The sequence below is a fragment of the Centroberyx affinis genome, unplaced genomic scaffold, assembly GCF_046629955.1.
Source record: "Centroberyx affinis isolate AG114_WGS23_722 - 3 ecotype Tasmania unplaced genomic scaffold, CSIRO-AGI_Caff_v1 ptg007730l_1, whole genome shotgun sequence".
NCBI lineage: Eukaryota > Metazoa > Chordata > Actinopteri > Beryciformes > Berycidae > Centroberyx > Centroberyx affinis.
The window spans coordinates 1-65,000 of NW_027283895.1; the positions used below are offsets into that span (position 1 = coordinate 1).

The 65,000-nt window shown below is 46.7% G+C and overlaps 2 protein-coding genes across 2 annotated transcripts; one reads left to right on the plus strand and one right to left on the minus strand.

The window, feature by feature from the left end:
• Positions 1–4,032: 4,032 nt before the first annotated feature.
• Positions 4,033–15,767, minus strand: nup35 (nucleoporin 35; the record flags this gene model as incomplete). The annotated part of the gene is made up of 6 exons (XM_071513945.1): positions 15,552–15,767; positions 14,410–14,571; positions 10,825–10,943; positions 10,603–10,660; positions 4,940–5,048; positions 4,033–4,144 (listed from the first exon to the last, which is right to left on the minus strand). Coding segments are annotated over exons 1-6 (573 nt in total), but the record flags the coding sequence as incomplete, so codon positions are not given.
• A 2,445-nt stretch (positions 15,768–18,212) lies between these two features.
• On the plus strand, positions 18,213–60,295 carry dnajc10 (DnaJ (Hsp40) homolog, subfamily C, member 10). Its single transcript, XM_071513946.1, has 25 exons — positions 18,213–18,285; positions 19,167–19,387; positions 28,059–28,221; positions 30,404–30,454; positions 30,869–30,951; positions 33,050–33,181; positions 33,319–33,412; positions 33,775–33,852; positions 34,329–34,372; positions 34,636–34,701; positions 37,157–37,222; positions 37,526–37,615; positions 41,898–42,008; positions 42,101–42,215; positions 44,472–44,599; positions 46,738–46,854; positions 47,389–47,490; positions 53,118–53,178; positions 53,263–53,357; positions 53,575–53,708; positions 54,099–54,152; positions 54,292–54,436; positions 55,185–55,307; positions 59,577–59,684; positions 59,799–60,295. The coding sequence occupies exons 2-25, from the start codon at positions 19,181–19,183 to the stop codon at positions 59,808–59,810; spliced, it is 2,379 nt and encodes a 792-aa protein (XP_071370047.1). The 5' UTR covers positions 18,213–18,285; positions 19,167–19,180; the 3' UTR covers positions 59,811–60,295.
• Positions 60,296–65,000: the final 4,705 nt, after the last annotated feature.

A 65,000-nucleotide genomic window follows, 5' to 3' on the forward strand; every position in this document is an offset into this window, starting at 1 on the left:
TTCTTTTTCAAATATCTCATTAAAGTTTTTTAAACTGTGCTTCAGAATATATGTAACTCGTGAAATATGCTTAAAAAACTGCTCTTTTACTCCTGTTTGGATAATTTCAAATAGGAGTAAACAGTGACCTTGAAATTTAGGAAATTGTAGGTTGTTCTCTAACTTTGATCACCACTGTATATATATTCATATACTCACAGCTGGTTTGCAAACAGCGGAAACTGTAAAAACTCTGGAACGAGACAACAGGCTCCGGTTCCACTTGTCATTCCATGCGTCTCTGATCCGGATCTGATCGATCCATCTGATCGATCCACATCCTCTTCACCCCGGGCCTCGTCGAGACGCTGGTGAGGCCCGGAGTGAAGAGGCCTGAACCGAGACCCGAACCGAGACCCGAACCGAGGCCCGAGCCGAGACCCGAACCGAGGCCTGAACCGAGACCTAGAGCCCTGCGTTCTGGCCCGAGCCCGACTGGCCCAGGCTATGATAGATTCGGGCTTCGGCTGATTTTCACATCACTAACTCAGGTCCAGGTCTGTTTCTTTAGAGCTTGGGACTTGAAATCAATACACTAACCAATCAAAGAAAGGCACTGAAGACACAGTCTGCCTGTCCACACCTCCTGTCTCTGTCCTCATGTCTCTGACCTCCTGTCTCTGTCTCTGTCTCTAACCTCCTGTCTCTGTCCTCATGTCTCTGACCTCCTGTCTCTGTCTCTGTCCTCATGTCTCTGACCTCCTGTCTCTGTCTCTGACCTCCTGTCTCTGTCCTCATGTCTCTGACCTCATGTCTCTGACCTCCTGTCTCTGTCTCTGACCTCCTGTCTCTGTCCTCATGTCTCTGACCTCATGTCTCTGTCTCTGACCTCCTGTCTCTGTCCTCATGTCTCTGACCTCCTGTCTCTGTCCTCATGTCTCTGTCCTCATGTCTCTGACCTCCTGTCTCTGTCTCTGACCTCCTGTCTCTGACCTCCTGTCTCTGTCTCTGACCTCCTGTCTCTGTCCTCATGTCTCTGACCTCATGTCTCTGTCTCTGACCTCCTGTCTCTGACCTCCTGTCTCTGTCCTCATGTCTCTGACCTCCTGTCTCTGTCTCTGACCTCCTGTCTCTGTCCTCATGTCTCTGACCTCATGTCTCTGTCTCTGACCTCCTGTCTCTGTCCTCATGTCTCTGTCCTCATGTCTCTGACCTCCTGTCTCTGTCTCTGACCTCCTGTCTCTGTCTCTGACCTCCTGTCTCTGACATCATGTCTCTGTCTCTGATCTCCTGTCTCTGTCCTCATGTCTCTGACCTCCTGTCTCTGACCTCCTGTCTCTGTCTCTGACCTCCTGTCTCTGTCTCTGACCTCCTGTCTCTGTCCTCATGTCTCTGACCTCCTGTCTCTGTCTCTGACCCCCTGTCTCTGACCTCCTGTCTCTGTCTCTGACCTCATGTCTCTGACCTCCTGTCTCTGACCTCCTGTCTCTGTCTCTGACCTCCTGTCTCTGACCTCCTGTCTCTGTCTCTGACCTCCTGTCTCTGACCTCATGTCTCTGACCTCCTGTCTCTGACCTCCTGTCTCTGTCTCTGACCTCCTGTCTCTGTCTCTGACCTCATGTCTCTGACCTCCTGTCTCTGTCCTCCTGTCTCTGTCTCTGACCTCCTGTCTCTGACCTCATGTCTCTGACCTCCTGTCTCTGACCTCCTGTCTCTGTCTCTGACCTCATGTCTCTGACCTCCTGTCTCTGTCTCTGACCTCCTGTCTCTGACCTCCTGTCTCTGTCTCTGACCTCATGTCTCTGACCTCCTGTCTCTGTCTCTGACCTGTCTCTGTCTCTGACCTCATGTCTCTGTCTCTGACCTCCTGTCTAGAGCTTGGGACTTGAAATCAATACACTAACCAATCAAAGAAAGGCACTGAAGACACAGTCTGCCTGTCCACACCTCCTGTCTCTGTCCTCATGTCTCTGACCTCCTGTCTCTGTCTCTGTCTCTAACCTCCTGTCTCTGTCCTCATGTCTCTGACCTCCTGTCTCTGTCTCTGTCCTCATGTCTCTGACCTCCTGTCTCTGTCTCTGACCTCCTGTCTCTGACCTCCTGTCTCTGTCTCTGACCTCCTGTCTCTGTCTCTGTCCTCATGTCTCTGACCTCATGTCTCTGTCTCTGACCTCCTGTCTCTGTCCTCATGTCTCTGACCTCCTGTCTCTGTCCTCATGTCTCTGTCCTCATGTCTCTGACCTCCTGTCTCTGTCTCTGACCTCCTGTCTCTGACCTCCTGTCTCTGTCTCTGACCTCCTGTCTCTGTCCTCATGTCTCTGACCTCATGTCTCTGTCTCTGACCTCCTGTCTCTGACCTCCTGTCTCTGACCTCCTGTCTCTGTCTCTGACCCCCTGTCTCTGACCTCCTGTCTCTGTCTCTGACCTCATGTCTCTGACCTCCTGTCTCTGACCTCCTGTCTCTGTCTCTGACCTCCTGTCTCTGACCTCCTGTCTCTGTCCTCCTGTCTCTGACCTCATGTCTCTGACCTCCTGTCTCTGACCTCCTGTCTCTGTCTCTGACCTCCTGTCTCTGTCTCTGACCTCATGTCTCTGTCTCTGACCTCATGTCTCTGACCTCCTGTCTCTGTCCTCCTGTCTCTGTCTCTGACCTCCTGTCTCTGACCTCATGTCTCTGACCTCCTGTCTCTGACCTCCTGTCTCTGTCTCTGACCTCATGTCTCTGACCTCCTGTCTCTGTCTCTGACCTCCTGTCTCTGACCTCCTGTCTCTGTCTCTGACCTCATGTCTCTGACCTCCTGTCTCTGTCTCTGACCTGTCTCTGTCTCTGACCTCATGTCTCTGTCTCTGACCTCCTGTCTCTGTCTCTGACCTGTCTCTGTCTCTGACCTCATGTCTCTGTCTCTGACCTCCTGTCTCTGTCCTCCTGTCTCTGACCTCCTGTCTCTGTCTCTGACCTCATGTCTCTGTCTCTGACCTCCTGTCTCTGACCTCCTGTCTCTGTCTCTGACCTCATGTCTCTGTCTCTGACCTCCTGTCTCTGTCTCTGACCTCCTGTCTCTGACCTCCTGTCTCTGACTAACCTTACTGTTCTGTTCTTCAGAAAATGGACAGTAGCCATGTTCTGTGGTGAAGCTTTTGGTCGTACACAGCCTGCCTTCTGTTCCTCCTGCGCTCTGCCCTTCTGTTGTGTGTATCTATTATTTTACCTATGGGTAAGTCAGTTTTGCTTATTGTTCTATAAACAATTCACGTTGTACTGTGAGGAACATTAATATACCGTATAAGAGGAAGGACCTGGGCTGAAGGACCTCTACACCTGGAGGTGGAGGAAGAAGAAGAACCTCTACACCTGGAGGTGGAGGAAGAAGAAGAACCTCTACACCTGGAGGTGGAGGAAGAAGAAGAAGGACCTCTACACCTGGAGGTGGAGGAAGAAGAAGGACCTCTACACCTGGAGGTGGAGGAAGAAGAAGGGCCTCTACACCCGGAGGTGGAGGAAGAAGAAAGACCTCTACATCTGGAGGTGGAGGAAGAAGAAGAACCTCTACACCTGGAGGTGGAGGAAGAAGAAGAAGGACCTCTACACCTGGAGGTGGAGGAAGAAGAAGGACCTCTACACCCGGAGGTGGAGGAAGAAGAAGGACCTCTACACCCGGAGGTGGAGGAAGAAGAAGGACCTCTACATCTGGAGGTGGAGGAAGAAGGACCTCTACACCTGGAGGTGGAGGAAGAAGAAGAAGGACCTCTACACCTGGAGGTGGAGGAAGAAGAAGGACCTCTACACCTGGAGGTGGAGGAAGAAGAAGGACCTCTACACCTGGAGGTGGAGGAAGAAGAAGAACCTCTACACCCGGAGGTGGAGGAAGAAGAACCTCTACACCCGGAGGTGGAGGAAGAAGAAGAACATTATTAAAAGCCGCAGCCACAAACTGTTTGAGCTGCTGCCTTCTGGCCAAAGCTGCAGAAACATCTGATCTGTTCACTGGTTACATTTACACCTGGCTTATCGTATGGCTGAGTGTGTGTGTGTGTGTGTGTATGTTTGGTGTGTGTGTGTGTGTGTGTGTGTGTGTGTGTGTGTGTGTGTCTCACCGTGTGTTTGAGGATGTTTCCATACTGAGCAAACTGGAGAAGGATGTAGGAGGCCGAGGCTGGAGGAAACCTGACACACACACACACACACACACACACACACACACATACCAACACACACACACACACACACACATAACAACACACACACACCAAATGGTAAATCCAGCATGGTGACCAGGCTAATACTGTAATGTTCCATTGATCCTCTATTGATCCAACTCTAGTCCAATACTGCAGTATTAGCAGCAGCAGCAGTAGTAGTACTAGTAGTAGTACTACAGTAGTGCAGTATTAGTACCCGAACAGTGGCCCAGCTCTGGTCCAGTATTGCAGTATTGTAGTAGTACTACAGTAGCAGTATTAGTAGTAGTACTACAGTATTAGTAGCAGTACTACAGTAGTAGTACGGTAGTAGTACAGTAGTACAGTAGTAGTACTACAGTAGTAGTACAGTAGTAGTACAGTAGTAGTACAGTAGTAGAGTAGAAGTAGTACAGTAGTACAGTAGTAGTAGTACAGTAGTACAGTAGTAGTACAGTAGTACAGTAGTAGTAGTAGTACAGTAGTAGTACAGTAGTACAGTAGTAGTACTACAGTAGTAGTACAGTAGTAGTAGTACAGTAGTAGTACAGTAGTAGTAGTACAGTAGTAGTACAGTAGTAGTACAGTAGTACAGTAGTAGTACTACAGTAGTAGTACAGTAGTACAGTAGTAGTAGTACAGTAGTACAGTAGTAGTAGTACAGTAGTAGTACAGTAGTAGTAGTACAGTAGTACAGTCGTAGTACTACAGTAGTAGTACAGTAGTACAGTAGTAATAGTAGTACAGTAGTAGTACTACAGTAGTAGTACAGTAGTAGTACCCGAACACGGTGACCCAGCTCTGGTCCAGCTGGTCCTCGGAGCAGAGCGACTCGCCCTGACTGTAGAACGGATCGACCTGAGCTGGAGACAGGCACAGCTGCTGCACACCTGAGAGACAGACAGGTGGAGAGAGAGACAGGTGGAGAGAGAGACAGAGAGACAGACAGACAGGTAGAGAGAGAGACAGGTAGAGAGACAGACAGGTGGAGAGACAGACAGGTGGAGACAGACAGGTGGAGAGACAGACAGGTGGAGAGAGAGACAGACAGGTAGAGAGAGAGACAGGTAGAGAGAGAGACAGACAGACAGGTAGAGAGAGAGACAGGTTTAGAGAGAGATAGCTGTCACCCGGTTTTAGAGCAACAAACATCTGAGCATCCAAACAGACTGAAGCTGTTCAGAACCTCATACTAACGTACTTTACATACTGTGACGTGAGATTGAGTCTGTGTGCAGTGTGCAGTGTGCAGTGTGCAGTGTGCAGTGTGCAGTGTGCAGTGTGCAGTGTGCAGTGTGGAGTGTGGAGTGTGCAGTGTGCAGTGTGCAGTGTGCAGTGTGGAGTGTGGAGTGTGGAGTGTGCAGTGTGGAGTGTGCAGTGTGGAGTGTGCAGTGTGGAGTGTGCAGTGTGGAGTGTGCAGTGTGCAGTGTGCAGTGTGCAGTGTGCAGTGTGCAGTGTGGAGTGTGGAGTGTGCAGTGTGCAGTGTGCAGTGTGCAGTGTGGAGTGTGGAGTGTGGAGTGTGCAGTGTGCAGTGTGGAGTGTGGAGTGTGCAGTGTGGAGTGTGGAGTGTGGAGTGTGTAGTGTGCAGTGTGCAGTGTGCAGTGTGCAGTGTGCAGTGTGGAGTGTGCAGTGTGCAGTGTGCAGTGTGCAGTGTGCAGTGTGTAGTGTGTAGTGTGTAGTGTGCAGTGTGCAGTGTGCAGTGTGGAGTGTGCAGTGTGCAGTGTGCAGTGTGGAGTGTGGAGTGTGCAGTGTGGAGTGTGGAGTGTGCAGTGTGGAGTGTGGAGTGTGTAGTGTGTAGTGTGCAGTGTGCAGTGTGCAGTGTGGAGTGTGCAGTGTGCAGTGTGCAGTGTGCAGTGTGCAGTGTGCAGTGTGCAGTGTGGAGTGTGCAGTGTGCAGTGTGCAGTGTGCAGTGTGCAGTGTGCAGTGTGGAGTGTGCAGTGTGCAGTGTGCAGTGTGCAGTGTGCAGTGTGCAGTGTGGAGTGTGGAGTGTGCAGTGTGCAGTGTGGAGTGTGGAGTGTGCAGTGTGGAGTGTGGAGTGTGTAGTGTGTAGTGTGCAGTGTGCAGTGTGCAGTGTGCAGTGTGCAGTGTGGAGTGTGCAGTGTGTAGTGTGTAGTGTGCAGTGTGCAGTGTGCAGTGTGTAGTGTGCAGTGTGTAGTGTGCAGTGTGTAGTGTGTAGTGTGCAGTGTGCAGTGTGCAGTGTGTAGTGTGCAGTGTGCAGTGTGTAGTGTGCAGTGTGTAGTGTGCAGTGTGCAGTGTGTAGTGTGCAGTGTGTAGTGTGCAGTGCGTTCCAACTGCATATTATGTGAATTTTGAGAACAGCCTGGATGGATACTAGATGGATACTAGATTAGCAAGAATTTCTGAGTATGTGCCGTGAGCTTACTGGATATACTCAGCCGCCCCAGAATGCATTGCGTCTCTCTCCAGACGGTCCTGGCAGCAGCCAGCGACAGACGTGAGAAACCAAACTGTAACACGGCTTGTATGTGATCAAATAATATTTGAATGTCGGGGTTTATATTCATAATGAACGAATCTTTATTGTTGTTGGAACTGTACGTAGCGCTCGACCAGCCCGTTAGCCCGTTAGCCTACATGCTAATTTAGCATAACGTTAGAGGTTAGCGAGTTGGCTAATAACTCCGTAGTTAGCTACAACTGAGCTGTAAATGTGGAGGTGTGATGAGTAACCGTGATCAATAACGCCGTATCAATAACGCCGTATCAATAACGCTGTATCAATAACGCCGTATCGTTATCATTTCTTCAAGGGACTGATGAAGACACCGAGCGCTGATGAAGATGAAGACCAGGTCACAGGCACAGTGCTGCCTGAAAGGCTTTGAGTAAGAAAATGAAGTTTTAATGTTAGAACTGTCCTGACTCATTAGAAGTTACTGCTCTGCTCTCCTGACATTAGAACTGTACAATATTTCTGGTGACCGGTGAGCTTTGTCTTCACTGCAGGGACCATAATGTTGGGAAAGCAGCAGCAGCCACATGCTGGGAAAATATGAAAGTGGCGGCTGGTAGATTTGAGACACGATGTAATGATTTACTATTCAGTGGCTGGTAGATGTTCACATGGAAGTGCTCATCCCGTCAAAACTTTATGCCAATTTGACCGATGTTATGCTTGTATAGGATGTTCATCAAGGAGCGTGAGGTGGAGGGGAAGGTGGAGCCAAAAAGAAGAAGTGGGAGAACCTGAAACAAAAATACAAGGTGAGTTGCAGTATGGAAGCAGTAGAGTCTGGATGTTTAGCACAAAAGAAACGTGATGCTGATGCCATGTTCTTGGCCGATTCCGATTTCCGATTTTTTAAAAGTCTGACCTGCCGATTCCGATTTTCTTTCTAAGAATTATAATTGACAGCATACACAAACATTTTTGTAACTTTTCTTTAATGGAAAATTCTAATTCAATTGTATGTTCATAATAAAACATTGACTATCAATAACTTTCATTTTCTCCAAAACTGCACCAGGTTACAGGACCTTCTGTCACTCAAACAAATCTCAAAATAACAAAGTTCTCCAGGTTACTGGACAGAACTTTTCTGTACAAATAAAATCCAAATGAAAATGAATTGCAGCATATCTCACTTTATCTAACAGGTTTTACTTTCCCAAAAGAAAACATGTGCAGCAGATCTATATCACAACACACCTGATGTCATTTATTTACATCAAAAGGTTTTCCATGCAGCCCAGCCCAATGTGATGGAGATGTAAAGAGTCATAGTGCCATCTGGTGGTGAAAAAAATAACTTTTTGTTTTGACTCCGCTGAGATCAGGAAGAAGCTCACTTCTCTTTCTTTTATTACCATGAATATGCATGAGCTCAGTCCACCTGAAGCCCTCTGTTCTGTCGGTGGAGACAGAGACAGACAGAGACACACAGAGACAGAGAGAGACAGACAGAGACAGAGAGAGACAGAGAGAGACAGAGAGAGACAGACAGAGACACACAGAGACAGAGAGAGACAGACAGAGACAGAGAGAGACACACAGAGACAGAGAGAGACAGACAGAGACAGACAGAGACAGAGAGAGACAGACAGAGACACACAGAGACAGACAGACAGAGAGAGACAGACAGAGACAGAGAGAGACACACAGAGACAGAGAGAGACAGACAGAGACAGAGAGAGACACACAGAGACAGAGAGAGACAGACAGAGACAGACAGAGACAGAGAGAGACAGACAGAGACACAAAGAGACAGACAGAGACAGAGAGAGACAGACAGAGACAGACAGAGACACACAGAGACAGAGAGAGACAGACAGAGACAGACAGAGACAGAGAGAGACAGAGAGAGACACACAGAGACAGAGAGAGACAGACAGAGACAGACAGAGACAGAGAGAGACAGACAGAGACAGACAGAGACAGAGAGAGACACACAGAGAAAGAGAGAGACAGACAGAGACAGACAGAGACAGAGAGAGACAGACAGAGACAGACAGAGACAGAGAGAGACAGACAGAGACACACAGAGACAGACAGAGACAGACAGAGACAGAGAGAGACAGACAGAGACAGACAGAGACACACAGAGACAGATAGAGACAGACAGAGACAGACAGAGAGAGACAGAGACAGAGAGAGACAGACAGAGACAGAGAGAGACAGACAGAGACAGACACACAGAGACAGACAGAGACAGACAGAGACACACAGAGACAGAGAGAGACAGACAGAGACAGAGAGAGACAGACAGAGACACACAGAGACAGAGAGAGACAGACAGAGACAGAGAGAGACAGACAGAGACAGACAGAGACAGACAGAGACAGACAGATTAGAGTTCGGTGGTTTCGGTTGCATGTTTCCGGCTGTCAGCTTGGTGCTGATTGGTTCCCGGTGATCCGACCGACATTTCGGCGGGGGTCCCGGTGCTGATCGGTCACCGGGGGTCCCGGTGCTGATCGGTCACCGGGGGTCCCGGCGAACCGGTTTTTCGGCAGGATCGATTTGTTAAAACAGTGCAGTCCATTATGCTTATCCCGGATCCATTTTCCCCTGGTTTCCCTAATTTAATCACAGAGTATAAGACTAGTGGTGAAAGGTTTAACTAAAAAATGATCATCAGGTGTTGTTTTGTAGGAACTGAAGGCACTGAGGGAGGACAGGGGAAGTGGTTTGATACCATGGATGAGGTGATGGGGCAAAGACCATCCATAACCCACCAAAGAGAGTTAGGAGAAGAAGAAGAAAGAGAGAGAGGCACTGGAGAGAGAAGAGAAGAGGGAGAGAGAAAGAGAAGAAGAGAGGAGGCACAGTGAGAGGAGGGAGAGAGAGTGGATGGACAGCAGAGCCAGGGAGGAAAGACTAATGTTACTGTGAGGCCCCTGGATCCTGGATCCTGGATCCTGGATCCTGCACACAGCCAGGGAAGCCCAGGTAGACTTCCAGGAAGAGACCTGACCCTGACCCTGACCCTGACCCGGACCCTGACCCTGACCCGGACCCGGACCCTTCCTCAGGTCACCTTCCCTGAAATAGAGGCGCAGCTTGAGGATTTACCCGGCAGCAACAACCTGTAAAGGATATTTATGACATTATTTATGAAATTATATGTCTATTAAATGATTTATAATTACTATTTATTCTGCTTATGAGTTACTTATTTGTTTATTTATACATAATTAATACATTAAATTATTATATAATTATTATATATTGATAGATATAATTAATGTATTGTTATTGCTACAGGAGATTGTAATTTAAGAAGATTCTCACTTTCACATCACATGAACACAGTGGGAGCTGACCAGCTGACCAAACCAGATAATGTGACACTTCTGGGGGAAATCCATAAATCACGTCCATCTGAATCATGAACCGCAGACGACGAGCTGACCGCCTCCTCCGCCCGGTGAAAAGGCACGGAGGATAAAATGTTGATGTCGAGTGAACGGGACGCAGGAGCTACAGGAGCTACAGGAGGTTCAGGTTCAGGTAGGAAAACAAACCGGCCGGGTTTGTTTTCCTTCAAGTCTCCGAAAACGTCGCAGCAGATTATAAACATCGACAATCATTTAGATGAACTGACCACATATTGGGAATCTACATGGTTACTTTCTCGCCTGAAGAAATATTAAAACTTACTAAAGAGAAATATTAACAGACGTAGAGCCAAAATTAAAACAGCTTTTAACCTGCTGTAAAATTCCAGCTATTGCATTCTGGGACACTTGGCTGTTTACTACAGGCTGCTGCTAATGACATCATTTAGTAGGCAGTATGCAGTACAGTACAGTACAGTACAGTACAGTACAGTACAGTACAGTAAATACTCACTGAGTATGTAGCAGGCAGTACGTTAGTATCCGGCTCCGAACACACTCTGAATCTCTCCAAAATATTACAGTAATACTACAGTAGCAGCAGTAGTACTACAGTAGTACAGTAGTAGTACTACATGTCTGTACCTGTTCCTGGAGTTGAGGCTTGACGTCCAGACAGAGGAGACTGAATAACTGGAAAAGACTAGAGAGAGAGAGAGAGAGAGAGAGAGAGAGAGAGAGAGAGAGAGAGAGAGAGAGAGAGAGAGAGAGAGAGAGAGAGAGAGAGAGAGAGAGAGAGAGAGAGTTGGTATGGGAAGTGTCAATGTGGGTATGTCTCCATGTCTGCCTGTCTGTCTGTCTACCAACCTGTCTGTGTGTGTTGAGGGGGGTTGCCACGGTAACCAGGTCGTCATGGATACTGCGGACAGGCGGGGCGCCACTCTTATCTTTGGGGGTGGGGACAACAGGCTGAGGGGCGGAGCCACCTGCAGAACACAATAATACACAACAATACATACATGATATACAGTAAATATTCAAAATAAAAAAAAGAATCTATTAAATAAACAATGTATGTGTTCTGGTAAATATGGGAAATAGCAATGGTGACACGGTAAATGTGAATATTTACCTGAATAAATCTGTGTGTTAATTTCCTGTTAACCTGCTGACTCAGCTGTCAGTTTATAGATCAGTGATGTATGATCACAGATCTATAACCCTAACCCTATGATCACAGATCTATAACCCTAACCCTATGATCACTGATCTATAACCCTAACCCTATGATCACTGATCTATAACCCTAACCCTATGATCACAGATCTATAACCCTAACCCTATGATCACTGATCTATAACCCTATGATCACTGATCTATAACCCTAACCCTATGATCACTGATCTATAACCCTAACCCTATGATCACTGATCTATAACCCTAACCCTATGATCACTGATCTATAACCCTAACCCTATGATCACTGATCTATAACCCTATGATCACTGATCTATAACCCTAACCCTATGATCACTGATCTATAACCCTAACCCTATGATCACTGATCTATAACCCTAACCCTATGATCACTGATCTATAACCCTAACCCTATGATCACTGATCTATAACCCTATGATCACAGATCTATAACCCTAACCCTATGATCACTGATCTATAACCCTATGATCACTGACCTATAACCCTAACCTTAGTTATGTAACTGTTATTTTTCACTCTTTCTTTTTAAATAAGAAGTTTGATTAAAGTAAATCTGTTTTCTTGATCCAGGTCTAGATAAACATGATGAATCGTCTCCTCAGTGTTTTATTCTCCAGTTTGTCACTAAAGTCTGTTCTTCCAGATCTGCTGGTTCTGTTTAATTTGAGCTCAGAGAGTTAATCCACATTAGGATGAGAGAGTTCCATAATGTTGTCATGACAACTGAGCCAGCGATGGGGTCAAAGTTCAGTCCGGTTTAAGTCTCAGTGATGACAGATCGCCTGTCGCTGGAGGAATGAACAACATGTCATGTGACCCACGGCAGAATATGATCATCGCCATGGAGACCATCAGAAACTGACCTTTAGTCACATGGTTTCTGAACAGCTGATCGGCTTCATGGAGTTTTGTTACAATTAAGGATGCAAATTTTAATCAGTTTCCTTAATCGATCGTCAGTCACTGTTTTTTTTAATGACCAATTAATCGATTAATTGGTCATTAAAAAAAAAACAGCTTTTGACAGAAAATACAAAATGTGTGTTTTTATAACGCCTATTCAACAAATTAATCAACCAAGCATAATTCAAAAGATTAACTAGTCGGGATTAAAAAATCCTGACAACAGACAACAGACAACAGACTGACAACAGACAACAGACAACAGACAACAGACAACTGACAACAGACAACTGGCCTCTGTGTTTCCCTCAGGCTGAAAATGTTCTTTGTTCAGGAGAAACTTTTTGTTTCCACAGTGTCTGATGGAGCTGCTGCAACATGCAGGGAAGTCTGCTCTGCTCCCATGTTAACTCTAACAAGACCAGGAGTTAGACCTGACCTGGAGTTAGACCTGGAGTTAGACCTGACCTGGAGTTAGACCTGGAGTTAGACCTGACCTGGAGTTAGACCTGCCCTGGAGTTAGACCTGCCCTGGAGTTAGACCTGACCTGGAGTTAGACCTCACCCAGTGTTTCCCATTAATTACCCAGACTATGGCGGCACGCTGTGTTTTGTGCTGTTGCAGTTAGTCAGCCCCTCCCCCCCCTGCTGTAAACTTGCACGCTCACACACACACACACACACACACACACACACACACACACACACACACACACACACAGACACACACACACACAGGAACATTCCTGGCTGCAGCCGACTCAACACCTTATTTTTGTTGAGGACACAACATCGTTTGAGGTTAACTAACGTTAACTAACGTTAAGTGTTTCCACTAAAGCTATCCGCTAGTCCAGACACAATTTATCATGATCAATGTCTGACAGCAAACAGATCAGGTTAATGCAGAAGTTATTCCCCCCCCCCCCCCCTCCTGTCAAAGTGTGTGTTATCCCCCCCCCCCTCCTGTCAAAGTGTGTGTTATCCCCCCCCCCCTCCTGTCAAAGTGTGTGTCAGTGTTTGCAGCTTCGATGAGAGGAAGAAGCAGAACGATCCTTCTGGTCACGAAAAGAGGAAAAAAAAAACACCAACAGAGTGAACTGTGGGAACAGAACAGCAGTCAGGTGAACTGTTCTAATGTCTGCTAACAGAAACGTTAAGTTGATGTCTGTCTGTCTGTCTGTCTGTCTGTCTGTGTCTGTCTGTGTCTGTCTGTGTCTGTCTGTGTCTGTCTGTGTCTGTCTGTGTCTGTCTGTGTCTGTCTGTGTCTGTCTGTCTGTCTGTCTGTCTCTGTCTGTCTGTCTGTCTGTCTGTCTGTCTGTCTCTGTCTGTCTGTCTGTCCCAGCTGGGCAGCACATCTCTGTCTGTGTGTTTGTTTACGTTTGATAAACTCCAACAGGCGACTGTGTTTACAGACCACAGCTCAGTTTACAGACCACAGCTCAGAAAAGAACCTCATCACACCTGAACACGTGTTCATGTGCACCTGAACACGTTCATATGCACCTGAACAGAATGAAACTCACGCTTAACTCCAAATAAACTGGAGTAGCAGGGGTTTTAACGTTAGGCTACTTATTTATTTGTAGCAGGAGAGACTCCAGGCAGCAGGAGAGACTCCAGGCAGCAGGAGAGACTCCAGGCAGCAGGAGAGACTCCAGGCAGCAGGAGAGACTCCAGGCAGCAGGAGAGACTCCAGGCAGCAGGAGAGGCAGCCTCAGCTGACTCTCAGAGGGACAGATAGAGGGGCAGCAGGGCAGGTAGTTAGGGCAGCAGGGCAGGTAGTTAGGGCAGCAGGGCAGGTAGTTAGGGCAGCAGAGCAGGTAGTTAGGGCAGCAGGGCAGGTAGTTAGGGCAGCAGGGCAGGTAGTTAGGGCAGCAGGGGAGACGGCCTCCCCTGAGGGGGGGCAGCAGGTGAGTTTGACAGCAGAGAGAGGGGCAGCAGGTCAGAGTAGTTTCAGTAGTTGTTGGTGTATGTGGGAAATATTTATTTTGTTTATGCCATTTAGGTGCAGCAGGAAATCACAGCAGGGTGTGACTGTTCTGCTGTGTCATCATTCATATCTACACAACGTGTTTATGATTAAATTGTTTACTAGAGCACAAAGTTCTTCATAGATCTGGCCTCTTCATTTTGCTCTCAAAGTGCACCGGACTGATGTATTTAACCCTACAGGGTCCACAGTCCACCCACCAGTCTCACAAGGTCCTGTGGGAAACACTGCCTCTCCTGTAGTTAGACCTCTCCTGTAGTTAGACCTGACCTGTAGTTAGACCTCTCCTGTAGTTAGACCTCACCTGTAGTTAGACCTCTCCTGTAGTTAGACCTCACCTGTGTTCTCCACAGTGGGCGTGGCCAGGCTGAAGGGGCGGGGCTGTGGGCTGGCTGGAGCTGGCAGGTCGCCCATCAGGAATCCAGGTAGGAACTGAGCTCCAGAACCAGAACCAGGTTTAGGAGAGGTGGGAGAACCGAGGGTCATGGGTTCAGATCCTGCTGGGGGGGGGGGAGAGAGAGAGAGAGAGAGAGAGAGAGAGAGAGAGAGAGAGAGAGAGAGAGAGAGAGAGAGAGAGAGAGAGAGAGAGAGAGAGAGAGAGAGAGAGAGAGAGAGGCTCAGTCAGTCTGCTCCTCTCCCCTCTGTTTGTGTGTTCAGGTGGAGGTTTTCCATATTAAGGTTCCGTCCCAAACCAATCAGCAGGAGATGTCACATGTCACATGTCACCATCACCGTCACATGTCACATGTCACATGTCACATGTCACCATCAAAGTCCCACTACAGCTGATGCTGCCTGATGACGTCGAGCCTTCAGAATAAAAGCTCCTCGGAGATAAACCAAACCCCGTCGGGTCAGACAGAATCAGACATATTAACTTTCTTTACTGGAGGAACACTGAGGAACACTGAGGAACACTGAGGAACACTGAGGAACATGGTGGAACACTGAGGAACATGGTGGAACACTGAGGAACACTGAGGAACACTGAGGAACACTGAGGAACACTGAGGAACATGGTGGAACACTGAGGAACATGGTGGAACACTGAGGAACACTGAGGAACACTGAGGAACACTGAGGAACACTGAGGAACACGGTGGAACACTGAGGAACACGGTGGAACACTGAGGAACGCGGTGGAACACGGTGGAACACTGAGGAACACTGAGGAACGCGGAGGAACCAACCAGACGAAAGTTCCACTAAAAACAGAAAGGTTCTGATGAAAAACTTCTTCCGGGTGGATCAGCTGTTTACGGCAGTTTGGAGTTAAATGTTTTTGTTTCCCGCGCGCTGTTTGAGTCCAACAGGTTTCTGTTAAACCGGTTAGCTAGTTGCTAGCTGCTAAGTTAGCTGCTAGCTGCTAGCTGTAAGCTGCTAACTTTAACTGAGCTAACATGTTTAGACCCCCGGTCAGATCATAAATAATAAACAGTAATGAAACTGAAAACAACAGATAATAAACAGGAAATCAAACCTTGTAACTCCATCACAGACCGGCCGCGACTTTCAAAAGAAGAAGAAGAGAGAAGAGAGGAGTGGAGAGCTAGCTAGCTGTCAGCTAGTTCCGCTAAGCTAACTGCTACGTCACGAGACTCTTCCTGGAACAAGCTCAGCTAAACTAAAACAAGTTTCGTGTTTTCCTGAATAAGTAAATGAATGAATCTGTCGCAGATCCAGTTTGAAACGAGACGCTCAGGCGGAATGAGCGGCGGCGCAGCTACGTCCGGCGCGTCTAGACGACGTCATCAAAGATGCGTTCATGACGGCTGGGACGTTTGTAGCGCGTCAGCTGGGAGGAGAGAAAACTGATCAAACTAACCGAGAAACAATATTAACCTGATTTTGCTCTTTTTAAAAAAAAAAAAATGTGATGTTTGGTTGTAATGAGTTTTTGTATCAGCGATATCAGCAAAATTCCATATCCATGAATGTAAATGTACCAACAGAAAGACCGAATGTTCTTGGAGCAAATGAGTCTTTATGTTGATTTAATTTCTCTCTCATAACAAAAAGGCCATTAGAACTTTCAGTGTTTGTCATTTCTGTAGTTAAGGTCTTTGTGTAATTCAAGTAAATCTGTGTTTCCTCTTCTCTAGGGTCCAAGCAGCTGGAACACTGTTGGATTTATTATTCTTCCGGATTCTTCTTCTTCTTCTGTCCTAAAGGAATCTGGATCTCAGAAACTGTAAGAGCTACAGCAGCCAAACTTGGCAGATAGGTCCAGAGGCTTTATGTCAAATGTTTAATTGATCTGTTATTGTTTGCCTGTCATGATCGAACCTTTTGTCTTACTTTGCTGTAACAGACTGACTGAAGTTCAGCTCTCTGCCAGCAGGTGGAGCTTCAGAGCCTGATGGAGCCGCTCCGTTACTGTTGGTTCACTTTTCATTTTATTTTTCTGTTGTTTGTATTGAATGTGTTGGGCTGCATGTGTCTGACCTGCTGACTGCATCACACACTTTATTTCCTTTCACCTTTTCCATCAAGGACACAGAGGAAATAAACTCAGCAGCTTTATTGTTTTTTTTTGTTTTTTTTTAAAACTCTACATGTTTCCAGGCTTTGTTTCTTTTAAATGTCTAATGAATCAAATCAAATCAAAAGCTAGTTTATGAGTTTACTAGTTTATATAATGAAGAATAAAATTTAAATAAAGACTAGTTCACCATCACTCTGTTCAGTGTTTTCTTTAATGAAACTTGCAGCAGAAGAGAAAAACAGAGCTCACTTTGAGCTTTTATGTACAAAAGATTGACAAAAATTTAACTAAATATTTACTAAACATTTACTTAATATTTACTAAACTTTCAAACATTTACTAAATATGAACTAAATATTTACTGAATATTTACTAAACATTTACTAAATATTTACTGGACAAAGCAGCGTCTCAACACTGAACAGATTTAAAGCAGGAAGTAACTGGAACATATGAGACCAACTGAAGCTTGAGATATAATATAATATAATATAATATAATATAATATAATATAATATAATATAATATGATATAATATAATATAATATATACAGTATATATATATTGTATATACAGGATGAGCAGGAGGCAGTGGGTTTAACACTCTGTTCCAGTCTGAGCTTCACTCATCTGAACCTGAGCAGCCAGGAGGGAATCTGACCTGTCAACCAGCTCATGATGATGATGATACTAATACTACTAATCATCATCATCATCATCATCATCATCATCATCATCATCATCATCATCATCATCTGTGGCTCAGTGTTGTTGTTCTTTCATAGGAATGTAATGTAATAATATGGAATATAATCTAATGTTTATCACAGTTTGTCACAAAAAAAACAAAACCGTTTCCGAGTCTCGCAACTGAACGCACCAAATCCTTCTTCTTACGTCATCGGAGCGAGACCGGCGATTCCTGAGCTGCGTCAAGTTGCCAGATTCAGACAGAGTAATACCGGAAGTTAAGCGGGAAATAATTCAGAGAAGAAATAAAGAACAGGAGCCTTAGCCCCGCCCCTCTGAACTCCCTCCACACAGAAACCCAGACTCCCTTCAGACTTCCCTCACTATTTAATATTATATCAATTATATATATTGAGTATTATATATACAGTAAAATGTTGAATAAAATAATAAATATAAATAAATAATAAAATATAAATAACTGTAAAATGTAAATTGTATGTAAAAAACATATTATATATTATGATACATATAGACACACACACACACACACACACACACACACACACTCACTATATAGAGAGAGAGATATTCTTCACGTTTCACAAAGTAACTCATATTGTTAGATAAATGTTTGCAGGCATTCTGATTGGCTCCTGGAGCTAATAGCAAGCTCGAGATCAAGAGTAATTAGAGCTCTGTATTTATCATTAATTGGAGTATTGATCTGTCTCTACTGAGGTTAGAGAGACTGACTGTCACGGTCTGTGGGTCACGTGGTGAAAGAACCGCAGACTGCAGACCAGAAACAATATAAACAACATTCCGTGTCGCGGGACTTCAGACTCTGATGAAGTCTCGTTAGTCTCGTTAGTCTCGTTATATAAAACACTGAGAAACAGCTGACGGTCCGAAAAGACTCTAATTTTGAAAGTCCTGACCGGAAGCGGTGTGCTCATTGTGTGGAACTTGATCCCGGTCTGACCCGGACACTGAGCCGGACTCTGCTGCAGACTTTTAAAAGTTGAGACGCATCAAGGTAAAGAAGAACTTAGTCAGTAAATGTCAGATTTCCTGCTGCTTTGATGGCTGTTAGCTAACCAGCTAACCGCTAACCAGCTAACCGCTAACCGGCTAACTAGCTAACCAGCCGAGCTGCTAAACTAACAGAGTTGTAAAAGTTGCTGCTGACGACACACAGCTAGCTTAGCTTAGCTTAAATTAATTAGCTCGCTCATCACTAATTAGCTAACCCGCTCGCTCTCAGATGCTGCACGGGTTTCTTAGCTAGTTCACTAACTTTAACCCGACAGTTTAAATGGAGCTTTGGTAGCTTTTCATTAGCAGCTGCTAACGCTAAGCTAGCATCTGTACAACCAACACTGGAACTAATTACCTGCCTGTCTGTCTGCCTGTCTCTCTGCCTGCCTGTCTGTCTGTCTGTCTGTCTCTCTCTGCCTCTCTCTCTCTCTGCCTGTCTGTCTCTCTGTCTGTCTCTCTGCCTTTCTGTCTGCCTGTCTGTCTCTCTGCCTGTCTGTCTGTCTGTCTCTCTCTCTGCCTGTCTCTCTGCCTGCCTGTCTGCCTGTCTGTCTCTCCCAGTATAGTAACATGTCTTTTCAGAGTTCAGTGTAGTTTAGTGTGACTGGAGATTAGAATTCAAACTGAATTAAATTAAAGTGTTTAGAAACTCTGCTGCTTTACTGGGAGCAGCTCTGTGTTTACTGGTTGGACTGGAGGAGTGACTCTGTAAGGAGGACAATACTGACATCTGCCTGTCTGTCTGTCTGTCTGTCTGTCTGTCTGCCTGTCTGCCTGTCTGCCTGTCTGCCTGTCTGTGTGTGTGTGTGTGTGTCTGTCTGTCTGTCTGTCTGTCTGCCTGTCTGCCTATCTGTCTGTGTGTGTGTGTGTGTTCCCATCCAGTGTTGTCAGTAGGAATGTTCTCCAGAAGCTCCGCCCCCCCCGGCCGCCCGGCTCCTCCCCCCCGGCTCGGGCTGCTGCTCCTGGGCTTCCTGCTGGCGGCGGTCTGGGCGGAGAGCCGCGACTATTATGATCTGCTGGGGGTCAACAGAGAGGCCACGACCCGAGAGATCCGACAGGCCTTCAAGAAGCTGGCTCTCACCATGCACCCCGACAAAAACCCTGTGAGTCACCCCAGAAACCCTGAACCCTAAACCCTGTCACCATGCACCCCGACAAAAACCCTGAACCCTAAACCCTGTCACCATGCACCCCGGCAAAAACCCTGAACCCTAAACCCTGTCACCATGCACCCTGACAAAAACCCTGTGAGTCACCACAGAAACCCTGAACCCTAAACCCTGTCACCATGCACCCTGACAAAAACCCTGAACCCTAAACCCTGTCACCATGCACCCTGACAAAAACCCTGTGAGTCACCACAGAAACCCTGAACCCTAAACCCTGTCACCATGCACCCCGACAAAAACCCTGTGAGTCACCCCAGAAACCCTGAACCCTAAACCCTGTCACCATGCACCCCGACAAAAACCCTGTGAGTCACCCCAAAAACCCTGAACCCTAAACCCTGTCACCATGCACCCCGACAAAAACCCTGTGAGTCACCACAGAAACCCTGAACCCTAAACCCTGTCACCATGCACCCCGGCAAAAACCCTGTGAGTCACCCCAGAAACCCTGAACCCTAAACCCTGTCACCATGCATCCCGACAAAAACCCTGTGAGTCACCCCAGAAACCCTGAACCCTAAACCCTGTCACCATGCACCCCGACAAAAACCCTGTGAGTCACCCCAGAAACCCTGAACCCTAAACCCTGTCACCATGCACCCCGACAAAAACCCTGTGAGTCACCCCAAAAACCCTGAACCCTAAACCCTGTCACCATGCACCCCGACAAAAACCCTGTGAGTCACCCCAGAAACCCTGAACCCTAAACCCTGTCACCATGCACCCCGACAAAAACCCTGTTAGTCACCCCAAAAACCCTGAACCCTAAACCCTGTCACCATGCACCCCGACAAAAACCCTGAACCCTAAACCCTGTCACCATGCACCCTGACAAAAACCCTGTGAGTCACCCCAAAAACCCTGAACCCTAAACCCTGTCACCATGCACCCCGGCAAAAACCCTATGAGTCACCCCAAAAACCCTGAACCCTAAACCCTGTCACCATGCACCCCGACAAAAACCCTGTGTCACCCCAAAAACCCTGAACCCTAAACCCTGTCACCTGCATCCCGACAAAAACCCTGAACCCTGTCCCCATGCACCCCGACAAAAACCCTGAACCCTAAACCCTGTCACCTGCATCCCGACAAAAACCCTGAACCCTGTCCCCATGCACCCCGACAAAAACCCTGAACCCTAAACCCTGTCACCATGCACCCCGACAAAAACCCTGTGAGTCACCCCAAAAACCCTAAACCCTAAACCCTGTCACCATGCACCCCGACAAAAACCCTGTGAGTCACCCCAAAAACCCTGAACCCTAAACCCTGTCACCATGCACCCCGACAAAAACCCTGTGAGTCACCCCAAAAACCCTGAACCCTAAACCCTGTCACCATGCACCCCGACAAAAACCCTGTGAGTCACCCCAGAAACCCTGAACCCTAAACCCTGTCACCATGCACCCCGACAAAAACCCTGTGAGTCACCCCAAAAACCCTGAACCCTAAACCCTGTCACCATGCACCCCGACAAAAACCCTGTGAGTCACCCCAGAAACCCTGAACCCTAAACCCTGTCACCATGCACCCCGACAAAACCCTGTTAGTCACCCCAAAAACCCTGAACCCTAAACCCTGTCACCATGCACCCCGACAAAAACCCTGAACCCTAAACCCTGTCACCATGCACCCTGACAAAAACTCTGTGAGTCACCCCAAAAACCCTGAACCCTAAACCCTGTCACCATGCACCCCGGCAAAAACCCTATGAGTCACCCCAAAAACCCTGAACCCTAAACCCTGTCACCATGCACCCCGACAAAAACCCTGTGTCACCCCAAAAACCCTGAACCCTAAACCCTGTCACCTGCATCCCGACAAAAACCCTGAACCCTGTCCCCATGCACCCCGACAAAAACCCTGAACCCTAAACCCTGTCACCTGCATCCCGACAAAAACCCTGAACCCTGTCCCCATGCACCCCGACAAAAACCCTGAACCCTAAACCCTGTCACCATGCACCCCGACAAAAACCCTGTGAGTCACCCCAAAAACCCTAAACCCTGTCACCATGCACCCCGACAAAAACCCTGTGAGTCACCCCAAAAACCCTGAACCCTAAACCCTGTCACCATGCACCCCGACAAAAACCCTGTGAGTCACCCCAAAAACCCTGAACCCTAAACCCTGTCACCATGCACCCCGACAAAAATTCAGCGCAGGCGTCGACCAGGACGGCCGCTTGTTGCAGCTGCTCTCGCTCTTTTTCGCACTTTTTCCTAATTATCTTGTTCTATCTTGTTCTTTTAGCTTAACATAGTAACTAGTTAGGTTTCTAAGTTGTGCCCCTCTGTAACCATGCGGTTTAGAGGAGTTTTAATCACTTTTCTGGCGCTTGGATTACTTTTTTCTGAGCGTCATGCCGCCAGTGCACAACTACTCAGCGGCTCTACTGGGACTGTCTACAGCCGGGATCAGCTGATGGCGCTCCGACCGGCCGGCATGGCTGGTGTAACCCACCAAATCCCCGAGGAGCTTAGAAGAAAGTTTCGGGGACGACGGGGTAAAGGAAGGAGGTCAAGACAGCGGAAGGCAGAGGCACGGAGGGAGAGAAGGAGATACAAGCCGTATCTCCCCTCTCTCGTCATGGGAAACGTAAGATCACTGGCGAATAAGATGGATGAGCTAACGGCGCTAGCCAGGAGTCAGAGGGAGTTCCGGGAGTGTAGTATTATGTGCTTCACTGAGACATGGCTGCACCAGGATATCCCCGACCACAACGTCTCCATCAACGGCTTTCAGACTGTTCGGGCCGACAGGGATTGCACCGAGAGCGGTAAGCGTAAAGGCGGAGGGCTTGCTGTTCTAGTTAACAACAGATGGTGCAATCCTGGTCACATTACGATCAAGGAACGGATTTGTTGCCCGGACATTGAACTGTTAGCCGTGGGACTCCGGCCGTATTATTTGCCCAGGGAAATGTCACATGTCATCATGGTGGCTGTTTACATCCCCCCCTCTGCCAACCCGACGTCGGCGTGTAACGTCATTCACACCGCCATAGCTCGACTCCAGACTCAACACCCGAGTGCTCTCATAGCAATCTTGGGTGACTTCAACCATGTCACCATGGCAACAACCTTGCCCAACTTCACCCAGTATGTGAGCTGTCCAACCAGAGAGGAGAGGACGCTGGACTTGTTGTATGCTAACGTGAAGGATGCATACAGCTCTTCTCCCCTCCCCCCCCTGGGTAGGTCAGACCACAACCTTGTGCACCTCAACCCCTGCTATGTGCCTCTGGTGAAAAGACAGCCTGCGACCACAAGGACAGTGAGGAGATGGTCGGAGGAGGCCTATGAGACACTTCAGGGCTGTTTTGAGGTGACAGACTGGCAGGCACTCTGTGAGACGCATGGAGAGGACATTGATGGGCTCACAGAGTGTATAACAGACTACATTAACTTCTGTGTGGATTGCACTGTCCCAGCACAGACTGTCCATTGTTATCCAAATAACAAGCCATGGGTAACAAAGGAAATCAAAGCCATCCTCAACACAAAGAAAAGGGCTTTCAGAGCTTGCAATAGGGAAGAGGTGAGAACAATCCAAAGTCACCTGAAAGGGAAGATCCGGGAGGCTAAAGAGAAGTACAGGAGGAAGCTGGAGCAGAAACTCCAGCAGAACAACATGAGAGAGGTCTGGAGCGGCATGAAGACCATCACTGGTTTCAGGCCGACTGGCGGCAGAGGGGCTGAGGGCGGCTCGGACAGAGCCAACGAACTTAATCTGTTCTTCAACAGATTTGACACAGTGACCCCTGCCCAGCCCCCCCTTGACTCATCTGTCGTCTGCCTCCAACCAACATCTACTCAATCGCTCCCCCCTCCTACAGCCCCCCATCCTCCACTGAGGGTCCCACTTCCCCCCCCTCTGGCTCCCAGACTGACTGCCCTCTCCAACCTGACAACTCCACCCCTCCCCCTCCCCTACCTGTAACCTCTACAGTGTGCTTCACAGCTGACCATGTAAGAAGACAGCTGATGAGACTCCACTCAAGCAAGGCTGCAGGCCCTGATGGTGTCAGCCCCAGGGTGCTCAAAGCCTGTGCCCCCCAGCTATGTGGAGTGCTTCACCATGTCTTCAACATGAGCCTGAGTCTTCAAAGGGTCCCCGTGCTGTGGAAGACGTCCTGCCTCGTTCCTGTGCCGAAGACGCCGCGTCCCGCTGGCTCCAAGGACTACAGACCGGTGGCATTGACCTCCCACATCATGAAGACCCTGGAGAGACTTGTCCTGGAACAGCTCCGACCCATGGTCAAGCCACTCTTGGACCCCCTCCAGTTCGCCTACCAGCCCCGACTTGGAGTTGAGGACGCCGTCATCTACCTGCTAAACCGCGTCTACGCCCACCTGGACAAACCGGCGAGCACTGTGAGGGTCATGTTTTTTGACTTTTCCAGCGCTTTCAACACCATCCGGCCGGCTCTACTGGGTGAGAAGCTGACGGCGATGCAGGTGGATGCCCCCCTCGTGTCCTGGATTGTCAACTACCTGACTGGCAGACCGCAGTATGTGCGCTTGCAACACTGTGTGTCAGACAGAGTGGTCAGCAACACTGGGGCCCCGCAGGGGACAGTCCTATCTCCCTTCCTCTTCACCCTCTACACCACAGACTTCAACTACAACACAGAGTCCTGCCATCTTCAGAAGTTCTCTGATGACTCTGCTATAGTTGGATGTATCAGCAGGGTGAGGAGGCTGAGTATAGGGCTGTGGTGGGAAACTTTGTCACATGGTGTGAGCAGAACCATCTGCAGCTCAACGTGGCAAAGACTAAGGAGCTGGTTGTGGATCTGAGGAGGGCCAAGACACCGGTGACCCCTGTTTCCATCGAGGGGGTCAGTGTGGACATTGTGGAGGACTACAAGTACCTGGGAGTGTACATTGACCATAAACTGAACTGGGCTAAGAACACTGAAGCTCTCTACAAGAAGGGCCAGAGCCGTCTCTACTTTCTGAGGAGGCTGAGGTCCTTCAACATCTGCCCGACAATGCTGAGGATGTTTTATGAGTCTGTGGTGGCCGGTGCTCTCCTGTTTGCTGTGGTGTGCTGGGGCAGCAGGTCGAGGGCAGCAGACGCCAACAGACTCAACAAACTGATCCGCAAGGCCAGTGACGTTGTGGGGGTGGAGCTGGACTCTCTGGTGGCAGTGTCACAGAGGAGGATGCTGTCCAAGTTACATGGCATCTTGGACAATGTCTCCCACCCGCTCCATGACTTGCTGGTCAAGCACAGGAGCACATTCAGTGCAAGACTCATTCCACCGAGATGCACCACAGAGCCACAGGAACTCATTCCTGCCTGTGGCCATCAAACTTTTCAACTCCTCCCTCAGAGTGTCAGACACTCTGAGTCAGTAGACTGGCTCTTGAACTTATTTCACCCTGTCAGCAGTTATAACCCATAACTTATAACTTATATCTAACTGTGCAATACCAATTTTTTTGTGCAATAATTCAACTGCAATAATTCAACTGTGCAATACTTATTAATTATTTAATTATTAACACTGGTGTATGTATATATTGGAGTATGATGCATATTGTACAGAATTCTTATTTCTCTTATTTCTATATTATTATTATTATTTTTATTCTCATTGTTATATATTGTAGTATAATGCACATATTTTACATATTTCTTACTTTCGTATTTCTATTTTTCTTATAATTTCTTATAATTTCTCTACGCTTGTATATATTCACTTCTACAATGTGAGCAGCTGCAATGTAACCCAATTTCCCCTCGGGGATCAATAAAGTATTTCTGATTCTGATTCTGATTCTGAAACCCTGAGTCACCCCAAAAACCCTGAACCCTAAACCCTGTCACCTGCACCCCGACAAAAACCCTGAACCCTAAACCCTGTCACCATGCACCCCGACAAAAACCCTGTGAGTCACCCCAAAAACCCTGAACCCTAAACCCTGTCACCTGCACCCCGACAAAAACACTGAGTCACCCCAGAAACCCTGAACCCTAAACCCTGTCACCATGCACCCCGACAAAAACCCTGAACCCTAAACCCTGTCACCATGCACCCCGACAAAAACCCAGAGTCACCCCAAAAACCCTGAACCCTAAACCCTGTCACCTGCACCCCGACAACAACCCTGAACCCTAAACCCTGTCACCATGCACCCCGGCAAAAACCCTGTGAGTCACCCCAGAAACCCTGAACCCTAAACCCTGTCACCATGCACCCCGACAAAAACCCTGTGAGTCACCCCAAAAACCCTGAACCCTAAACCCTGTCACCATGCACCCCGACAAAAACCCTGTGAGTCACCACAGAAACCCTGAACCCTAAACCCTGTCACCATGCACCCCGGCAAAAACCCTGTGAGTCACCCCAGAAACCCTGAACCCTAAACCCTGTCACCATGCACCCCGACAAAAACCCTGTGAGTCACCCCAGAAACCCTGAACCCTAAACCCTGTCACCATGCACCCCAACAAAAACCCTGTGAGTCACCCCAGAAACCCTGAACCCTAAACCCTGTCACCATGCACCCCGACAAAAACCCTGTGAGTCACCCCAAAAACCCTGAACCCTAAACCCTGTCACCATGCACCCTGACAAAAACCCTGTGAGTCACCCCAGAAACCCTGAACCCTAAACCCTGTCACCATGCACCCCGACAAAAACCCTGTTAGTCACCCCAAAAACCCTGAACCCTAAACCCTGTCACCATGCACCCCGACAAAAACCCTGTTAGTCACCCCAAAAACCCTGAACCCTAAACCCTGTCACCATGCACCCCGACAAAAACCCTGAACCCTAAACCCTGTCACCATGCACCCTGACAAAAACCCTGAGAGTCACCCCAAAAACCCTGAACCCTAAACCCTGTCACCATGCACCCCGGCAAAAACCCTATGAGTCACCCCAAAAACCCTGAACCCTAAACCCTGTCACCATGCACCCCGACAAAAACCCTGTGTCACCCCAAAAACCCTGAACCCTAAACCCTGTCACCTGCATCCCGACAAAAACCCTGAACCCTGTCCCCATGCACCCCGACAAAAACCCTGAACCCTAAACCCTGTCACCATGCACCCCGACAAAAACCCTGTGAGTCACCCCAAAAACCCTGAACCCTAAACCCTGTCACCATGCACCCCGGCAAAAACCCTGTGTCACCCCAAAAACCCTGAACCCTAAACCCTGTCACCATGCACCCCGACAAAAACCCTGTGAGTCACCCCAAAAACCCTAAACCCTAAACCCTGTCACCATGCACCCCGACAAAAACCCTGTGAGTCACCCCAAAAACCCTGAACCCTAAACCCTGTCACCATGCACCCCGACAAAAACCCTGTGAGTCACCCCAAAAACCCTGAACCCTAAACCCTGTCACCATGCACCCCGACAAAAACCCTGAGTCACCCCAAAAACCCTGAACCCTAAACCCTGTCACCTGCACCCCGACAACAACCCTGAACCCTAAACCCTGTCACCATGCACCCCGGCAAAAACCCTGTGAGTCACCCCAAAAACCCTGAACCCTAAACCCTGTCACCTGCACCCCGACAAAAACACTGAGTCACCCCAGAAACCCTGAACCCTAAACCCTGTCACCATGCACCCCGACAAAAACCCTGAACCCTAAACCCTGTCACCATGCACCCCGACAAAAACCCCGAGTCACCCCAAAAACCCTGAACCCTAAACCCTGTCACCTGCACCCCGACAACAACCCTGAACCCTAAACCCTGTCACCATGCACCCCGACAAAAACCCTGAACCCTAAACCCTGTCACCATGCACCCCGACAAAAACCCTGAACCCTAAACCCTGTCACCATGCACCCCGGCAAAACCCTTGTGAGTCACCCCAAAAACCCTGAACCCTAAACCCTGTCACCTGCACCCCGACAAAAACCCTGTGAGTCACCCCAGAAACCCTGAACCCTAAACCCTGTCACCATGCACCCCGACAAAAACCCTGAACCCTAAACCCTGTCACCATGCACCCCGACAAAAACCCAGAGTCACCCCAAAAACCCTGAACCCTAAACCCTGTCACCTGCACCCCGACAACAACCCTGAACCCTAAACCCTGTCACCATGCACCCCGACAAAAACCCTGAACTCTAAACCCTGTCACCATGCACCCCGACAAAAACCCTGAACCCTAAACCCTGTCACCATGCACCCCGGCAAAAACCCTGTGAGTCACCCCAAAAACCCTGAACCCTAAACCCTGTCACCTGCACCCCGACAAAAACCCTGTGAGTCACCCCAGAAACCCTGAACCCTAAACCCTGTCACCATGCACCCCGACAAAAACCCTGAACCCCAAACCCTGTCACCATGCACCCCGACAAAAACCCTGAACCCTAAACCCTGTCACCTGCACCCCGATGTATCTCCTTGTCAAAGCCCTCTACGCCAGTTTTCTCCCTTCGTCCGTCGAGGTCCAGCAGACCAACTGGCTCCTCCTCTCAGTGAAATGAGCTGCTGTGATTGGTTGGTTTGAGGGAAATCCTCCATGGAGCCTTGGTGTAGACTTCTGAACCTGAGAAGAACCCTGTGTGACCGATCGATCTTTCAGATGATAAATCCATCAAACATATCGATCACCTCTCTCTCACAGAATGATGACTCAGCCCATGAGAAGTTCCTGCAGGTGAATCGAGCGTACGAGGTTCTGAAGGACGAAGACCTGAGGAAGAAATATGATAAATATGGAGAGAAGGGATTGGACGATCAGCAGGGAGGACGCTACGAGAGCTGGAACTACTACCGCTACGACTTCGGTAGGTAACCGCGGTAACGTTACGAGAGGGGGGAGGGGGGGTGGAGGGAGAGTTGAGTGTCATCAGCATAGCAGTGATAGGAGAAGCCTTGGGAGGAGATCGCATGGCCGAGGGGTTTAGCGGACAAAGAGAACAGCAGGGGCCCCAGGACGGAACCCTGAGGGACACCGCTGATAAGAGAGCATGGTCCGGACCGGGTTCCTCTCCTGGAGACCCGGTACGAACGATTAGCCAAGTAGGACGTGAACCAGGAGTGTACAGAACTACTACCGCTACGACTTTGGTAGGTAACCATGGTAGCAGACTGACTGACTAAGCAGCCAGATAAGACTTGACCTGGTTCAGCAGTGTCTCTCCAGCTGTTCAGCTCAGAGCAGAGTCATGTTCCTCCACAGCTGATCCAGGTCAGACGATAGGGACGCCGCGATCGATCGGCCAGCGATCGGAATCGGCCGATATTCAGTATAAATATGAGATCTGAGAATTCCGATAACGTTTTAATAGTCGCCGATCGCAAAAACCGATCGATGACGCAAAACACGTGATCCGTTTCTCAGAGGAGTTGCCGTCATCGTCACACGCTAACTCACCTCAAAACATGTTGGCGGTGTGGATGTTCATTAAAAACACAAATCTTCATGGACAGGGTTACAGTCCGTCACGCCGCTGCTTCCCCTCATTTAACTCTCTGCTTATTTAACACATCAGTTCATCTCATGTCATGTGCGTTTGTTTACCTTCTGAACTGGATGACGGTCCAGACCCTGACAGAGGAGAGGCAACTGAAAAGTCTCATTTCTCTCTCTTAAGAACATTCACTTCTACAAAAACAAAGACTGAAACGGATATATATCTTCAGAGGGAGTCTCCATTTATTTAACTGACTCAACAACACAGACAGAGGCAGCAGTCTGAGTCTCGTGCTTCAGTTATCTCAAATCATGTTACTACCTAGAACGCACATGGTTTTGTTTACATAATGATCAAGTAAATATTGAGGTAGAAAAAAATAAAATGTGGATACTTTTTAACCAGGACTCAATTTGATGGATGAAATGTATGTAAAATGGAAACTGTTAGACCTGTAATACTGCTATACCAGCTGCTATAATAAAACAAAAAAACTATCGGTATGGCCGATCGGTATCGGCAGATATGGCTCAGAGACGATCTGCGATCGGCGGCCAAAAGCTTTATCGGGGCGGCCGTATCAGATGGTGCTGATGCTTTTCAAATCAGATTTCACCAGTGAGTTTAAGTTGTTACCAGCTGGCGGTTTAGGTCCCTGCTGCCACAAAAAATAGGTATAAGAACTCCTTTCGAGCCTTAAATGCTGCTGGCAGGAGGAGGTAACTGCTAATTGTAATAATATTATTACTATTACTACTTTTTATTGCTGTATGGTGTGTTACATTGCTAGTAGCGATGTTGCTTGGTTAGGATGACATTGCTCTGGTGGTGAAGTTGATGATGATAATGCACCGATAACCATACTTTCGTATGGTTATGTTGATAAGCTGTATATTATATAGGCAATGTATTGTCATTTGATGATGTCACTGACTACTCCTGTAATGATGATGTCGATGATGCTGTTGACGATGACATGGTTCAGTCTGTAAGGACTGTTGTTGATGTATATGATTTTATAGTAAGCCGTATGGGCATAACTGACACTTGCGCCAATTCTCCTGGATTTGGAATGAACTTTGGTGCAGTGGTGTGAGTCACCTTTGTCACTCTATCTTAATGTTTCTATGTGATACTATATGTTTTATGTTGTGACGTGTGTTTTATACTTGCTGCAGCACAAATCACCCATCTGGGACAATAAAATTGCCTTGACTTGACTTGAGTGCCGAGTGGGTTAACATGCGTCTTGACTTGTTTTCCTTAGGTTTCCCTGATATGTTTGCAGCTCCATCACAAGCACCAAAACATCTGTGGTAGCTCTTACCAAGTTCTCACTGACTGTTTCACACTTAGTAAGAATCCTATCAAGGCCTCATCGGGTAGAAGGCATTAAAACATGTTCACTAAGGGAAACCAGCCGCTGTTCCACCTGTAAAGAAATCTTTATTCCTAAAGTTCTTGCAGTGCTTAATTACCTTGTTAAGTACTTTAAACTGCCTTTCTATCTGTCTGTCTGTCTGTCTGTCTGTCTGTCTGTCTGTCTGTCCAGGTATCTATGACGATGATTTGGAGGTCATCACGCTGGACAGAGGAGACTTTGGTAAGAGTTATTGAAGGATCATTCCAGTTATTTTCAAGCTGGGTCATGTTTTTCTTGTTTTTTTCCATCATGACGATTGTGTTCAAAATGTTGTCACTTATTTAGATTTGTGACACCAGGTAGGAGATATCACATCGGTTAGTTATGTACTTTTAATTAGCCCTGTTTTACTTGCCAAGTAAAATCACATATCTCATAGTGCAATTACCAAAGATTCAGGCCACAGATAATCAGAAGATCTGATGTAGGAAGGTCCCACTGCAGTGTGAGCTCCTTATAAAGCTCTACAGTGAAGTTAGGGTTCAATTTTGAACACAGTCGATCATCACGATGGCAACAACTAGGAATATAAGGCCCAGGTTGATTAATGGATAAGTAGATAGACAGGTAGTAATGTGTCTGTCTGTTTTTCAGAAGCAGCAGTGAACTCTGGAGAAATCTGGTTCATCAACTTCTATTTCCCACGATGCTCCCACTGTCACCAGCTGGCTCCTACGGTAACACACACTAAACACACACTAAACTCACACTAAACTCACACTAAACACACACTAAACTCACACTAAACTCACACTAAACTCACACTAAACACACACTAAACACACACTAAACTCACACTAAACACACTCTAAAAACACACTAAACACACTCTAAAAACACACTAAACACACACTAAACTCACACTAAACACACTCTAAAAACACACAGATAGTGTAGAAAGGAGAACGTAAATGGCGGGCTACTAAGTTCATTAAGACATTTTAGAGAATTTAATGACTGTTAACCAGAACGCTATTAAACATTACATATCAAAATACTTCATAATACTTATAAATATCTTATTATTGCAAAGAACTCCAGGGTTAAGAGTATAGACTCGGTCATCAGCCTCTTCTCTGGTATGTGCGAGGAATTTTTAATTATTTGAAAGAGAAGGTGGACAATATCAGGTAAGTTAATTTATTTCTGCAGTCCTTCAACAGTCTGTCTCAAAGGACTTTACAGAGAATGAGCCTACCTAGGCCTAACTGGTGAACAATCAATAACAGAACAAAATGATCAATACAGTCTGCAGCAAAATAAAACAAAAGGAAGCAAAACAAAACAAGACACAAAACAGCAGACCGACCGAACCGACCAGCAGCACCAACCTGAGAACCTCAGTGAAGACAAGGAGAAACTCCAAGAAAACATAATTAGGAAAGAAATGGAAGAAAGTTGGGTGGTCCAAGTTTTAAACATGCTGTAATTCAACCACTTCTGAATAAACCTAATCTGGATCCCCTTAGTTTTAAAAGTTACACACTCATTTCCAAACTACTTTTATTGCAGGTTTTAGAAAAGCAATTGGCCGCACAGTTGCTGTCGTCTATTAACAGTAATAACATCTTTAAGAAATTTCAGTCAGGTTTTAGGTCTTTTCACAGTACAGTTAAAGTTATTAATGCTCTCCTTGCAGCTGATGCTGCTGACTGCTCTGTTTTAATTCTTTTAGATTTTAGCAGTGTTTGACTCTGTTGACCATGCTAGTTTACTTGAACACCTTGAACGCTGGGTCAGCATCACTGACACTCTGAAGTGGTTTCAGTCTTTCCTGGATAAAAGAACTTCCTGTTGTGGCAGGAAACGCCTCATCCTCCTCAGCTCATCTCTCCTGTGGAGTCCCTCAGGGTTCAATCTTTGGCCCCTTGCTGTTTCTCTCTTTATATGCTTCCCCTAGGTCGCATTATTCAGAAACATAACATGTCTCTCTGCTGCTATGCAGATGACACTCAAATCTATTTTCCATTAAAACCTAGTGGCTCCAGCAGCTTAACCATAAGGCTTTGCCTCTCTGACATCTGGTGCTGGACGCCACATGACTTCCTCCAGTTAAATGAAGACCAATCTAAGATTGTTCTGTTTGGTCCATCTACCTCCATCAAGCTGCTTGCGGTTTACGTTGGTAATCTGTCCACCTGTGGAAAGCCCGCTTCCAGAAATCTGGGTGTAATATTTGATTCTGTTTGGATGACCGAGTGAAGAGGCTGGTTCAGTCCTGCTTCCTCCAGCCCAAAAATATTTCCAAAATTAGCTTTTTATCCTTTACTGACCCTGAGAAGGTCATTCATGCCTTCATCTCCTCCAGATTACTGTAACTCTCTATCCGCTCTCACCCAGAGTTCCCTCCATCATCTGCAATTAGTGCAAAATGCATCATATTACGCTCATTTCAGCCTCCCTGCTCTGCTTGCCAGTTAGTTTTAGAGTTGATTTTAAGATTTTACTGAGAACTTTTACGGCCCAAAGCTACATATCAGACCTTTTAATTCCCTGTGAGCCAATGTGCAGCCTCAGATCCTCAGACAGGACTCTGCTGGAGCTTCAGACCGTCTGTCTGAGGAGATCAGGCTGAATCAGTTTTATCTGTTAAAGCTCTTCTTCAAAAGCACTGCTGTGAACATCTTTTTTTTTTTTTTTTGGTTTGTTAGTAGTTCATTAAATGGAGAGACAAATGGAGTGATCAGTACAACTGTCAACCAAATAAAACATCTGTCTACCTCTCTGTCTGTCTACCTGTCTGTCTACCTGTCTGTCTAACTGTCTGTCTGTCAGTGGAGAGAGGTTGCTAAGGAGATGGATGGAGTAATCCGGATCGGAGCGGTGAACTGTGGAGACAACAACCGACTCTGTAGGAGTAAAGGAATCACCAGCTACCCCAGTCTGTATCTGTACAGGACTGGTCAGGTTAGTGTCACTGACTGACTGACTGACACTCACTCACTAACTACTGACTCTGTCTATGATGTTCCAAGCGTTTAGAGCGCTGCGTGTGAACCGGCCCTAAGAGTCATTAATGAGGTTGTTGGTTTGTGTTTCCATAGAAACCAGAGAAGTATTATGGGGAGCGTTCTAAGGAGAATCTGGTCCAGTTCTCCATGCAGTTCATCACAACCACTGTTACTGAACTGTGGCAAGGTAAACTGGTCTTTACTGCTTTTCTATTCCAGACTGGTTTGGACTGGACTGGGCTGGTCTAGACTGGACCGGTCTAGACTGCTCTGTACTGGTCTAGACTGGACTGGTCTAGACTGCTCTGTACTGGTCTGTACTGTCTGTACTGTCTGGACTGGACTGGACTCGTCTGGTCTGTACTGGTCTAGACTGGTCTGGACTGGACTGGTCTGTACTAATCTAGACTGGGCTGGACTGGTCTGGTCTGTATTGGTCTGGTCTGTACTGGTCTGGTCTAGACTGGTCTGTACTGGTCTGGTCTAGACTGGTCTGTACTGATCTGATCTGTGTTGTCTGACCTATGAGTGTTGTTGTGTTGTTGCTAGGCAACGTGTTCAGTGAGATAGAGAGAGCATTCTCATCTGGACTGGGATGGCTGATCACCTTCTGCTCTGAGACTGGAGGTAACACACACACACACACACACACACACACACAAATATCTGGACAATGTGAACACTATATTCTAGCTGGTCAATGCAATTTGTGAGGTTTTAGTACTAATCTGTCTGTCTCTCTACCTGTCTGTCTGTCTGTCTCTGCCTGTCTGTCTGTCTGTCTGTCTCTGCCTGTCTGCCTGTCTCTCTGCCTGTCTCTCTGTCTGTCTGCCTGTCTCTCTGTCTGTCTGTCTCTCTGCCTGTCTGTCTGTCTGTCTCTCTGCCTGTCTCTCTGCCTGTCTGTCTCTCTGCCTGTCTTTCTACCTGTCTGTCTGTCTCTCTACCTGTCTGTCTGTCTCTCTACCTGTCTGTCTGTCTCTCTACCTGTCTGTCTGTCTCTCTGTCTCTCTGCCTGTCTCTCTGTCTGTCTGTCTCTCTGCCTGTCTCTCTGTCTGTCTGTCTCTCTGCCTGTCTGTCTGCCTCTCTACCTGTCTGTCTGTCAGATTGCCTGGAGTCGAGAACCAGACAGAAGCTGGCTGGCATGTTGGTGAGAACACATTAGTAGTAACAGTAGGAGTAGTAATATTAATACTGTTATTAGCATTAGTATTAATAGTTACCTGTCAATAGTATTGATTATTACCTGTCAGGATGCAGGTGACCAAACACAATGAAGACTTTCTATTAGCTGAATAAATTCTACTGTCATTCTATCGGTATATAGGAAACTACAGAAGGAACGTCTGCTTTGAGTCTTATTTTAGAGAAAGCTGTTCCTAATTAGTAACATTTTGGTGTGTGTGTGTATAGGATGGCCTAGTTAAAGTGGGATGGATGGACTGCAGCTCCCAGGAACAACTGTGTGACAGTTTCCAGGTAAGACCCTGACCTAGTACTACTGCAGTACTACTACATTACTAATGCTAATACTGCAGTACTGCTGCTTTGGCATGGTAATATACTGTAATACTGCTGTTCTGAAAACTAAAGGGGAACGTACCAGAGATCCATTTCTAACGGATAGAATGGTAGAACGAACTGCGTCAGAGAGTCTTTGAGGAACATTGTGGGAACAACTGGACAGGTAGAACAGATCAGTGTAAATTAGAAACACCTGGACAGGTAGAACAGATCAGTGTAAATTAGAAACACCTGGACAGGTAGAACAGATCAGTGTAAATTAGAAACACCTGGACAGGTAGAACAGATCAGTTTAAATTAGAAACACCTGGACAGGTAGAACAGATCAGTGTAAATTAGAAACACCTGGACAGGTAGAACATATCAGTTTAAATTAGAAACACCTGGACAGGTAGAACAGATCAGTTTAAATTAGAAACACCTGGACAGGTAGAACAGATCAGGGGCCTGGACTACGAAGCAAGTTCAACACAGTCAGGGTGTCTTTGCCTGAGCCGGCTTCACTAAACCAAACACTGACGATCCTGATCACCGTCTCACTGCTGGTTCTCAACTGGCTCTGTCAACCCAGGATTGACCTATCAGCTGTGAGCGCGTTCACATGAAAGAGGCGGGGTTTGTAACAAATAGCCAATCACATGCAACATGGACAGATCTAGATCAGACAATTCGGATAAGATAAGATTAAACTATTGATCCCTGTGGGGAAATTAGATTGTTGCACAGCAAAAGTAATATGATTCAGCGGGGAAAAGGACAGAGAATATAAGCGCAAAACTATAAAAATAAGTAATAGCCGAGGCGCCCCGGTGGCTCACAGAGTAGAGCGCGTACCATCAGGCTCAGTCCTCCCGCAGTGACCCGGGTTCGAATCCGGCCCGCGGTCCTTTGCTGCATGTCCTCTCCTCGCTCTCTCTCCCATACCTTCCTGTCTCTCTCTCACTATATCTGTCCAATAAAGCATAAAATGCCAAAAATAATATAAAAAAATAAAAATAAAAATAAGTAATAGCCTAAAAATAGGCGAAAATAATAAAATAGGCTAATCAAACAATAAAAGCCATAGACAATAGACCTAATTATAGGATCATATAAGCCCTAATATTTCCTGCTGACATTTTCAACACATGGGTATCTGAAAGAAATGGATAGCAACTAACATTGGGTTCTTCTCTCAAGAAGAACAAATTCTTATAATGAATAACTGTCAGCATTACAAAACATAACCGCGAAAAGTAAAAGTTGTTTCTGCTTCCAAGCTAGAGAGGATGACTGGAGGAACTGTCTGTCACCAGGACACAGTGGGAATATTTTTCATTGATAAAATAGTTTGTGGCACACTGAGGCTGTAAAAAGATTTTCTGTTCATAAAGTCGGCCTCATGTTCTTCGGGGCTGCGGTAATGGAATATGAAATCTACATTGAACCAAACACTGTCGGGAACCCAATTAAATAAAGTCAGCACAATTAATATATGTAACAGTAACTTTAATCCATTAATAATATGGTCAGTTAAGTAGCCTACCTGCTATATCTCTGAATAAATTATCATGGAAAACAACGTGATTCTGCTGGTCTGTAAACTCGTCACTTCTTACTGTCTGTTCATTCGAAAATAGCCAAACAGTTTTCAGTTTTTTATTGTGATTTCCATTTGTATATTTGTCCATATCGGGATCCTGTAGGAATGGTGACTCCCTGTTTCCAGAGAGCCGATTGGTCAGAAGGCCTTTCATACGTTTTGATCCGATACCCTGAACTGAAGCTGCTCCGGAGCAGGTCAGCTGTGCAGCATCAGTTACCATGGTGATCTGCCCCGGTTAAAAGTGAACCACCTTCGTGAGACGGAAAAGCCAGAGTTAAACCCAAAGTTAGCTGCTAACCCCAAATCCTGCTTCGTAGTACAGGCCCCAGGAGTCTTTTGTTTTCTATGTTTTTGGTAAAGAATACCCAGAATTCCTCACAGCTCTCTCGTAGTAGCAGTAGTGTTGCAGTAGTATTAATGGTTCTAAGGTTCAACAGTATCATAGGTTCTACTGTATCATAGTACTGATGGATCTAAGGTTCTACTGTATCGTAGTACTGATGGATCTAAGGTTCTACTGTATCGTAGTACTGATGGAGCTAAGGTTCTACTGTATCGTAGTACTGATGGAGCTAAGGTTCTACTGTATCGTAGTACTGATGGAGCTAAGGTTCTACTGTATCGTAGTACTGATGGAGCTAAGGTTCTACTGTATCGTAGTACTGATGGATCTAAGGTTCTACTGTATCGTAGTACTGATGGATCTAAGGTTCTACTGTATTGTAGTACTGATAGATCTAAGGTTCTACTGTATCGTAGTACTGATAGATCTAAGGTTCTACTGTATCGTAGTACTGATGGATCTAAGGTTCTACTCTATTTCAGGTGCATGGAGGTTCTACTGCTTTCTTCCCTCCAGGAAGTTCTCTGCAGCAACAAGGCAGTGTGCTGGTAAGACAAAGTAATACTGTATACAGTTTGTGTCTGTAGTAGGACTGTGTGTGTAGTACTGTAGTACTGATTGTATGTATATTCAGTACTGTAGTACTACAGTACTGTAGTACTGACTATATGTATATAGATTACTGCAGTACTGACTGTATGTATATTCAGTACTGTAGTACTACAGTACTGTAGTACTTACTGTCTGTATATAGATTACTGCAGTACTGACTGTATGTATATCAAGTACTGCAGTACTGACTGTATGTATATCCAGTACTGCAGTACTGACTGTATGTATATTTGTTCCAGTGGCTGCAGACTCTGGACAGTAAAGAGATTTACATTCAGATCATCAACCATCTACCTGACCTGGAACTACTGACCCAGGACAGCTTCCAGGTACTGAAGTACACACTAAATACACACTAAATACATACTAAAATAAAACACTACCTGACCTGGAACTACTGACCCAGGACAGCTTCCAGGTTCTGAAGTACACAGTAAATACACAGTAAATACACAGTAAAATACCTTGGAAAGCGTCCCTTCTTCTGAAGACGAGGCTGGACCTGACTGCAGACCTGACTGCAGACCTGACTGCAGACCTGACTGCAGACCTGACTGATATTTTACCCTGTGATACTATACCAGCCAAAGTATCACGATACCGGGTAATATCGCGATACCGCGGAGAAATCTATTTTTCTCTGCGGTATGTTATGTATGTTTAACATACATAACATACATACATACATAACATACATACATACATACATAACATACATACATACATAACATACATACATACATAACATACATACATACATAACATACATAACATACATACATACATAACATACATACATACATAACATACATACATAACATACATAACATACATACATACATAACATGCATACAGTGTTAGTGTAAACCATCCAAAATTCTAAATGTTATCCTTTTACTTTGTTATTGTCATCTGTAGTCATTTGCATAAAAACACACAATTCAAATGATTAGGAAATAACTGATTGTATTTTTATTTAAATATTTGCTTTGATTAAAAAAATTCTTGGCATTAGTAGTTTTAATTATGTATTATAAGCTGCTTAGAACTAGTGTTAGGAAGTTAAACAGGTCATAATTCCCACTCTAATATCTATTATTTTATATTGCTGTGAAAAACATCAACAAATTTCTCCTTCAAACAACTGTTTATTCAAGTTTCTCGCCAAAAACTACATTTTACAAGATTACATTTGAACACATAACGTTATAATTTACCTTCGCCCAATACTCGTTTTTACTGAATAGAGCCTGAACACATCATAATGTAACTCAATGCAACCCAACGATACCAAGGAGCCGACAGCAGCTCAGTGAGGTCAGCTAACGTTACGGAAACCCGACACACAACATTAACGCTAACAAGCATTTATGACAGGCACTCCGTTAGCTAGCTACAGCACACGCTTTAAGAAGTGTATTCATTCATTTTTAATGGCAAGAAAACTGCTAGCTAACCTCATTAGCTCTTTGCAATTCCAGTGCAAGGTCTGGGTGACGCCACTGGAGACGCTTCAGCAGATTAGATGTGTTGCCTCATTCTGCCTGTCAAACTTTTAGCATTAGGCTTCTTAAGTAATATTAAAGTTGATGGTGCGGAGCTAAGGCTAGGGAACGCTTCTGCCGTGATGACCATGCTGATGAGAACAAGAATAGCTCTCTCTCGCACACGCGCACACACACACACACGCACACACACGCACACACGTCACACTACTAGTTGCTTCCACGAGAGGCTGCTCTAACATCAATATAACATTGTGATACAGAAACCAGGGAATTTGGGAACAGAGGTAAAACATTGTCCCGCTGGTACCGTATTCCGTGATAGTAGCGTTGTATGAAGCACGTGGTGCAGTAGGCATCGTGACGTTTTGGCACCGTGGTACACCGTTGGTACCGGTATAGCGTGCAACCCTAGACTGCAGACCTGACTGCAGACCTGACTGTAGACCTGACTGTGGCTGCAGACCTGACTGTGACTGCAGACCTGACTGTGGCTGCAGACCTGACTGCAGACCCGACTGTGGCTGCAGACCTGATCCTGCTCATTCCCAGACGGGACGTCTTGGGAGTTTCTTCTCCAAGTGTCAGAATTCTCTAAGGATTGCTGACACAGAGTAACACAAGCTTAAACACAGTGGAAATTTAAATTTCTTTCTCGCCTAAAAAAAAAAAAATAGACAGTTGCCTATTTCAGCCTAGAAACTCAATTCAGGCCTGACCAAATCCAGGTTCAAAGTAGATTACAAAGCAACAAAAAATGTGGGACACTTGGTAACCAAATGACATCATGGGTCTTTAGAGGTATTCACCGTTCCTTTCGAACGGTGTATAGCATGACCGGATTGATTGGAAATTTCACCCCCTTAATGAGTAATGAATAGTAGTCACATGTCTTCCGGCCTGAAGGCGGCTCGGAGCCACCAGAACACCTGACCGACTTCACCAACCTGTTCAGTGTCTGTTTCCATTCAAATGAATGGGATGTAAAAATCTGAATCTGATTAATTAATTAATTAATAAAAAAAGCGATATTTTATTTTAGAAAACTGCTGTGACTGAACAACATGCCAAAACTATTTAGGTAGATGAACCAAATAACTTATTTTTTGAAGGGCTGTATCAAGTAAAATAGAGCACAGTATACAGTATATAGTCCTATGTAAGAATTGCACAGATAAGAAATATCAATTGACCAAAAAATACCTAGAAAATGTTGGAGTTGTACAGTATGCTCCACTCTGCTGCCGCCCCAGATCCAGATCCAGGTCTCACTCCACTGCTTATTGCACTGGTAGTTTTCTGCCAAAATAGTATTCATAAATACAAAGCAATACATTATATGTATGGGTAGAAAATCAATAAAGATAATTTATAGTACTACATGAATTATATTATTGAAAATTTACAAATTGACTTTATGAATGTAAGTACTTGATATCTGCATTACATCATTTGCCTACACCTTTGTTCATTGTATGCATCAAAAATCGCACAAATTCATATGCCATATTAATTATTCAAAATAAGGCCTACTCCTTATTCATATGCATACTGAATAATAATGGAATAATATTTTGAAAATGTATTGAGATGCTCACCAATCTAAAATGGAGTCAAGGCCATCGATGAACAGATCAGCCATCTATCATGTTATCTATCATATTCATATAAGATGAACAGATCGGCCCCTGGAGCCGCTGCTGCTGATCTGAGTCTTCGTCAGATTTCTGCTCTTCAGTTGCATCACAAAGAAAATGGCTCTTCTGTTTAGCTTTCAGTAAAGTAAGTGTATAATCAAAAGAATGGTCTAGAAGAAGTGTGTATATTCTGTGCGTAATGCTCCCAGTGCACCATGGGAAACGGCCACAAGTCTCTACCTGTTGTAGGCGGAGGCTGTGAAGCATGACAGGTTATACACCCCTGGAATCGGAATTTCATTGGCTGTAAGACTTGTCAGTCAGAAGTGTAATCGTCTACCATTGGCTCGCTGTATCTGACGTAGAAGCTACATTGACTCTGTTGATTGGCCGTCAGCCATGGAAGCGGTGGTTGGCTGTACTGAGACACTGTTTAGCCAATAAGGATCGCGGAATCACGTGGGAGGAGTCACTCTCTCCCAGAGAGTCTATAGAGCACCGAGTGTAGCCGCCCGTCGCCACGGTAACAGAAGGTGCAAAGAACACAAGCAATGTCTTTGATGAATTGATGTTTTCCAGTTAGCATGTTTTTGTGAGAAAATGCTATGGCTCGTTTTGTTTTGATCTGGATACCAAGATCACAATGACTGATGTTATTTTTGGACTTCCAGAGAACAGTGAAGGTAGGGAGGCGCCATCTTGTGTCAGTCTGCTCTGTGCTCTCCTGTTACATAACCTGGGATTGCTCTTGCTTTGTCTTTGTGATCCTAAAAAGCTGCGCTTCCATCGAGTCGCGTGATTCGATCCTTTCGAACGGTGTATAGCATGACCGGATTGATTGGAAATTTCACCCCCTTAATGAGTAATGAATAGTAGTCACATGTCTTCCGGCCTGAAGGCGGCTCGGAGCCACCAGAACACCTGACCGACTTCACCAACCTGTTCAGTGTCTGTTTCCATTCAAATGAATGGGATGTAAAAATCTGAACACTACAAACTGGTCCAGCTGCATCTGATCTTGGTAAGGAGATTATATTCTGGTTTTAAAATAACCCCCATGTTAAAGCTAAGAATATTGCTTTAAAACATGGTGGATGAATTCCCATCAATGCGAGAGATCAATGACAAGATATCTGTACCTCAAACTGATCACTGATCGTTCATCCAAGCAGAATCTAAAATCTGTTCCTTCAATTCATTGATAAGAACTAAAATAAGTTTTCTTTTGTTTTTTATTTCAGACTCAGAGTGAAACATGAAATAAAGCTAGAAAGGTGAAAAAGTTTATTTTCCCCATGAAAACCTGGAAGAACGTTCCTGAGAGAACCAGAGGAAACACAAGAACCTTCTGAGTTCTTGGTTTTAATAATCTGAGAAGATTTGCGACGGTTTAGGCAGCGAGGTGGATGCGCTTCTCTTCCTCTTCCTGTTTACTTCCTGTTTACTTTCTGTTTACTTCCTGCTCCCAGAGGAAGTTGGCCCGTCATCGCTGGTTGGTCAGTTTTACCTTCAGAGACAGAAGCCCCGCCTCCAACGAGTACAAGAAACTCCAAGCTCTCCTCAGAAACGACCACATACAGGTACCTGTCTGTCTGACTGTCTACCTGTCTGTCTGACTGTCTACCTGTCTGTCTCTCTGACTGTCTGTCTCTCTACCTGTCTGTCTCTCCAGGTGGGCAGAGTAGACTGTCTCACTGACTCAGCGTTGTGTCAGTCTCTCTACATCCAGAAGTCGTGTCTCGCCGTCTTCAAAGGACTGGGAACCCACGACTTCGAGATCCACCATGGTACTTCTCTGCTCTGCTCTGCTCTGCTCTGCTCTGCTCTACTCTACTCTACTCTACTCTACTCTACTCTACTCTACTCTACTCTACTCTACTTTACTCTACTTTACTTTACTTTACTTTACTTTAAAGTGGAGATGAAGCATTTGATAATATGACTCTGGTTCATTTGCATTTTACCTCAGACAAGACGGGACACTGCGTTCAAATCTGAAATTCACCTGGTTTGTTTGTTTGTTTTTTTTGTTTTTTGATTTGTCTCATCTGCTCAGCTGTGTTTCACATTACTTTAAATAGAATTTAAATAGAATAACCAGTGTGTGTGCTGGGCTGCTGCCAAAGCTGTGCCCCTAAATATTTCATTAATATTTCATTTAACACAAAAAATTATGTATCATATGATCAGGATTATCACACAATATATGAGCCAGTTCTGTATAAGCATACAGTTAAGTAACTCAGGTCTACGCTGCACCGGTGCAGGTGGTGCAGGCTGATCTGGTTCTTATTTGCTGATTTCACAGAAGAATTGGACTTTGGGATTAATTATATGGATATGCAGAAGCAATGGCTAAAACGGGAGAGGACGCTACAAGACACGGCTGAAGAGTGAACTGATCTCGGTTTACGGTCTCAGCATGGCGAACATGCTAGCTTTATCGCAGCCGATAAGCCGGTTCTGTTGAGGAGGCTGGATCTCTGTGGCCAAACTTTTACCAGAGTGCAGCATGATTCAGTGTTTGGTGTCTCCACATCAAGGATCAGAAATTAATTATCCCCACGGAGAGGAGGTTAGGAGCACCAACACAAAACCAAGCGGTTTTCAGCTGGCAGCGGATATCTATAGGCCACACATCGTCATGGTAACAGCTAAACTGGTGCATCAGAACTTCCTGTGGCACATTTCTTTTTGCGACTTATTTACAAACCGATCCAACAAAAACAACAGAATTGTAATGGTTACAGCACTAGATACATAATATAACAAATAAACAATTTTGGGCAGGTTGTGGAGCGATTTAGTGAAGGTCGTAGTGAAGGTCGTATGCAGAAGCATTGAGAAACAGAATGTGAAAAGGGCCAGTGATCTAACCTGAGTCAACCCCCGACAAGTCTTCTGATGGTGAGTCATACCGTTTATTTATTTTGCCGGTGCGTCTGCCTGCTTCCTGATGCAGAAAGTGCTCAGATGTGACTTGACTTCCAGGTGGGAATGGTATATTGATCATGATATTGTGGCGTGTAGCCATGACCGCTTAACCTGACGCGCCAGATGGTTTGTTACACAGAACCATCTGGGAAGTCACATGAGGTCGATCCCAGACACATGAGGTCGACCCCAGACACATGAGGTCGACCCCAGACCCCAGACACATGAGGTCGATCCCAGACCCCAGACATATGAGGTCGACCCCAGACACATGAGGTCGATCCCAGACACATGAGGTCGATCCCAGACCCCAGACACATGAGGTCGATCCCAGACACATGAGGTCGATCCCAGACACATGAGGTCGACCCCAGACACATGAGGTCGACCCCAGACCCCAGACACATGAGGTCGACCCCAGACACATGAGGTCGACCCCAGACCCCAGACACATGAGGTCGATCCCAGACCCCAGACATATGAGGTCGACCCCAGACACATGAGGTCGATCCCAGACACATGAGGTCGATCCCAGACCCCAGACACATGAGGTCGATCCCAGACCCCAGACACATGAGGTCGATCCCAGACACATGAGGTCGATCCCAGACACATGAGGTCGATCCCAGACCCCAGACACATGAAGTCGATCCCAGACGCCTGAGGTCGATCCCAGACACATGAGGCCGATCCCAGACACATGAGGTCGATCCCAGACCCCAGACACATGAGGTCGATCCCAGACGCATGAGGTCGATCCCAGACGCATGAGGTCGATCCCAGACACATGAGGTCGATCCCAGACACATGAGGTCGATCCCAGACCCCAGACACATGAGGTCGATCCCAGACGCATGAGGTCGATCCCAGACGCATGAGGTCGATCCCAGACACATGAGGTCGATCCCAGACACATGAAGTCGATCCCAGACACATGAGGTCGATCCCAGACACAAGGCCGCTGTGCTGCACTCCGATATCTGACCACACTGCTGGGAGCTCCAGGCCCATCGTCCAATAAAAGTCTGTTTCTGTTCAGTTATGTATGGACCTGCCTGTCTGCCTCTCTCTTTAACCTGTCTGTCTCTCACCTGTCTATCTCTCTGTAGGTAAAGACGTGCTGTATAACATCGTGGGTTTTGCGAGGGAAAGTGTCAGCGCTCACGTGACGACTCTGCAGCCGGACAACTTCCCCTCCGACAGGAAGGAAGCCTGGCTGGTCGACTTCTTCGCTCCGGTGCGTTGACCGGTCTAACTTCCAGGACTGGGATTGAGCCTAGTCCTAGACTAAGGATTTTTCCAATGGATATCGCCATTGAATTTTGTCTGAAGTCTAGGACTAGGCTCAATCTCTGTCCGTGAAACCAGTGCCTAGATTTTTATATAGTGTACAACACTAGAGTTGTGTTGTGATGAGTTGGATGAGGTTTTTCAGTTCAGATTTCTTTCAGTGTTTTAGATAACAGCCGAACTGTGTGACTGACAAATGAACTGGTTCAGTAATGAAATTGACATTATTAACATCTGGTCCTACTGATAACTGACTCCCTGGTTAACTCACTGTAAGACTGACTGAACTCAGACTGCGGGGGTTCGGGTCCTGGAGGCTCAGCGGTCTGAGGCTCCATGTCATGTAATCCTCCTGGGGTGACATTTTCTGCTTATTAAATAGAACAAAGTGAGCCATTTTTATTGATAAATGTTTGATTGTGTTTGACCTGGTGAGGGTCTGTGTTTAAAAAAGAGAGTGCCGACCCTCACCAGGTCAAACACAAGCTTCATTAAGATGTACAGTGTGTTCTGTATGTTCTGTGTTCAGTTTGCTGTAATGAAACCGTATGAACAGTTAAGATTCTCCATTCATTCTAGTTTAGTTCAGTTACAGTTACAGTCTACATCCTTCAGTTGGCTACACCTACAACACAAACAGACAGACAGACAGGTAGATAGGCAGATAGACAGACAGACAGACAGACAGGTAGAGAAGCAGACAGATAGACAGACAGGTAGAGAGGCAGACAGACAGATAGGTAGAGAGGCAGGCAGACAGACAGACAGACAGGTAGAGAGGCAGGCAGACAGATAGGTAGAGAGGCAGGCAGACAGACAGACAGACAGGTAGGCAGACAGACAGACAGGTAGAGAGGCAGGCAGACAGACAGACAGACAGACAGGTAGGCAGACAGACAGACAGACAGACAGACAGACAGACAGACAGGTAGAGAGGCAGCTGAGTATCAACAGCCTGAAGTGAGTTCATGTCTGAACTCATATCTAATGTCTGCAGTATTGATGGATTCTACTTCAGTGTTTCCCACCCTGTTAGTGTTCTTTATGGGTTTAAGGCAGCTGAAACCCTTTTGTTCATCATGGAGTCAGAAACATTACGTTTGACAGTGATAAATGACCCAGTCCACCAGGTGGCACTGTAACCCAACTTTGACCATAAGACATATTCAGCTGATCTCTGCAGCTCTGCCAATGAGACCATTTTGAAAACCTTTTCCCACGGCTTCTTCAGTTTCTGACCTCTGAGCTTTTTGTGCTGCTGCAGTCTGGGGTCAGTCTGATAAACAACTTGGTCTGGGATATCTCACAGTCTGGATGATGAAATTTCCTGAAATGTGGTGTACATGCCTTAGGTCTATGTTCTAGTCAAAATATGAAGTTTGATCATGATTGATTTAAGTGGGTGTGGTCTATGACATAATAATCATGTTGTAGCATAGCTTGTAGATCAAAGTGCGTTATATAAACAGTATGAACAGTATGGCTGCCTTGTCTTTCAAGCTGATTTCAAACATGTGGAACAAGTTTCATGAACTCTGGCCCAAAGGGGGCGCTATAACCCTGATGAATAATTGTATCTGGGATATTGGGTTTTTTATGTACATTGTACTATTTTACTTTTTGCATAGCATGTCCTGTGATTGTGTGTGTTGTTTGCATTTCCTGCTCAGGGACAACAGATGCAAATTAGCTGGAAGCTAAGTGGTGTAATTTATTTTAAACTGTGCATTGTCCCTGTAAAGATAAAATAAAAAATGTAATAATCTATAACAATAATAATAATAATAATAATAATGATAAAAACAATAATTATAATTATAATGTCCATCTCACAGAGCGGGTGATTGACACATAGCTATCCTCGCTCTGTTTGTTCCCGAAGGCTTTCTGTTTTTGGACCAGTGAGTGAATCAGTGAGTGAATCAGTCAGCTGGACAACATGCTCACTGTAAATGTCGAGTCCTTAAGCAGGTTTCATGATATTGATAATGGATGAACATACTGATAATGAACATGTCAGTGAAAACTCTCTTTTCTGCCCCCACAATGTATTCATAAACTTCTTCATGTGTTGCACGTGTGCAGTGGTGTCCTCCATGCCGAGCTTTACTTCCTGAACTGAGGAAAGCTTCAATCCAGCTGGCTGGACAGATGAAGTTCGGTACTCTGGACTGTACCATTCATCAGGACCTCTGTTCTATGGTAAATATATCTATATCTGGACTGTACCATTAACCAGGACCTCTGTTCTATGGTAAATATATCTATATCTGGACTGTACCATTAACCAGGACCTGTGTTCTATGGTAAATATATCTATATCTGGACTGTACCATTCATCAGGACCTCTGTTCTATGGTAAATATATCTATATCTGGACTGTACCATTAACCAGGACCTGTGTTCTATGGTAAATATATCTATATCTGGACTGTACCATTAACCAGGACCTCTGTTCTATGGTAAATATATCTATATCTGGACTGTACCATTAACCAGGACCTCTGTTCTATGGTAAATATATCTATATCTGGACTGTACCATTCATTACGATCTGGAGACAGACAGGTTCATACTTGAGACAGACAGGTTGATACTGGAGATAGACAGCTTGATAGCAGAGACAGACAGGTTGCTCAATATGATATCCTACACCACTACTTTTATAATAAACTCTTTTGTCTTTTACCTCTGTCTGTCTGTCTATCTTTCTGCCTGCCTGTCTCTCTCTCTCAGTATAATATCCAGGCATATCCAACTACAGTGATATTCAACCGTTCGTCTGTTCATGAATATGAAGGACAACATTCAGCTGACGGAATCCTGGAGTTCATACAGGTAATATATACATACTAATACTACATAGTAAATACTAATACTACAACTACTACTGATAGTATCCGAGTTTTTATGTCCATAAGGCAGTTAGTAAGGGTGAAGTGAGTGCAAGCTGTGATTTTGGTTGAAATGTAGAGGTTAGTGTCGTCGGCATAGCGCCGGCGTTTGAAGCCATGGAGGTGGATGATTTTACTAAGGGGGAAGCATGTAGGATGAAGGGGACGGGGTCGAGTGCTGAGCCCTGGGGACACCATGGGGGACACCATGGGGGACTGGGGTTGGGTCAGATTTGTAGTCGTTGTGTATCAGGAATAATCAGGCAACAGACAGTAGTCACGGTTGACCATTTACTCAGAAGAGTCTTGACAGATTACAAACAATCATGGGCTGGCCTGGCTCCTCACTGAGAACAATAGACTACCTTTATGGTAGGAGGTGTGGTCGGCAGGGCCCTGCTGGTCTAACAAGGAAATACATGACCATATTACACTCCCCTTCCTCTGATAATAACAACCCAAAATTAGACAACAACAATAATGTCTGTCTAACTCTCCATGACAATTAATATATGACAATTATGTATATATATAAATATATATATATATATATATATGTATATGTATATAAATATATATATATATATATACTGTGTGTTCACAGTGACATAGGGCTTTGAGGAATCATTCAGTACAATCTGAAGGTAGGCATGGCTCATATCAAGATTTGAAAATGTCTCTCCCCCTGCCAGCTTGGCAAAAAGATCCTCAACTTTTGGAACTGGATACTGTTCCACACCTGAGGCCTGATTAACTGTGAGTTTATAATCTACACAGATTCTCACTTTGCTGCTTTGTGCTTCAGGTTCAGCAGGTTTAAGCACTGGTACAATAGGTGCTGCCCACTCTGAATATTTGACAGGCTCTATAATTTTCTCTTCAAGCAGCCTATCCAACTCTGCATGAACCAGTGGTCTGACAGCATAGGGGACTGACCTGGGTTTGTAGAATTTAGGCTTGGCCTGAGGATCCACATGAATCACTGCTTGCCCAGCTCATCCTTGAAGACATCTACATGCTGAGACAACACTTCCTTCAGGGCTGTGGGTGCAGTCACCTCCAGGTGATGCACAGGTTGGGTCTCGATGGCCAGTTCCCGAATCCAGTGTCGACCTACAAGGTTTGGACCTGAACCAGATAAAACTATCAAAAAAAACTTTGTTTTGTCTTTGTATGTGACATTTACAAGAGCCATACCTTTGACTCTCAATCTCCCTCCAGTGTATGTTCTGAGGCGTAGTTTACTCTTCTTCAGCCTAGGCATTGATTTCTTCATCCTGGCATATTGTGCTGCACTAATGATAGTCACCACAGCCTGTATCCACTTCAAATTTAATTCCTGTACCATTAAGTGTCAGGTTCCTCTTAATAGGAGGTTCATTTGGAACATCCTGTCCCACACAATGCACAGAATATAGTGAATAATACATGTCTTGTTCCGATTCACTACTTTCCCCCTCCTTCACCAAGTGAGTTCTGCTATCCTTATTCCATTTCTAACTCTGCGTCTGTTTACTCTTTGCCTGACATGCCCTTTTAATGTGACCTTCTCACAATTGTGACAGATCTCATTGGCAAACCTGCACTCAGATGTTTCATGATGACCTCTGCATCTGTAGCACAGTTGCTCCTGTGACTGAGGGCCTGAGGAATACTGCTCCGCCATCTTGTACACGTGACCCAATCTGGTGTTCCGTCCAGTGGCTCCAGCCTCATCAGTCCCTTGGCCCTGCAGATCTTTAACATCTTTGATAGCACATTCCATCGCTTGAGCAGTTGTCCATGCTTTGTCAAATGTTAATTGTGTTTCTGACAGTAATCTTCTCTGAATCCTCATTGACACCACATACCAGTTTGTCTCTTAACATGCCCAAAAGAGAGTCTCCATAATTGCAGTCTTGAGCAAGCCTCCTTAGTCCAGCTACATACTCAGTTTCAACTTGCCTTCTTGTTCTAGTATTGAACTTGAATCTTGAAACAATCTCACTAGGCTTGGGATTGAAATGTTCCTTCAAAACATCCACCAGCTGTGTGTAAGTCTTTTCCCCTGGTTTCTATGGACTAACCAGACTTCTCAATAGGCTATATGTGGCTGCCTCTACACCACTTAACAAAATAGCCCTCTTCTTTTCAGGCTCCTCAATATAATTGGCTTTAAAGAAGAATTCCAACATCTCACAGTACTCTTCCCATGTTTGAGTCTGGCCATCAAAAGGATTCACTGTTCCTACCGTGCCCATTTTGAGATATGTTTGTTCACAGCAGTAGGCCTATGAAGAATCCAACCTCCACAATGGCTTTCCAAAGCCCCATTTTTGTCCTAGTCACCAAAATATGTGGTGTCTTGGGTGAATCAGGAATAATCAGGCAACAGACAGTAGTCATGGTTGACCATTTACTCAGAAGAGTCTTGATAGATTACAATCATGGCCTGGCTGGCCTGGCATGGCTCCTGACTGAGAACAATAGACTACCTTTATGGTAGCAGGTGTGGTCGGCGGTCCCTGCTGGTCTAACAAGGAAATACATGACCATACTACAATAAGTATGTGCTAGTGTCCGCCAGAGAGGTATAATCTAAACCAGGAGAGGGCAGGGTGAGGAGAACGGAGTGATTGATGTAGTCAGAAGCTGGATGGATGAGGACGGATGAGAATGTGAGAAGACCCAAATCTGAAAAAAGGAGATTATTTGTAACTTTGATGAGCATAGTTTCAGTGCTACGTTTTGCTCTGGATCCAGATTGAAAAAGTTCAAATGCTTTGAGTGCAGGTGGTTTATTTTTTGAGAGGCTACAGGAAGTTCTGGTATTTTTGACAGAAAGGGAAAGCTGTACATGGGTCAGTAGTTGTTGAGGTTGTCTGGGTCAAGTTTTAAAGCTAAGAAACATAGCCAGTGGAAAGAAAGGAGTTGATTGCAAAGGTGATAAGTGGGCTGACTGTGGCCATAACAAAAGTGGAGGGTATGGGGTTCAGAGTGGGGAGAGGCGGAGGTGGCCAGTTGGGTGTGTTGCATTTATCAGCTGTGAAGGGCTGAGAGATATTTTGTCCATAGGTTTGAGGATCTTGTCTGTTGAGAAGAGGACCTTGGGTTTGCCGTAGTCGGACTGAATGAGGTTGGAGTAGTTGGCGGACAGGCAGGGCTTCTTTGTATTTCCAAAGCTGTCCTGTCGTTCCCGCCAGACGACCCCACGGTCTCGGCGCGGATATCGGCACGCCTCGCCGACATCTCGGCTTGGATGAAGGAACGCCACCTTCAGCTTAACTTGTCAAAGACTGAGCTCCTTGTCATCCCAGCCAGTCCCTCTATACAACAACAAATCAGTATCCAGCTCGAATCAACTGAGCTCATACCCACAAAGTCTGCCAGAAACTTGGGTGTCATGATTGATGACCAGCTAACCTTCAAGGAGCATGTGACTTCTGTTGCTCGGTCATGCCGATTTGCTCTATACAATATCAGGAAGATCAGACCCTACCTGTCTGAGCATGCAGCACAACTCCTGGTACAGGCTCTTGTAATATCACGCCTTGACTACTGCAGCTCCTTCCTGGCAGGGCTCCCGGCCTGTACCTTCAAACCTCTGCAGATGATCCAGAACGCGGCGGCGCGTCTGGTCTTCAACCCCAACAGAGCACATGTCACTCCGCTATTCATCTCCCTCCACTGGCTCCCAGTTGCTGCCCGCATCAAGTTCAAGTCCTTGATGCTCGCCTACAAAACAATAACCAAAACGGCTCCGACCGACCTGAACTCCCTCATTCAGGTCTACGCTCCCTCCCGCTCACTACGCTCTGCCATGGAGCGGCGCCTGGTGCTGCCACCTCAGCAAGGCCCTAAGTCTCTAGCCAGACTCTTCTCTTCTGTGGTTCCCCGGTGGTGGAACGAGTTGCCAAACTCCATTCGATCCGCAGAATCCCTCTCTATCCTTAAGAAAAGGCTAAAGACCCAGCTCTTTAGCAAATACCTCCTTTAATAAAAAAAAAAAAAAATTTTGATGCACTCTATGCATTACCTCATAGCACTGCCTTGTAGCACTCCCTTGTAGCACCTATGTCCTGTTGGACCAGAACTTAGCTCTATAGCACTTACTCTCGTTGTTCTCTCCTATCTAGAAACTTGCTTGTGTTGTATGCAAATCTCATGTGTAAGTCGCTTTGGATAAAAGCGTCTGCCAAATGTGAAATTGTAATTGTAATTGCAAAGCTGGTCTTTGTAGGCTTGGGTATACATGCTGAGGCTTGTTTTCCTGCAGAGCCTTTCAGGTTCTTCCTTGTTTCATATGTTGCAGTTCAGGGGGAACCCAAGGAACAGAGTGAGCTAACGAGACAGATCAGGATTTGATGCTGCTCTACTGATCCAAGCAGGTGGAGAGCATGTCCTAAAGATTAGCAAGGTCTGAAGGGGATTGGTTCTCAGTGGGTGTGGCAGTGGGCATTTTTCAAAGAGACATGGACAGATGCAAACTTAAGGTTGTGGACGGTTATGGTGTGTTGGCTAATAAACAATAAAAATGAAGAATAATAGAAATGAGTGCTGGAGCTGCTACAACCGGAGTCCACTCGCTCGGCTTGTACTGCTACTGCTGCTAACACTATGTCTGTTATGGTTACTAGGGCTGTGACATTGACCAAAAATTACAATTCAAATATTTAGATATGAAATGCATATAAAATCGATATTTTATCGCTATTTTATTATATATTTTTTAAAATCAATAACGTTAATGTATTTCTAGTGTTATACTGGGTGTGTCCAATAGAGGGCAATATAGTCAAGGTTTTGACCAAAGAGTGACAACGGCAGTTCATTTAAAAAGATTTATTAACAAAACGAACAGAAACAGCAGAAACGCAGCCGCACTGATGCATCAGGAAACAGAATTACTGACAGACAGATTTCTGTCTGTTGGGCTGTTTGGAACGTCAGCGTGTTTGCCGCTATTTAAAAAAAAAAAAAAAAAAAAAAAAAGTAGGAACGTCTCGTATTTGCTAAACAGACGGTGGAGAATCCGTCCAATTACAATTACAATTACAATTTCACATTTGGCAGACGCTTTTATCCAAAGCGACTTACACATGAGATTTGCATACAACACAAGCAAGTTTCTAGATAGAAAGTTCGACTGGGTTGAACTTATCTGACGGAGACGGACGTGTCATCAGCGTTGCCCGGACAACGGACTGCTCTCATGGAAAATGAATTGAAATGAACGGAGCGTTCGGGATCAGTGTGGTGGCGCTACTTCAGTAGCAAGATTCTCTGGTGCGCTAATAATCTTTTCTTTGTTAGGAGCCATTTTTCCACTTATTGAAGTTTTGTTTCCTGGTTGGAGCGATTCTGGCTGTTTTGATCTCGTGAAACTGAGCGATCAAAACAGGCGATGCAACTGGACAGCCAATATCGAATGTTCCTTTTGATGTTCGAATATGGCAATCAATGAATGTGTTTGATAATTTATCGATTAACGAATGTCACAGCACTAATGGTTACTACAGTTACTACTTCTACTACTAAATAATAATAAACAGTTAATAATACTTAGTTAACGCAGTGCCTGTCTGTCTCTAGGATCTGGTCAATCCGTCTGTTGTGGTGTTGGATCCTGCCGGCTTCACAGAGAGAGTTAAAGGTAAAACTAGTCCTGGTACTAACTACTAGTCCTGGTACTAACTACTAACCCTTGGTAATGTGGTTCTATGTGTTGTGGTTCTAGGTCGGGCTGAAGGACAGATCTGGGCGGTGGATTTCTACGCTCCCTGGTGTGGCCCCTGTCAGGCTCTCATGCCGGAGTGGAGACGCATGGCCAGGGTACAACACACACACACACACACACACACTATACAAACAATATACACACACTACATGTGTATACTATGGTAAGCATGAACATCCTCACAAACCATACACACTTCACAGTAAAATCAACATTACCTGTCTGTCTCTCTGACCTGTCTAGCTGCTCTCAGGTCAGATCCTGGTAGGTTCGGTGGACTGTCTAACCTGTCTGTCTCTCTGACCTGTCTAGCTGCTCTCAGGTCAGATCCTGGTAGGTTCGTTGGACTGTCAGCGGTTCCAGTCTTTCTGTCAGAGTCAGGGTGTGAAGTCGTACCCTGAAGTCCGCCTGTACCCACAAAACTCCCGGCAGCCAGACCGATACATGTATGTACCGCACATTAAACTACATGTATGTATATTTTAAACTACATGTATCATATGTTAAATTATGTGTGGATGATCAGGTGTGTTTAATATGTAACACTTCATTTACATATAGATTTTTATTGGCTTTCACCTGGGCCGCTGAGTTTTATGAATATGGATCATTTCATTCTGAATGGTGTTAGCGTAGCATTGACATGTTAGCGTAGCATTGACATGTTAGCCTAGCATTGACATGTTAGCGTAGCATTGACATGTTAGCCTAGCATTGACATGTTAGCGTTAGCCTAGCATTAATCAGTTGAGTTTTTCCTCAATATTGGAAGAATGTCTCCAGCTTTTATTCAATTATATTGTAAATATTATTGATCTGCCTGTCTGTCTCTCTAGGAGTTATAATGGTTGGCATAGAGACGCCCAGTCACTGAGGGTGTGGGCGCTAAGGTGAGACACACACAAACTGGATATTAGGGGTGTGGTTACAGCACTCTGTCTGTCTGTCTGTCTGTCTGTCTGTCTGTCTGTCTGTCTGTCTGCCTCCCCAGAGTCCTATATCTGTGTGTGAGTTAATGTGTGTGTGCAGCTCTCTCCCCAGGGTGTCGGTGGATCTGACTCCAGACTCGTTCAGCTCTCTTCTCTCCGGTCGGGATCACTGGGTGATCGACTTCTACGCCCCCTGGTGTGGACCCTGCCAACACTTTGCCCCCGAGTTCGAAGTCCTGGCCCGGGTGAGAGACATAGACACACAGAGAGAGAGAGAGACAGAGAGAGAGGGTGAGAGAGAGAGAGAGAGAGAGAGAGACAGTGTGTGTGTGAGAGAGAGAGAGAGAGACAGAGAGAGAGACACAGTGGGAGAGAGAGAGATAGACACACAGTGAGAGTGAGAGAGAGAGAGAGAGAGAGAGACAGTGTGAGAGAGAGAGAGAGAGAGAGAGAGAGGGTGAGAGAGAGACAGTGTGAGAGAGAGACACACACACAGTGGGAGAGAGAGAGAGAGAGACAGTGGGAGAGGGAGAGAGAGAGATAGACACACAGTGAGAGAGAGAGACAGAGAGAGAGCAGTTAGGTTGTTAGTAGTTTGTTATTCAAGTCAGTCTGGTTTGTAGTCAGTGAGGTTGGAGGTGCAGATACAGAATACTAAATGTATTTATATTTCTGTTTGTTAAAGGGAAGGTTCTGTGTGTGTGTCAGATTATTAAAGGGGAGGTTCTGCGTGTTTGTCACATTCTTAAAGGGGAGGTTCTGTGTGTTTGTCACATTCTTAAAGGGGAGGTTCTGTTTGTCAGATTCTTAAAGGAGAGGTTCTGTGTGTTTGTCACATTCTTAAAGGGGAGGTTCTGTTTGTCAGATTCTTAAAGGGGAGGTTCTGTGTGTTTGTCAGATTCTTAAAGGAGAGGTTCTGTGTGTTTGTCAGATTATTAAAGGGGAGGTTCTGTTTGTCAGATTATTAAAGGGGAGGTTCTGTGTGTTTGTCAGATTCTTAAAGGGGAGGTTCGGTCTGGGAAGGTCGACTGTCAGGCTCATTATCAGACCTGTCAATCAGCTGGAGTCACCGCCTACCCCACCGTCCGATTCTACCCCTACCTCGGAACAACAAGGGTGAGAACACACACACACACACACACACACACACACACATAACCACCACTAGTTCTATAGAAACCAAGGTAATGAATGTAACCATGGTTACGGGGCTAAGTGGATCACATGTAGTTTGTTTCCACGCTGCAGGATGAGTTCTGTCCTTCATCAGTAAACTGAGATATCAGCTCATATATCCAAGGTTACCTTGGTAACCGTCATGTAGCGCTGTACTGAATCAGTACCAGATCACAGTGAGGTGGAGGCTTCTGTTGCTCGGTCATGTGGATTTGCTCTGAACAACATCAGGAAGATCAGACCCTACCTGTCTGAACATGCAGCTCAGCTCCTGGTTCAGGCTCTTGTAATATCAGCCTTGACTCCTGCAGCTCCTTCCTGGCAGGGCTCCCGGCCTGTAGCTCAGACCTCTGCAGATGATCCAGAACAGGCGGAGCGTCCGGTCTTCACCCGGCCCAACAGAGCACATGTCACTCCGCTGTTCATCTCCTCCTCTGGCTCCCAGTCGCCCGCATCCAGTTCAAGTCCTTGATGCTCGAATACAAAGCGGAAACCGAAACGGCTCCGACCGACCACAAGACCCTAAGTCTCTATCCAGACTCTTCTTCTGTGGTTCCTCGGTGGTGGAGCGAGTTACCAAACTCCATTCGATCCGCAGAGTCCCTCTCAATCCTTAAGAAAAGGCTAAAGACCAGCTCTTTAGTGAACACCTTCTCATAGCACTGCCTCGTAGCTCCTCTGTCCTGTTGGACCAGATCTTAGCTTCATAGCTCTTACTCTCCTTGTTCTCTCCTAACTAGAACCTTGCTTGTGTAAGTCGCTTTGGATAAAAGCGTCTGCCAAATGTGAAATTGTAATTGTAATTGTAAGAGTGAGGTGTGGAAAGGACATTGGTCAGGCTCCGCCCCTTTCTGTGAAGGTCAGGCTCCGCCCCTTCCTGTGAAGCACAGGCTCCGCCCCTTCCTGTGAAGCACAGGCTCCGCCCCTTCCTGTGAAGCCCCAGTGGCATCAGTGTGATGCCACTGTGATGTCATCGCTGGCGGTCTGCTGCGGGCCGCATGAGGAGGCAACATGCGACATGTTCTGTCTCACCGGGTGTCAGTGTGCAGCTGCTGCTTCGTCTGCAGAGGAACATAAAGGAAGCTTCAGTAAAGCAGCTGACACACAAACATACAGCAGGATAACAGACGGGTTAACTCTATCTCTAACTCTATCTCTAACTCTAACTCTACCTCTACCTCTAACTCTGTCTCTAACTCTCTCTATTGAAGAGAAGCTGTTTGGCCTCATTCAGTACCTCACGATTCTCTGTAGTCCACTCGTGATCGAAGCTTCGCCGTGCTCCTCCACTTTTTCACGCACCACCCTGACCTCCGGATGCTTTGCCCTCAGGGAGATTCTGATCTTCTCCATCACCGGCACACCCTTCCTCCTCCGCACCCAGTAGCTGAAAGCGATTTCTCACCTCCACTGCGTATCTGGCTTGAAGGTCAGGACTTGTCGAGAACGCCTTCCGGTCATATCGGATCCTCGGGCTCAGTCGCACCCTCATGGAAGCCGCTCGATGATCAGAGCCCACAGAGTGGAACGTGCTTTAAGGTTCAACGTTCAGGATAGAGTTCCTCCACCTGCGCTTTACCAGTATGTAGTCCAGCTGACGTAACAGCCCGGTCCTGGGAGGTCCACCTTTTGCCCGTTCTTTTCCGGAACAGGGTGTTCGCAGCCAGTAGCTCGTGTTCCGTAAGTAGGGCAGCAAGATATTCGCCATTGCGGTTAGTGGTGTCACGGTACGTGAAAGGTGCGTCCTCTGGTCCGAGCCTCGCATTGAAGTCACCCAGAATTGCTAGAAAGTTGTGAGCCGGGACATCACAGACTGCTGTTGTACGGTCCTCGTAGAACTTCTCTACTTCCGCGACTGGTGCTACGTTGGTAGGTGAGTACACGACCATGATGGTTGTGACTGGGTTACCATCGAAATCTGCGATAAGGATCCTCTCGGTGTGATGGTGAACCCTACGGAGAGCCTTACGCGCCCGAGAACTCAGCATTAGCCCCACGCCACCTGTAGCAGCCTGGGCCTCGTTTCGCCATGCGGATGAGGTGATGAACGAGCATCTCTCCACTCTGTAATACACGATCAGATCATCAGCATGTACTCTCCTGGACTCCCAGGATCTCCACTCCCCTTTTTTCAGCACAGTGCGCAAGCTCCGCCAACCTCGCTTCTCGAGATTCCTGCGTACTCCCGCCGCTGGAAGTATAGAATTCTCAGTAACTGGATTCTCCATTGTTAGGCTTTACAATGCTATGTGAGGGCTTACTCTGCCCTACTCTGGCCGTTTTAGGCGTAAGCCCTAATCCGCCCTTTGCTCCGATACCTTCAGGTGTGAGCAGCACCCATGGTTTTTGTTCGGAGTGACCTTCTCCTAGATGGGTTGCCTTTCATGGCTGGGCCCCATCTGCCCATAGCTGGGACAGTGGTTGAGAGGCGCCAGGGCGTGTCCACACACCGGTGGGCCCGCGCACCTCTGGGGCCCACTGCTGCTCCGAGATCCCCTACAGTTTAGCCCGGGACCGCAAGGTACCCAGTTACCACGTGTGGCCACAAGGAGGCACTGCAGGAGTCTTGGCGGTGGAGAGGCTGCGTCCCGGCTGAAGGAGACTCACGCACTCGGCTCCTCTTTTCACCCCCTGCAAAGACGGCTAGCCAGCGGCAGCAGCTGAAAGCAGAGAGTAGCAAGCAGAAGCAACAGGCAACAGGCAACAGGCAACAGGCAACATGCAACAGGCAACAGGCAACAGGCAACATGCAACAGGCAACAGGCAACATGCACTAACTACAAGCACAACTACCACAATACTACTGCACAGACACATCACACACACCCTGTGTGCAAGCACACACACATAACTATCTCTAACTCTATCTCTATCTCTAACTCTATCTCTAACTCTGTCTCTAACTCTAACTCTATCTCTAACTCTGTCTCTATCTCTAACTCTGTCTCTATCTCTAACTCTATCTCTAATTCTGTCTCTATCTCTAACTCTGTCTCTAACTCTATCTCTAACTCTATCTCTAACTCTGTCTCTATCTCTAACTCTGTCTCTATGTCTAACTCTATCTCTAACTCTGTCTCTATCTCTAACTCTATCTCTAACTCTCTCTATCTCTAACTCTATCTCTAACTCTGTCTATCTCTAACTCTCTCTAACTCTATCTCTAACTCTATCTCTAACTCTGTCTCTATCTCTAACTCTATCTCTAACTCTGTCTCTATCTCTAACTCTCTCTAACTCTATCTCTAACTCTATCTCTAACTCTGTCTCTATCTCTAACTCTATCTCTAACTCTGTCTCTATCTCTAACTCTCTCTAACTCTAACTCTATCTCTAACTCTGTCTCTATCTCTAACTCTATCTCTAACTCTGTCTCTATCTCTAACTCTCTCTAACTCTATCTCTAACTCTGTCTCTATCTCTAACTCTCTCTAACTCTATCTCTAACTCTATCTCTAACTCTGTCTCTATCTCTAACTCTATCTCTAACTCTGTCTCTATCTCTAACTCTCTCTAACTCTATCTCTAACTCTATCTCTAACTCTGTCTCTATCTCTAACTCTATCTCTAACTCTGTCTCTATCTCTAACTCTCTCTAACTCTAACTCTATCTCTAACTCTGTCTCTATCTCTAACTCTATCTCTAACTCTGTCTCTATCTCTAACTCTCTCTAACTCTATCTCTAACTCTATCTCTAACTCTAACTCTATCTCCAACTCTATCTCTAACTCTATCTCTATCTCTAACTCTGTCTCTATGTCTAACTCTATCTCTAACTCTGTCTCTATCTCTAACTCTCTCTAACTCTATCTCTAACTCTATCTCTAACTCTGTCTCTAACTCTATCTCTAACTCTGTCTCTATCTCTAACTCTATCTCTAACTCTGTCTCTATCTCTAACTCTCTCTAACTCTATCTCTAACTCTATCTCTAACTCTGTCTCTATCTCTAACTCTATCTCTAACTCTGTCTCTATCTCTAACGGTTCCAATGGAACATAGTGGCAGGAGCAGCAGAGCGCCAGCTAGCTAGCTGCTAAATATATTCTGATAAACAACCAACACAGAGCTGAGACAGGAAGTGGAACTAGGTGCTGCTGATATGAAATTAGCTGCAGATCTACACAGAATATCCTGCTGCATCATCCAGTGCTGCTGTGTGTGTGTGTGTGTGTGTGTGTGTGTGTGTGTGTGTGTGTGTTTTAACAGCACCATCGGGGCGGGGAACACGTGAACAGCCGGGACGCTAATGTGATTGCTGACATCATCAGACAGCGACTAGAACAAGTATCGCCACGGTTACACAACAAACTCAAGGTAACGATTAGTTAGGGTGAGGACAAATCCAGTCAGTAAACCTGTTAACCAGTCAGTAAATTAGGCAGACAGTAAACCAGATAAAGTGACATGGCGTCCATCTTGTCTCTCCAGGACGAGCTGTGAGGATCAGGGGGCGGAGCCAAGGGAAGGACCAGCAATCTGATTGGACTGGGAGGAACAGAAAGGGATTTGATTGGTCAATCCCAACACCAATCACACTCCTCGACATACAGACAGGCAGACAGACAGACTGACTGCTCTGTTCCACCTGAATGTACTGAACACACACACACACACACACACACACACACACACACACACACACACACACGCACACGCACACACTTACTTTTCTGCCTTGTTTTTACTTTGTCTCCATTGTTTGTATTTACTCTGTGAAGTAAAACTCTGGGACAGTGCATAGAGACCTGTTACTGACACACACACACACACACACATACATTCATACACACACACACACACACACACAGCAGTTGATATTGTGTTTTATGTCATGTTGTTTATCATGTAGAACTGTTGGAATTCAGTTTCTGTGAAATTAAAAATGAGAAATGTTTCTATTATTCTGAATCCACGACCATCTGTATTTAACTGACCAGTAACACTGACATCAGTACTGACCGTCAGTACTGTCCGGTAACAGGAACCTTCATATTAAATTGGTTTACTACAAAGAGCTATCGCTACCTTCCTGTGGAGTTACTACTGGTTTAATGCTGCTAGTTCTAAGGCTGGGTATTGGCAAGGACCTGACGATACAATACATATCACGATACATTGCAATACTCTACATACTTTACTGAAAATTTAAAAATAGAGCTGAAAATACAACTTGCTGTGTACCACCTGGGTAGTCTAATAATGTACATCACATTATATTGATAACTCAGCGGACAAATTTCCTATTTCACTGCTGTGAATATGATGATTTATTAAAAGTAGGTCACCCATGTAGTAGAAATGTGCAATTATTTTTTAAATTGGAGCCCTATGAGCAGAGAAAACTGAGAAAACGGCTGTAGATTCCCCATATCGCTGTTAAGGGGGAATCCTACAACACCCAGAATGCATTGCGTGCGTCACTGACTCTGACGGTGCGTTCACGGTCAGTGAAGCACCAAAGACAAGAGCAGCATTATATCTCTTTACTGAGGCTTATTTTCATTTACAAAACGTTTTTCCTCATGGAGTCTGGATAAATCTCACCGTTTTCAAAGGATCATAAAACAAAGCAGGTCTGGAGTCAGTTCTGTTCTGTGGATCAACTCATCAGCGCTGGATGGAGCCGCAAGTTACAGGAAGTTCACAGTCGCTGCTCGCTGCTGTTCTGGATTCAGAGTCGGCAAAGTCTGATATAATATTCTGTCAGAAAACAAAGTCAGATTCACCAAAACACCGTGAAGTTTTCTGTCTGTCGCCCTGAGGAGCTTCACCAGGTGTTCAGCCCCCGGTCAGAGCGTCTCTCTCTGCTGCAGAGCGTCTCTCTCTCGGCCGCAGAGCGTCTCTTTCTGCTGCAGAGCGTCTCTCTCTGCTGCAGAGCGTCTCTCTCTGCTGCAGAGCTTCTCTCTCTGCTGCAGAGCGTCTCTCTCTGGGCTGCAGAGCGTCTCTCTCTGGGCTGCAGAGCGTCTCTCTCTGCTGCAGAGCGTCTCTCTCTGCTGCAGAGCGTCTCTCTCTGGGCTGCAGAGCGTCTCTCTCTGCTGCAGAGCGTCTCTCTCTCTGCTGCAGAGCGTCTCTCTCTGCTGCAGAGCGTCTCTCTCTGGGCTGCACAGCGTCTCTCTCTGCTGCAGAGCGTCTCTCTCTCTGGGCTGCAGAGCGTCTCTCGGCCGCAGAGCGTCTCTCTCTCTGGGCTGCAGAGCGTCTCTCTGCTACAGAGCGTCTCTTTCGGCCGCAGAGCGTCTCTCTCTGCCGCAGAGCGTCTCTCTCTCGGCTGCAGAGCGTCTCTCTCGGCTGCAGAGCATCTCTCTGGGCTGCAGAGCGTCTCTCTCGGCTGCAGAGCGTCTCTCTCTCAGCTGCAGAGCGTCTCTCTCTGGGATGCAGAGCGTCTCTCTCTCGGCTACAGAGCGTCTCTGCTGCAGAGCGTCTCTCTCTGGGAAGCAGAGCGTCTCTCTCTCGGCTGCAGAGCTTCTCTCTCTGCTGCAGAGCGTCTCTCTCTGCTGCAGAGCTTCTCTCTCTGCTGCAGAGCGTCTCTCTCTGCTGCAGAGCGTCTCTCTCTGGGCTGCAGAGCGTCTCTCTCTGCTGCAGAGCGTCTCTCTCTGCTGCAGAGCGTCTCTCTCTGGGCTGCAGAGTGTCTCTCTCTGCTGCAGAGCGTCTCTCTCTCTGCTGCAGAGCGTCTCTCTCTGCTGCAGAGCGTCTCTCTCTGCTGCAGAGCGTCTCTCTCTGGGCTGCAGAGCGTCTCTCTCTGCTGCAGAGCGTCTCTCTCTGCTGCAGAGCGTCTCTCTCTCTGCTGCAGAGCGTCTCTCTCTGGGCTGCAGAGCGTCTCTCTCGGCTGCAGAGCGTCTCTCTGGGCTGCAGAGCGTCTCTCTCGGCTGCAGAGCGTCTCTCTCTGGGATGCAGAGCGTCTCTCTCTCAGCTGCAGAGCGTCTCTCTCTGGGATGCAGAGCGTCTCTCTCTCGGCTACAGAGCGTCTCTGCTGCAGAGCGTCTCTCTCTGGGATGCAGAGCGTCTCTCTCGGCTGCAGAGCTTCTCTCTCTGCTGCAGAGCGTCTCTCTCTGCCGCAGAGCGTCTCTCTCTGGGCTGCAGAGCGTCTCTCTCTCTCTGGGCCGCAGAGCGTCTCTCTGGGCTGCAGAGCGTCTCTCTCTCTCTGGGCCGCAGAGCGTCTCTCTCTGCTGCAGAGCGTCTCTCTCTCGGCTGCAGAGCGTCTCTCTGCAGCAGAGCGTCTCTCTGGGCTGCAGAGCGTCTCTCTCTCTGCTGCAGAGCGTCTCTCTCTGCCGCAGAGCGTCTCTCTCTGGGCTGCAGAGCGTCTCTCTCTGGGCTGCAGAGCGTCTCTCTCTCTCTGGGCCACAGAGCGTCTCTCTGGGCTGCAGAGCGTCTCTCTCTAGGCTGCAGAGCGTCTCTCTGGGCTGCAGAGCGTCTCTCTCTAGGCTGCAGAGCGTCTCTCTCTCGGCTGCAGAGCGTCTCTCTCTCGGCTGCAGATCTTCTCTCTCTTGGCTGCAGAGCGTCTCTCTCTGGGCTGCAGAGTGTCTCTCTCTGCTGCAGAGCGTCTCTCTCTCGGCTGCAGAGCGTCTCTCTCTGGGCTGCAGAGCGTCTCTCTCTCTCTGGGCTGCAGAGCGTCTCTCTCTCTCTGGGCCACAGAGTGTCTCTCTGGGCTGCAGAGCGTCTCTCTCTAGGCTGCAGAGCGTCTCTCTGGGCTGCAGAGCGTCTCTCTCTCGGCTGCAGAGCGTCTCTCTCTCGGCTGCAGATCTTCTCTCTCTTGGCTGCAGAGCGTCTCTCTCTGGGCTGCAGAGTGTCTCTCTCTGCTGCAGAGCGTCTCTCTCTCGGCTGCAGAGCGTCTCTCTCTGGGCTGCAGAGCGTCTCTCTCGGCTGCAGAGCGTCTCTCTCTCTCGGCTGCAGAGCGTCTCTCTCTGATGCAGAGCGTCTCTCTCTCGGCTGCAGAGCGTCTCTCTCTCTCTGGGCCGCAGAGCGTCTCTCTCTGCTGCAGAGCGTCTCTGGGCTGCAGAGCGTCTCTCTCTAGGCTGCAGAGCATCTCTCTCTTGGCTGTAGAGCGTCTCTCTCTGCTGCAGAGCGTCTCTCTCTAGGCTGCAGAGCGTCTCTCTCTGCTGCAGAGCGTCTCTCTCTGCTGCAGAGCGTCTCTCTCTAGGCTGCAGAGCGTCTCTCTCTTGGCTGCAGAGCGTCTCTCTCTCGGCTGCAGAGCGTCTCTCTCTGCTGCAGAGCGTCTCTCTCTGGGCTGCAGAGCGTCTCTCTCTGCTGCAGAGCGTCTCTCTCGGCTGCAGAGCGTCTCTCTCTAGGCTGCAGAGCGTCTCTCTCTCGGCTGCAGAGCGTCTCTCTCTGCTGCAGAGCGTCTCTCTCTGGGCTGCAGAGCGTCTCTCTCTGGGCTGCAGAGCGTCTCTCTGCTGCAGAGCGTCTCTCTCTGGGCTGCAGAGCGTCTCTCTCTGGGCTGCAGAGCGTCTCTCTGCTGCAGAGCGTCTCTCTCTGGGCTGCAGAGCGTCTCTCTGCTGCAGAGCGTCTCTCGGCTGCAGAGCGTCTCTCTCTCTCGGCTGCAGAGCGTCTCTCTCTGGGCTGCAGAGCGTTTCTCTCTCTGCTGCAGAGCGTCTCTCTCTGCTGCAGAGCGTCTCTCTCTCTCGGCTGCAGAGCGTCTCTCTCTGATGCAGAGCGTCTCTCTCTCGGCTGCAGAGCGTCTCTCTCTCTCTGGGCTGCAGAGCGTCTCTCTGATGCAGAGCGTCTCTCTCTCGGCTGCAGAGCGTCTCTCTCTCTCTGGGCTGCAGAGCGTCTCTCTGGGCTGCAGAGCGTCTCTCTCTAGGCTGCAGAGCGTCTCTCTCTCGGCTGCAGAGCGTCTCTCTCTAGGCTGCAGAGCGTCTCTCTCTTGGCTGCAGAGCGTCTCTCTCTCGGCTGCAGAGCGTCTCTCTCTGGGCTGCAGAGCGTCTCTCTCTGGGCTGCAGAGCGTCTCTCTCTAGGCTGCAGAGCGTCTCTCTCTCGGCTGCAGAGCGTCTCTCTCTCTCTGGGCTGCAGAGCGTCTCTCTGGGCTGCAGAGCGTCTCTCTCTAGGCTGCAGAGCGTCTCTCTCTCGGCTGCAGAGCGTCTCTCTCTAGGCTGCAGAGCGTCTCTCTCTCGGCTGCAGAGCGTCTCTCTCTGCTGCAGAGCGTCTCTCTCGGCTGCAGAGCGTCTCTCTCTGCTGCAGAGCGTCTCTCTCGGCTGCAGAGCGTCTCTCTCTGGGCTGCAGAGCGTCTCTCTCTGGGCTGCAGAGCGTCTCTCTGAATTTTAGTACTGTATGTACATTTGTACATTGTATTTTAATTTATCGAATAAAGTCAATCAGTATTCAATCAAAATGTTGGATCACATTGACTAGAATGCTGGGTTCATTCTACCTCATAAATGGGTTATTTTCATGTTTCCTTACAGTGAAATCTGTATGTCTAGTTAAAGAGTTAAATGACTCGGATGTGCAGGCCTACAATACATTCAAGATTTGGTCATGTGAATCATACAAACATGCATTAATAAACACAATTTTAAACACAATGTTAAGAGTTTTGAAAAATCATGAATAGCAATAATCAATAGCAACATTTTTTTAAACATTTGAAACTTAAATACCAAGTTTTACAAGTTTTCAATTCTACAGCAGACACAATAT

Coding starts and splice junctions, on each gene's coding strand:
- dnajc10 (XM_071513946.1), top strand. CDS start 19,181: ATGTTCTCCAGAAGCTCCGCCCCCCCCGGCCGCCCGGCTCCTCCCCCC. Junction 19,388..28,058: donor TGCACCCCGACAAAAACCCT/GTGAGTCACCCC, acceptor TCTCTCTCACAG/AATGATGACTCAGCCCATGA. Junction 30,455..30,868: donor GCTGGACAGAGGAGACTTTG/GTAAGAGTTATT, acceptor TCTGTTTTTCAG/AAGCAGCAGTGAACTCTGGA.